The 72,089-nt window shown below is 27.1% G+C and overlaps 5 protein-coding genes across 5 annotated transcripts in view; 1 reads left to right on the top strand and 4 right to left on the bottom strand.

Moving 5' to 3' along the window:
* The window catches only part of LOC111632387 (oocyte zinc finger protein XlCOF29-like), a 34,114-nt gene extending 22,939 nt beyond the window's left edge, over window positions 1-11,175 (top strand). Inside the window, exons 5-6 of the mRNA XM_023376801.1 lie at window positions 6,025-6,254; window positions 11,097-11,175. Coding sequence (XP_023232569.1) covers window positions 6,025-6,254; window positions 11,097-11,175 — 309 coding nt within the window. The remainder of the gene's footprint in view (window positions 1-6,024; window positions 6,255-11,096) is intronic.
* An 18,797-nt stretch (window positions 11,176-29,972) lies between these two features.
* LOC111632388 (nucleolar pre-ribosomal-associated protein 1-like) lies at window positions 29,973-40,743 on the bottom strand. The gene is made up of 5 exons (XM_023376803.1): window positions 40,464-40,743; window positions 36,714-36,820; window positions 31,109-31,252; window positions 30,186-30,295; window positions 29,973-30,110 (listed from the first exon to the last, which is right to left on the bottom strand). Exons 1-5 carry the CDS (start codon window positions 40,552-40,554, stop codon window positions 29,993-29,995), a joined length of 570 nt encoding a protein of 189 aa, XP_023232571.1. The 5' UTR covers window positions 40,555-40,743; the 3' UTR covers window positions 29,973-29,992.
* Window positions 40,744-41,039: 296 nt separating this feature from the next.
* LOC111632389 (nucleolar pre-ribosomal-associated protein 1-like) lies at window positions 41,040-57,956 on the bottom strand. Its single transcript, XM_023376804.1, has 8 exons — window positions 57,746-57,956; window positions 54,227-54,312; window positions 48,411-48,586; window positions 48,218-48,328; window positions 48,077-48,140; window positions 47,778-47,940; window positions 45,461-45,557; window positions 41,040-41,882 (listed from the first exon to the last, which is right to left on the bottom strand). The coding sequence occupies exons 2-8, from the start codon at window positions 54,307-54,309 to the stop codon at window positions 41,602-41,604; spliced, it is 975 nt and encodes a 324-aa protein (XP_023232572.1). The 5' UTR covers window positions 54,310-54,312; window positions 57,746-57,956; the 3' UTR covers window positions 41,040-41,601.
* Window positions 57,957-59,288: 1,332 nt separating this feature from the next.
* LOC111632386 lies at window positions 59,289-63,051 on the bottom strand. Its single transcript, XM_023376800.1, has 4 exons — window positions 62,877-63,051; window positions 61,512-61,733; window positions 60,161-60,851; window positions 59,289-59,422 (listed from the first exon to the last, which is right to left on the bottom strand). Exons 1-4 carry the CDS (start codon window positions 62,919-62,921, stop codon window positions 59,289-59,291), a joined length of 1,092 nt encoding a protein of 363 aa, XP_023232568.1. The 5' UTR covers window positions 62,922-63,051.
* Window positions 63,052-68,571: 5,520 nt separating this feature from the next.
* Window positions 68,572-72,089, bottom strand: part of LOC111632385 — a 4,316-nt gene continuing 798 nt past the window's right edge. Inside the window, exons 2-5 of the mRNA XM_023376799.1 lie at window positions 71,332-71,546; window positions 69,963-70,055; window positions 69,664-69,865; window positions 68,572-68,621 (exon numbers count right to left, since the gene is read on the bottom strand). Of these exons, the coding sequence (XP_023232567.1) occupies window positions 68,578-68,621; window positions 69,664-69,865; window positions 69,963-70,055; window positions 71,332-71,546 (554 nt within the window). The 3' untranslated portion in view covers window positions 68,572-68,577. The remainder of the gene's footprint in view (window positions 68,622-69,663; window positions 69,866-69,962; window positions 70,056-71,331; window positions 71,547-72,089) is intronic.

Genomic DNA, 72,089 nt, shown 5'->3' with positions numbered 1-72,089 from the left:
AATGGGTTAGGTAAACCAAACATCTTTTTTTCACTGTATTTTGTCTTCCTATGTTATGTTCACCCTCTTGAAATGTTTCTTGCAGCTGAATGAGACACAACCACCTATACAGCAAATTCCTTAAATTATGGACATGATTGCCTATTTATTCCTAGTTATAGTGACAGCTCCATTAAATATTTTTAATGCTTTAATAGACTAGTAGTAATTTGTATTTATTTATAATAATGTCTCGACTTCAATAATCTTCTAGTAAAAAAACACACCGAAACCATGAAAGTAGTTTAAATGCTGAATGTTTTCACTCTTTTTAATAGATCATTTTCAGGATAATGGAAATAATAATTGAAATAAATGTTTGAATTGACAGTCGTAAGTGGAATGAGAAGAATAAGAATAAAAATAAACACACAATAAACATATATATAGTTGAATCTATTTATCTCAAACATGTTTATCATGAAAAACTCCTTATCATGAAATTAATTTTTTTCCTGCATTTTCATTCAAAATTCAATATGTTTTCTGTGTTTATCTCAAATAATTTTCTCCCAAAACCTTTGTCTCAAATTATGGACTGAACTGTCAATTACAAATTCAAAGCTCATTTTGATAACATAAATTGTAGTTAAGAAAAATTTCTTAAAATACAGTACATAGTTGCAATTAACACTGCTTTTCTCTGATTGGCTACAAGCTTGGCTTGCATCTTATTGCTTGAAGAAAGTCGGGCGTTAAAAACTATTGACAAACTATTTCTGTTAAGGTATGTCAAAAATGTTTTATTTATACCTAATTCATGTATATACTTTACTTGCTATTGTATTAACATACTGCTGTACCACCAATCAAACCTATTACTGTATACAGAATAAGAACCTCGATATCTTGAAACCTGTCTATTTTGAATTTTTTTCTTGTTCATGTGAGATTTGAGATATACAGGTTCAACTGTATATGGTAATTATACAAATAAAATGTTGTGAAATAAAATATATATATTAATTTAATATACAGTAAATGACTAAAAATAAATGGAATTCAAATAAACAACGATCTACAATTAACCAGTAACCGGCGTGAAATTCTTTAAAAATCGGTGAACATTTTTGATTCCCCTCCTGGGATCTTCTTCAGGCTTATTTTTATACCTTCCGTTATAACTGGATTTTTTATTTTGAAATTCTTTAAAAATCGGCGAACATTTTTGATTCCCCTCCTTGGATCTTCTTCAGGCTTATTTTTATACCTTCCGTTATAACTGGATTTTTTATTTTGAATGTCTTTTAAAAATTTGAAACGTGCCATTTTCCAAAAAAAAAAAAAATTCCGAAAGTGGAAGGAATCCACATGCTATTTCAAATATAATTTTCTACCAATGGGGATTCGTTATATGCAATACCTCATATAAATTTATCTTATAAAATATATTATGATTTATTGTCAATTAAAAATTGCCATGCAGAGAGTGTCTACCTTCTTAAGTTCTTTTAAAAGCTCCATTGTACTTGCTATCTTGAACTGGTAATCTTTTAAGTGCATGGATAGCCTGTTATGTAATAACTTTTCCAACTTAAGGGTGGGAGCTCTAGGTAGGAGCTCTCCCTTTGTCTACTATCCGCGCACTTAAAAGACTACCAGTTCAAGATAGCAAGTCCAATGGAGCTTTTAAAAGAACTTAAGAAGATAGATACTCCCAATTGCACTACGGTATTGGATTTTAGATCCTTGTACCCATCAATAAAAATTCAACCATGTTTTTGTGCACTCAGGGACTTCCTTCTTTCTAGCATAGATGACACCACATTGCACCGCAATATACTCAAGTTAGCACATCTGGCTTGTTACAATTTCGTATTCCAATTCAAGAGCACTATATATGCGCAGAGAAGAGGTGTGTCAATGGGAAGTCTGTTATCTGGAGATTTATGCAAAGTGGTGATCAGAATATTAGAAAGCAAAGTCCTTCCCTCCTTTCTCCCAAATATTATCCTGTACGGAAGATATATCGACGTTATAATTATCCTTTGGAAAACTGAGCTGGATATAGAACATTTTATGGAAACAATGAATAACAACCCATATGGCCTCGTAGTGGAACTGGAACGACATAGTATGGATAAAGTACACTTCTTGGATATAGTCATAGATATGAAAGAAAGGGCGGTACAAACTTATGTCTACAGAAAACCTACAGCGGTATCAACGTGTATACCATATGAATCATGTGACCCATTTTCTTATAAGATAGCAGCGTTTAGAGCATTAGTAGAAAGAGCCTATATGCATTCTTCCACCACCCAAGCCCTCCAACGAGAATTAAATTACATTAAGAAGATTGCTAAAGAGCATGGTTACAGCAACATTATAAATGGATTGTGTAAGCAGCACCGGCATTTACAGAATCTTGTTGAAGAAAAGGTAGAGGTACAAAATAATGGAAATGAGGATAGCATAGAGATGGTACCAATAACGTATAACCCGCATCTAAAGGCAATGTACGAAAAAATTGCAAAAGTAAAGGGAATTAAGATTGCATATAAAAGAAACCCAACCATTTACAGTTTATTAAGGAACGGGAAGGACAATTTTGACCCAAACAGGCTTCCAGGAATATACAGTATTCCATTAAAAGATAACAGATGGGATATGCCTTTAGTGTATATCGGATCCACCAAATGTTCATTGGCCACAAGATCAAAAGAGCATAAATCTGACATCGCACATAATAAATGTATGACGGCCTTATCTACTTATGCAACAAACCCGGGTATTACACCTATCTTCGATGAAGCGCACGTTATCCTCACCACCCAACACCAGGGGCAACTAAGAACTTTGCAGGCAGTGGAAATCTTTAAAGTCGATCGCAAATCCGCATGCATTAATTTCAAAGAAGAAATAAATCTCTCTGCATGGCAATTTTTAATTGACGATAAATCATAATATATTTTATAAGATAAATTTATATGAGGTTTGCACACAATGAATACTCATTGGTAGAAAATTATATTTGAAATAGCACATGGATTCCTTACACTTTCGGAATTTTTTTTTTTTTCGGAAAATGGCATGTTTTAAATTTTAAAAAAAACATTCGAAATAAAGAATTCAGTTATAACAGAAGGTATAAAAATAAGCCTGAAGAAGATCATGTTTTAAAGAATTTCATTCCGGTTACTGGTTAATTGTAGATCGTTGTTTATTTGAAGTATATACAACCTGGTTTGGNCACATAATAAATGTATGACGGCCTTATCTACTTATGCAACAAACCCGGGTATTACACCTATCTTCGATGAAGCGCACGTTATCCTCACCACCCAACACCAGGGGCAACTAAGAACTTTGCAGGCAGTGGAAATCTTTAAAGTCGATCGCAAATCCGCATGCATTAATTTCAAAGAAGAAATAAATCTCTCTGCATGGCAATTTTTAATTGACGATAAATCATAATATATTTTATAAGATAAATTTATATGAGGTTTGCACACAATGAATACTCATTGGTAGAAAATTATATTTGAAATAGCACATGGATTCCTTACACTTTCGGAATTTTTTTTTTTTTTCGGAAAATGGCATGTTTTAAATTTTAAAAAAAACATTCGAAATAAAGAATTCAGTTATAACAGAAGGTATAAAAATAAGCCTGAAGAAGATCATGTTTTAAAGAATTTCATTCCGGTTACTGGTTAATTGTAGATCGTTGTTTATTTGAAGTATATACAACCTGGTTTGGTGAGAAAGTACAGTACATTAATAAATGGAATAAAAAATACAAGGTAAATTGTATTTTTTTTTTTTTGTAAATTAATTTTCTTGTAAATTAATGTTTAAAAATTGGAATGCAGCGAGGTTTGAAAGTTAGAAATACAAAATAAACTAAAATAATATTTAAGTTGACTATACCTCTGCATAAAAATGCAAAACAGTCTAAAAGTTTACTGGTGACAATCCCAGCATTTGTTTTGCAGAGATGACCTTTCTTTTGCAGAGGCAAAAGAAAGGTCATCTCTGTTGTGGAAGATAGTTGTTCTTGGTTATTGGACATGGCAAAAAGTGAAGATATTTTTAGTCTCTGTTACGTATTTTTATTAAATATGAATTTTCAAGAATTAGGAAGGGTTTCCAAATCTTTTGTGTTTAAGCAAGTACCTCATAATTTCTGTTTAGGTATCCTAATTCATTCTGTTGTTCAGTGTAAGTAGGAAACATATTTCTGGCTAAAGATTCTCTTCATTCTCAGTTCTAGAAAGCAGGCTATTGGTTCAACTGGTCCTGGGGTTGTATCAGTATTTGTATAATCTCTGGGAAAATGATCTGCTAGTTTATCCTATATAAGTGATATTCACTTCTGTAAAATTATTCTTAGTGGGTACTAAATTGACTGCTGTTCTTTATTTGTGCAATTTTATTTTTATTGTTCCTTAACAGCTGGTATATTGTGGGATTACANATATATATAAAACAGAAAAGTTAAAGAATTAGTGTTAAGTTATTTTTAAGTTATTGTTACATTATGTTATGCAAGTTAAGTTTTAGTATCATTTCCCTTCTCCCGCTCCTCTGCCACCAGTTTATATCTCCACCAACGTCTATCCTCAAAGGTAAAGTGCAAATAAAACTACATTTTTTTTAATCAATTATTATTCTATTATGGTTATTTATGGATTTACAACTACAAAATGCATTTTTCAGTGTTTTCCTTACTATAGTTATTATTTTTTTTTTTTAATGTACTACTTAGCTTTAATTTGAATGTGTTTTTTGTGTTGGAATGAATTATTTGGTTTTACATGTAATCATATGGGGAAAAATGATTCATCTTACAACATTTTCATGATACGATCTCAGTTTCAGAATGGATTAATTTCGTATCCTGAGGTACCACTGTACTTTTAAAACAAAATAATTTTATTTGATTCTAATATTAATAAATAACATTTTCAATATGATTTCCATTATTTTCAATACATAATTTGATGCGCCTTGCAAAATTCAGGTGTACTCGATTAAATAGATCTGTATTTCCGTCGATTTCAGCACACTGACTGGTAATGGTGTCCACAAATTATGGCGCATCAAATTATGTATTGATGAAAATGATGGAAATCATATTGAAAATGTTATTTATTAATATTACAATCAAATAAAATTATTACGTTTTAAAAGTATGTGTTAATCCTTATGTACCCAGACTTTGTGGACACCCTGTAGAATTTACCTGACCATTTGACACTTAAGCCTTCCATTAGCATTTTTGTTTTTTGGACAAAATAGAGAGTCTTTTTAATTCCACATTGATAAAACAAAGATGAATTTAAAATAGTATAATTTCTATTTTAAATTTTATTCACCTGAAGATAATGAACATAAGTTTGTTGAAAGCACTAGCAAAAATGAAAAACTGTTAATGCAATCAGTGTGTTTTTATTTTCTTTTAAGTAAAAAACATATCAATAATAGTTATTATTCAAATTTTTATAAATCTAACTAATCTGACATGCTCAAGAAAACATCAGAATTAAGCAAGATTTAGTTCAAAATAAAGTTTATAAAATTATAGTAGTAGTATTTACAAGTTTACATGTACTGTACATGTAAGTTTACAAGTTAATATTTTTACTTTTGTTAGGTGATCTTAATCGCCATCTTAGATCAATCCACTTTTTAATTAAACCACTTACCTGTGGTCACTGCCAAAAGAAATTTGCTAAAGAAGCAACTCTTATTCGTCACATGCAAGTTTCACATCAAGATATAATACTTTGTTCTGTATCAGCAAAGTAAGTAATTTTTTAAAATGAATTATTACATTGTTATTAATTATGAAATTATTAGTATAAATATTTATAAACCTTTATTCTTTATCATCTAAACTTTTATATTATTCTGCAGCTTTAAACTAAGAAATTCCATTGAATATAATTGTTATGTAAACCAACAAAATAATTATTACAACATTAGTATTTTGTTTACATAAAAAAATAACTTTTATGATTTATATTTGAAATAATTTAGGATGACCAAAGGTTTAACTGTGAAGTTTGTGGTAAGAATTTTATTCAGCGATGTGATTTAACAAGACATATGCATATTCATAGTGGAACAGAACCTCATCGTTGCTCATTGTGTGGAAAAGGCTATTTACGTCATAGTGATTTAATAACTCATCAGCGTTTTCATAATAAAGAAAAGCCATTTTCTTGTCCTTATTGTACAAAGGGATTTTGTCAGAAAGGTAAATTTATGTTTGATAAATAAATTATGATAGCAGATAAATAAATGGAATAAATTAAAATAAAATTTAAGCATCATAATATATGTAAAAATTAGTTAAATTTGAAAATAATAAAATATAATCAAGCTAGCAGCCATTAACAGCTCAGCATAGAAAAAGCTAAGAGTTATGTTTAAGGTATGGGGAAGCATCAAAGTATTTTGCTACAGCAAGAAAAGTCTATAGACTTGATCAACCAGGTTTACACATACAATAGATATTTCACATTGTGTGTTGATCACATTTTGTTGTTTAGAGAGGCAGCATATATAGAACTGTTCCAGTATGCTTCAGTTTTTGGATCTTTATTTGGATCAACTTAGCTTGTAGTAAGGTTTGATACAAATATGGGATATATGCTGTGTTCCCAAAGATTTTGAAGTTAAAATTTAATTATTATAGCCATTACTAGAAATTTCCCTGTCAAGCATGATGGAATATTTTTTAAAATTCCACTTAATTAAGCCTGTAACTGATGTGAAACAGTAAAACTCTTACCGTTTCACATCGGTTACAGGCTTAAGTAAGTGGAATTTTATTATACAACCCGGTGTGTGTGTAGGAGTTATATGTTGATCAGGAATATTTTTTATGAGAAAGTAGAGATTGAAGAATTGAGAAGAGTAGAGATTTCAAGAAATTCAAGAAGAGTTGTTAATATTTGTACAAATTATGTAGTTTATACTATATGTTGTAACAAAGAGCAAAAAAACAAAATTTCACCTGGAGTGGATAAAAATAGGAGTTATAGAGAATTCACTTACACACAAACAGTTTATTCCTTTGTATTAAAATAAAATAAAATCTTTCTTTATAAAATTTCTTTATACACTATATTCTGAATAAACATTCTATTGTCTTTGAAAACATTTCCTTGCTGTCTTCCTTTAGTAATAGACACCTTAATATTGTTTCAACTATTGATGCTGTGATGCTATCTCTGCAGCCCTTGACAAAGCCATTCTTACTCAATGCTCAAGTTTGACTTCATGGCCTTCAGAGATATTGGTTGTTGTTATTCTTTTAGATCTACAAAGTCTGGGTACATAAGGATTAACACATACAGTGGTACCTCAGGATATGAACGCCCCAGCACATGAAATTTTCAGGATATGACATGAAATTTGAACATAATTTTGCTCCATGGTACGAACAAAAACTCGCCATACAATGTTACATTAGTTCGCAATGCCATTTTTTATTCACTTCTGTTCATCGGTCTCAGGCCACATGTTTGCTTCGTTGTGGAAGGATCTCACTTGATAAAGGAAAACTTGAGGTATTATCAGTAAGTGACTGATTTTATTGAAAAGAAACATCCTGAAAAGGTTCACACTGGCCATATTGCTGCTCTGAGTAANAAAAGTAAAATAAAAATAAAGCTCAGACTTGGTTCCTTACACCGTAACATTTGCTGATATTTTAGATTAAAATAAAAAATATATAAAATGTCAGAACTGAAGGTCACAACTTGAATATTTATAACATGTTGACTTATTATAGCTAAATAAACTTATTATAGCATAAATGAACTTATTATAGTAATATTATTGCATGCATATATGCTAAAAATGAAATAAAAAATTATCAGAAAAAACAAATTAAGAAAAAAAAGCATTAATTAAAATTTTTTAAGTCAACAAAACATCACCTGGAGAAAAATATGTGAAACAGATGATAGACAAGATGCTGCTGTCAAGTGCTTACATCTATTGTTGATAAATTTTACAAAAATCAATTTTTACTAGGGTAACGACGAATCGGTACTTTTGAAGTTTTGCTTAACAATGGGGGTACCGATCGATCAGTACTTTCGAGGGCAAAGGTTAATGTTCACAGAATTAAAGTTTATTATTGTAAAAATTTCAACATTGATTAAAGACACAAATAAAACATGAAGATAGATCAGATGATTCATTTCTTTGCTGGATGATTTATATCTCAAATGTTAGTTGAATAAAGAAGACTGAAGTGTAGTATAGGAAATTGTTCATTTTTATTGTGGTTTAGTAGCAAATTAAGATACTCTTTTCATTGCATTTTCATAACTTCTTCCAAAATAAAACAACTTTTATCTTGTTTAACAAGAAATGAGCTTTTAATGATCATGTTTGATGAATGGCTACTCAGTCTAATTGACAATTAAGACATGTAATCTAAACATGTCATGCTAAAAAGTTATAAATGCATTGCTTTTTTTACATTTTTAATAAATGATAAAATAGTTTTACTGATTGATTGATTAACATTTATGCTATGATTTAACACACAGAATCATTATCTTTCACATTTTTCTTCGAAATTGGAACTAAGGATGACTACTATTACTATATTCCTTACTATTTTCATTTATTTGCTTTATTTTTAAACTCTCCAGTGTAAAATCAATTCTTTATTAATTAAAGTAACATTCATATACAATTTAAAATATTGAAAATAATTTTCAAGTTAGAAGACAATAGTAAAGTTTTTGCATAGTATTTTCTGAATAGTAATTGGCTGAAAAAAACAGAATTTTGCCATTCTATTTGAATAGTTGGACCAGAATGTTTGATGTTACAGATTAGGATAATCTAAGATATAGCATATAAAGAGGCATATTTTTCATTGAACAAAGTATAAAAATACATTTTTATAGGTCATACAATGCACATAACATATGCTATACAGTAGATCCCCCTATAAAACCGTTTCCTATAGTTATGATTCCTATAAAAATTGTGGCAGTATCCGTAAACAACGGTAAAAATAACTCCTATAATACGTAAAACGTCATCGGGCAGCCGAACTACTTTCCCGCCGTCCGTAGCGCCACGCTACGGACGTTTAGGCGGATAAATTGAGTTTAGTATCGTCTGTTCATATAATTATATATAAATTAGGTACTGTACATATAATTATATATTAATTATATATAAATTAGGTACTGTATATATAATTATATATTAACTTAATTTATTGTAACTTTATTATAATTAAATATATATTTTTCGCCGTCTAGCGTCACGCTACGGCGAGTTAGGCGACCTATCGTCTGTCCAGTACTGTAATTTTATACATTTCTTGTGAAAGAAACATTTCTTATTTAACGGCCATAAAAATTATTTATATTAAGGATGTCTCCAAAGGTCAACGAAGTTTTCGCAGAAAAATAATATCAGAAATCGCGGCCGCGGTTTGATGCGCTGTTCCGCGACGAAACCAAGCTTTAGCAACGGGCGTAGTCGAACGGTACACACTCGGTAAGCAATCCTACAATTTTTTGTTTATAACGTAGTTTATACGGATTATTTTCAAAAAAATATACGTATTTTGGAAATGTTGAGTCGAATTAGTCTAGAATCGATTAATTTTATGAAAGAAAACCTTTCAAACAGCCGTAGTCCGTAAACTATGATTCCTACAAAATTGATTCATAAAGAACGGAACCGTCTTATAGGGGGATCTACTGTAATTATATATACACACTTGTCTTCAACTACTTTTTTACATTATGAATTACTATGTGGTTTTTGGTTTTTGCTTACTGTCTTTTATATTTAAAAAAGGAAATTAACTTTTTCTTTCTCATATTTTCCAATTAATAAGTGTATCAAAATGAGCAGCTATGCTTATTGTATTGGCTTTTACTGCTTAGAATTTGTAAAAGATGATGCTTTTCTTGATGGTATTTTTGTTAGCATAGGTTCTGTGATAAGGGTTCTGGAAAGCTTTTCCATTAAATCATTGGTCAATAAATACTTTCCAATTGTCAAAATCTGCCAACAAAGGAACTTGTATCATATTTATAATTTACAGAAATAGTGCAAAGAAATTTTCCTAAAAGACAAAAATTTCAACTAATAAAATGATCCAATAAAGATGAGATAGGAATTGCAATGTTTTTTTGTTGACAGTCTTGAAAAGTTTAAGATGTGTTTTTACATATTCCTAAATACAAATGTTGGATATACATACATGTATGTATCTTTTATCTAAATATCTAATATATTTTACATCATTATTTAAGATTAAATTTTCATTATTAATTTGCAAATGACTATATGAACATTAATTGTTTTCAACTTTAATACTATATTTAATTCTAGAAAAGATAAGATAAATTTTTCTTTACTTTTGCGATGTGTTTATGTAATCATTCAGTTATTAACATTTTTATTTTTGTCATAGTTAATATTGGTACTTTCTTACTTAAAATCATTGTAAGGGTTCATGGTTCTCAGCTTTTGTACAACTGGGTTCCTCTAAAAATGAGAAAAGCTGCTCATTGTGAATATCTCTAATTTTAGAATAAGACAACAGTTATGAGCTTAAGTCTTTATAATTTTTCTTTATATTAGTTCTTGATGCTCTTTGAAAACAAGACAGAGCTCTTTTATATCCCAAATAAAAAAATTTTACATTATTGAGAAAAAGTTATAAAAAGTTAGTTAATTTATTAGTTTCTGCTTGAACTGAATATTTTTATTCAAAGCTTATTTTATTAAGAGAGTTGTAATATTTTTAACTTTAATATTCTGTTAGATATTTTTATAATGTAATGCTTGTAATTTTTATATATTATTTATTTTTTGTATAATAATGATGATATATATATTATTTATTAGAACATTTGAATTGCTATAGTAAGTTATAAGAAAAACAGATTGTAACATAATCTAAATGAATGATTTTATTGTTTTAATCAAAGATTAACATCTATATTTTTTTTATTTATTTTAGAATTTAAAGATATTAATTGATAGATACAAAATAATTTTTAAAAATTTTAAAATAATTTTTATACTTATATAAATATTATTTTCTTTTCTAGAGAATCAGAAAAAAGATTGGAATTAAACTATGGTATTGATAAAAATATTACCGTTAACTCAAAGAGTAGTGCAAGCTGATTTGATTTTCTTGTATTTATAAATCATAGTAATTTTTTCAAAATGTTATATGTTTAAATTGGTAACAAAAATTTGATATATTTTAATTTATGAAATTGTAATATATATTGAATATTTATTGTTGGGCTATTTTGACATAAAAACTTACCGAATTTCTCCTTTTTGACTGAGAAAAAAACCAAGACTTAATAATTGTTAATTGAAATTATTAAAAGTGTGTTATATATGCATATATACAATTTTTACGATCTTGTTACCAAAATATATTATGAAGTAGTCACAAGTTATGACAAACATGTTTTCTTCATCTGAAGGATAAAAAAAAATATGACAAGTAATTAAAAAGTATAAAATTAAATTTTTCTAATTTTTGAAATGACCATAAATTGAAGTCAAATTTAATACATTAAATTATTTATTCTATGATAATTATGTAAAAAACCAAAGTAAAATTTTTAGAAAATATTGTACATTTTAGAAATTGTTTTTAATTGATTGTAAATATTTTTGTTAAATGTGCAAACTGTTTTTATTATGCAATTTTTATGCATAATTGTTGCTTTCAAAATATTCTGTGAATATTTTAATAGTATTTATTGCAAATTCAAGATAAAGCCACTGAATGTTTTACAATGGTTTATAAAAATATCCCTGTCATAACTAGTCTTTTAACCAATTTTTATGTTATTGATAAGTAATTTAAGTTTAATTTATTATAATTTCATTTATATAATTTTCAACTGTTTTTATTTTGTTTTGCTTTGTTTGTTTTTATGTTTTAAAGTTAAGTTTTTAAAATTTTCATCATAATAATTCAATTATGTATATTTAAAAAAACAAATGCTAAAATAAATCAATATAAAATTATAATATATATATATATATATGTAAAGAAGACATAAAGTATATTTGATTTATATAAACATTTTATTATGACATTCAGAGTTATGAAGAAAATTTTTCTTCTTCACATAAATTTATTTATTAAACAGCAAATGCACTCTATTTTTCAAGTGTTTTTTTGTTATTTAATGTACTTTTTGTTATATTTTAATGCTTGAAAAACAGAGTACATTCTATATTTATGACATTAGCATTTCAAAAATATTCATACGTTACCACAACAATTGGTAAAAATTATTGAGTTAATATAGTATATGTCAAATTTTTTTATTGTGTAATAAAATCATAGCTTTGTTACAGGAGATTGTATTAAATATATAATAATAATATGTAATTTAAAATTTTAAAAGTTGTTATTGAAAATTCAGCTTTGCAAAAGGCATGAAATTAAACAAGTAAAAAAAAATTACAATATCAGAAAGATTTTGTCAAATTCCTGAATTCGATTAGAGAAGACGATCATGTTTTTTGTTTATGCTAGATATATTTTTGCTATGATTATTATCAAATTAATATAAATATCTAATATATACATGAACTTCCTGTAACAGAACTATAGCTTTATTACACAATAAAAAGATGTAATATTATAAAATCACATGCAATTACATTTTTCATATATATATTGTAAATATGAATAAATATGATTTAATTGAATAAAAAAATAATAGATTAATAGGAAAATTCAAGATGGAATCCAGACTGGATATACCATGAATATTCACAAGTTTTACATAATTTTCCTTTTTAAATTTTTTTTTATTTTTTATATTTAAATTTAAAATATGAATTCATGAAATTTTAAAAAAGTTACGTAATAATTAATTTCATAAGGTTATTTCTATTTTGTAAAATATATTTATTTTTCTGCACATTATATCTTAAGATAATGAAAACTTTCATAAATTAGATTTTGATAAATAATGAGGAAGACTTTAATCATGTGTGTTTAATTTTTTGCTTCATAATAAAGCATAGAATAATTGAACTTAATTAAAAATTTACTTTTGTTTCTTTGTTAAGTTACTTATACATTTTATATGTATAAAATTAAATTGTAAGATTAGATTGTTTTTATTTATCATCAATACTGATTTAATTAAATAGTCTTTCAAAATTTTTTTCTGTTAAAAAGAATATTATAATTTGTTTCAAAATTATTTGTATGGTTATATTTTAGTAAATTTTAATAACTTGAACAGAATTTAATGAAAGTACTAGTAATTAGTTACAAAGCAGGATGTAGTAGGGTATTTTCATGAGAAAAGTTAATTTAGAAAAAAAAATTAAAATCTTTATTTCTAAATTAAATTTTTATGTTTATGAATGAAAATTGTCAATAATGGTAATTAAATTTATTAATTTTAAATATGTCAGTACTTACAATATGATTTATTTAATTATCTTTATGTTATAATAATTTAGAATGAAATTTCAAGAAGTGAAATTCTGTTTAAATACAAACTAATGTTATTTATCTGTCTTCATATTTTATGGTAAAGAATTGAGTAATTTATAATTAAATTTAAATGCCAAATCTTTATCATTAGCTTTAAATATTTAAAGAAGGAAAGGTTTATTAATAAAATGAATAGGAATATTTGAAGACTGAATGAGTTATAAGAAATGTTGTCTATCCATCCCATAATCAATAAAATAAGATTGTTATGAAAATGAAATAGAAATATGTTTATATACAACAATTTATTCTTTAATTATAACTGACAAAGATTTGGCATTTAAATTTGCAATTTGTGATATAAAACTCCAATGCAGAATGACGATTTACTATATAAATTGACTATATATAATACTTAATTATATTTAGAAATGAAAAACTTAAAAGCAGTGTTAGGTTAAAAACATTATGCAATGACATTAATATTCTTTCTGCATTTAGATAAAATAGAGATCTATTTGAAATAAGCTGATGTTATTTAAAAAATCAAGAACAAATGAAACACTAATCTGACATGCAGACTTGGCCATATTTATAGATGCAGAAATGAATCTAACTTTCTCACTGCTAGAGATAGTGAATTGTTAGAAACTTTATCACTTTAATTTTTTATTAATGTATATATTCATTGTATAAATGTATTGGTATACAGGATGATTCAAAGATAGAAAAACTTTAAAGGTAGGTCATGAATACAAAAACAAACAATTTTTACATAGGAAGATATAGCAGCAAATGCCACCCCAGAGTTGCTAGAAGTACAGGAAGAATCATGCAGAAAGGAATACATGTAAAGTATACAACATATTTATTAGAACATGCAGCTTGTGTTTTCAGTTAAATGTTCCTAGATAAAAATGGTTTGTTTTTGTATTTCTGATCTACCTTTAAAGTTTGTCTAAGACTTTTGAATTACTCTGTGCATTACTTTTACTCTAATAATTGATTGTTTCATTGTTATATTTAATTTACTTTTATCTTTATTAGTAAAAATTATACATGATTTTCATTTATGATTTTGATTAATTGAACTTTTTTATTTAAAATTTGTATCCAAATTTGTTATTTTGGAATTATTCAGTTTTTTCTGTAAAATTTAAATAATTAAAATTTAATTTATGTTAGTTTTATACTGGAGTTAAAATAAACATAAAAATTAATGTTTTATACTTTTTATAATGTAATAAATAAATTATTAATGAAATAATCATCAACAATATTTTTATAAAGGCACAAAAATGTAATTGAGTAAAGAATTTAATGTTTATTTTATATGAAAGATATGATTGATATATTTATTCTATATTTGAATTTACAGAAAAACTATAAATTTACTATTAACACTGAAGAAGAATACATATATTAAGTAAAACAAACAGCTTTTAAGTAGATGAAACGTTCAATTCTTAACTCTTTCTTTAATGATGAATTATTTCTAACTTTTTCTTGATTATCACATTAATTCTTTTGTTTCTTACAGTATTTTTTAATATAAGAATTATTCAAAAATAACTGTCATATACATTTTTGTTTCTTGAATAATTTTCAATAAGGTTAGTACACTGTTTCCAGAGTTGGAAACTATCTTCTAATAGTGCAGTTAAATTATGTTATGAATAACAGGATATTCATAACATGCCACTGATAAATATCTTTGCTAACAACAATGCTTTCAGTCAATCAGTTGTGAATACTTCAAATTGATAAATGTAATTAAAATGTAAATGTACTTAATGCTTCTGTTTGACAACAGAAACATTAAGTAGAGTTATTTTGGACTTGCAGAAGAAATTAATAATTGGAATATATTAAAATGAAAATGCTAAGGAAAAATATTCTAGGTGATATACTATATTAGAATATATAGGATGTAATATAACTTTTTAAATTTATCCGTTATTAATAATAATCATGATAGTAATTTATGCAAATTTTTAATCACATATACCATCATTCGAATATTTTGATTTTTTTGTCCATTTCATTCATCCACGTTAATTTTAACTTTTTTGGTCATTTATCTATTTCATTAGAAATATATTTGTCATTATTCACTGTATTCACTATATCTTAAGCATCTATAAGTATCAGCAAAAAATCTGTTCTCATTATTATGTTGATAAAGCTACTGATTCATAGACTCCATGTTAAATTGCTGATGATGGCATTATTAGTCAGTTGTCTTATAATAATCAGTTTTATGTCATGAATATCTCTAGCAATTTTATAACAGTACAATGAATATAAACTTTAATGAAACATCAATTCTTGTCATATGATGAAACAGAAAAATCATCAACAACAGAATAAAAAGTATTCTGCTGTTGATGATTCTTGACAAGTGAAATCTAAAAGTATAAGGATTTGTATTTTGGTAACAGCAACTGTTTCTTTTCCAATAGATAATGCACTTTAAAGTTTCTCTGGACAATGACTATGTTCAAATTTTTATTGCATTGACATTTTTACTCTAGTATAGATATTAAGATTACTTTGTTAATGGTTGAGGAAGAATTAAATATGGTTTTCATACATAAAGATTTTTAAAACTAATATTTAAAAATGAAGGAACATATGTATTTCTTTGGATTATGTTAAGTGATCTTGTATTTACTGATTGCAATATCTATGATTGTAGTTAATTTGTATGAATTAATTTACAAAGGTCATTGAAGTTTTAATTGAAAGTTGACAACAACAACGTGAATGCCTGTCTTTGATTTATTAAGAATGAAATTCTTCTCTCAGATTAATTTTGTGGTTTGGCTGAATAGTTTCATATTTTTATACTGTATATATATTTTAATAATATAATTCACTGTTTAGGCTGAAATTAGTTATTCTTAGTTAAGTTTTCTGTTTGATTTTATATCTGATGATGATCTTTTTCAAATGTTATATGTTTCTTATTTTGCTAATGCTGTCAGGAATGCTCAGTGTACTTTTATTACTCTTTTTCTCAGAAATGGCAATGTAACTAATTGAAATCTGCTGTACATAGCATTGATTCTCAATATAAAAGATAAATAATTCAGTGCACATTTAGATGCTAACATTCATTTATTGTATAACATGAATTATTTCAATACTTCATTGTGCATATATTTTTAGACTATGGTCTTACATGATTTATTCTTATCTATTGCAAGTAACTATTATCATCTCTCACTCTTGATCTTACAAAACCATTGACTCTATTTGGTTTGCAGCTGATTGTTCTTGAATAACATACTTTTCTACATTCAAATTCAGTTCCACAATAGATGCATCATTATTATTAAATACTAAACTAAACTAGATTATTATTCATACTTCAGAAAATGCATATTTGCTTGACTTTACTCTGCTTTTAAATAGCGAATATACAGATATATTTCTCAAAATGTCTTGTAAAAAATTAGAATTACTGTTTCAGTCAGAGTTTTTACTTTTAAGCCCAAACAAATTTGTATTTATTTCTATAATAATTTATTAGGATTAAAACAAGAATAATAATAAATTTTTCTAATTAATCCATTTTCTGGATTTAAAAATACTTTTAAAAATGGGTAAATATAATTCAGTCTTTTTATTGCCAATATACATTTAAATCATTTCAAATGCTTTAAAAATTTTCATAAATCAGTAGTGTTATGGTCATCACTTCCAAACCTTGACTTTTCTTTCTTAAATCCATAATTACACTAAAGAAGTTTTGGTAGTGGTCTCAGGGCTGTTTCACACTATGATCGACTGGACCGACCCAACCGATTTTATAATCGGACTGACTAGTAGTAAAAACATTCACACTAAGTACTATTATATGTCAGTGGCTGACTCATAAGGACCAATCAGAACGCGTGTTATAGATCAATACACTAGCCAATCATGGTAAGTTTTTTTAAACTAAAAAGAAAACATGGCCATCATGGAAAGCGATCGTGCATTTAGATATATCGTGTCATTATCAGATTATTAGATTAGTCAATCATGTACCTTCAACGTTTAGTTTCTTGGAAATCTCCGTCCAAGAATTATTTTTTTTATGTTGTCTTTATAATCGGCTTGCTGAATATCATAAAGCCACGGATATGTTCTGACTTCGTTTATTAAAGCTTCCGAGAAATCCATACTTTCTGCCATTTTCTAACTTCGATGTAAATTGGATAAATCTAAACTCTGATTGGTTATAACTTTGAAGCTCTCATTGGCTGTAGCTCACTGACTGCTCCGACCCGACCACAAATATTTAACTTTTCAAATCTGTCCGACTGGAATGACTAGTCGGTCGGCAGACTGCTGTTGCCATGGCAACACGACTTGGAGTCCGGCCAGTCGGTCCAGTTGGTCATAGTATGAAACAGCCCTCAGTCTATCTGCAACTGTCGCAGTGTTTGTCCTTTCCCTTATTATCCAATAATGGCACCTCCCAAATAACTTCCTTTTGTTTATCTAAGGTTGTTTCTACTGATGCTGTTGTGATTCTACCCTTTGAACAGTCCTCCTCTTGGAGTCTCCCTCCTTTAGTCCTCCAGTAAAATATGTTCATTTCTGGGCTTGTTCTGCTGTTGGTATCATATGTGTTCCTGACATCTACATCACATCTTGCCTTTCCTTTTCATTCCTATATCAAACTGGATGGGATTTCTTTTAAGTATGATCTTCATTCCAGTTGCTTTCCTCAAAGCTCTGAAAAACTTGGACTATATAATCCACATAATGCAGAGGGACCCATCTCTCAACCTGTTTTATCTGACCAATTTTTAAAAAATTAAACAATAGAACAGGAAAGAAAATCAGAAAATGCATACATTAGAATTCCTTGTTCAAAAAATAAGATTTGAGGTGAGAAAAAAAGCACTTGAAAATGAGCTTAATAGGCTTGAAGGTACTTGAGCAATAAAGAGAGAGAATTATTAACAGATGTCTCCATAATAGTAGTTAGTTAGTTTTAAATTTTGAAATTCTTGTGGAGATGGAATTAAAGCTAAATATTTGGACTTAAACATTGTTTAAACCAGGGGTGTCCAATCTTTTTGTTTCTCTGGGCCGCATTGGAAGAAGTCAAGGAGTTTTGGGCCACAAGTATTTATAATATATACTTGTGTCCCAATATACAAGTACAGTATATTTAAAAATTAACATATATAGATTATAATAATAAGTATTAAAACTTTATCAAGAAAAAAGGATATTTTAAAAAATTACCTCTACAGACACTTTCAATTTTTACTTAGAAATAGATAAATTCATTTATTATAAAAGAGACTAAAGAAAATTTATTTGAAAAACACAAATATTTGTTTTATTTCGGTCTCTAATTATTAAAAAGCGACGAAACATCATTTTAAAGTGCATTTTTATTCAATTAATATAATTATAAATAATATGTAGCCGAAAAAGTAGCGAAAGCGCCAAATGATATTTTTTACGTCAAGCAAAAAAAAGTAGCCACATTTGGCCCAATGTAGCCAAATCTTGCAACGTTGGAAGAAATACTAAATAAAGCTGGAGTTGTGAATCAAAGGATTATAGACCCAAGTGCGGGAAAAAAGAGGCAAAGAACAAAAGATAAAGGAGTGAAAAAGGTTGAAAAATTACGGGTCTATATTTGCTTAACAGAAGATCTATTTAACGTTTCTCACTACTACATCTTTTGTCCTTTCTCATCTTTCCCTCCTTTTCCCAAATTTGGGTCTATAATCCTTTGAGTCACAGCTCCAGCTTTATTTAGTAATCCTTCCGCATTCACATATCTCCAAGTATTTGAAAATATTTCTTTCCACTCAAACATAAAATATGAATAGAGGTTTACGGCTTTGTGAAACTTTTTTTTGAGTTTATGCCGTTGAAATAAATAAATAATAATAAAAAATTAAAACATTTGTCAGTTTTGTTTACACGTTTCTTGGGCCGCATGCGGCCCGCGGGCCGCGGGTTGGACATCCCTGGTTTAAACAATTAATTTATTTTTAATGATAAATATAATTTACAATAAGGACTTTTCCCCATAAAATTACAAGATTCAAACATGAAGTTGAAAATTTTTCTTCTGTATCCTACCTAACATTATTGAAAAATGGTGCTAAGTTCTGAAAACTGGCAATATCTTTACATGGCTATATATAAGTTGGTTCCATTCCACTTAGTTTTTTCTAGTTAAACTATGAGCTAGCATATTTCTGAATAATAATTATATTTTTAGGTATATTATTAAATGTTAAGCATAAGTTGTATTATTGTTAAATCTTGCATAAATAAATTTTTAAAGTTATTTAACTTGTGAAGTTCTACAGTTACATTTTTAGATTAAATAAAGACACTTGTAGTAAGACAGGCTTTACATACAATTTAAACAAGCTTAGGTTGTTATAACATTTAGTTTAAAGCCTCATGCTTTTAAATTTATTACTATTTGGTAGAGAAGATTATATATTATAGCTTGGGAGCAACAAGCCTAAATCCAACCTCGATTTGCATACTTTCTTGAGAAAAATATTGAAATACACAATTATACATGATAATATATGGTTGAAAATCTATTTACATTTATAATAAAGCTTTAACTTTTTATTTTGTAAAAACTTAAATTGTGCAATATTTTAAGTTATTTATAACTAATAGATTAGTTAATGTTAATTATATATTAATTTGTGTAAAATTAGTAATAATAATGCTATGATATAATCATAATTTATGTAAAATTATTTTGAAAATATTTTGTTGTTTTTATAAACTTTTTAAATTTTACTATTATTTTGTTAATATACATTTCCAAATACAAATTAAAAATATAAACAGGTATGTGCCACTTAACAAGGGAATACATTATGAGAAATATGTATGACAAATGTGAATATCATAGTGTTTATGCCTTCTTATAAGTTAGACAAACCTTTTATGGTATATAGTCTTCTACACATCTATGTGTAACACAATGACAAGTATTTATGTATCTAAACAGAGAAAAGGCTACATGCAGCTACAAATTTTTCAGTTCCATTATAAACTTATGCGATCTTTATTGTATATGCAGTCTATCATTAAGCAGAACAATGTTAAGCAATGCATACCTGTAGCTAACGTTTAAGTTTAACCTCTAACTTTTAGATTTCAAGAAATGTCATAGGTGAAACTGATATGCTATAAAAATTATATTTTCTTTTATATTATATTGTTTCCATCTATTTTATAATTCTAAAATTATATTCATAAATTCGAATGTATATTGTATTGTGAAACATTATGTATGGTGCTTGAGAAGGAGTACACACATTTTCAAACAATTTTATTGAGAAAATGAATAAAGTTGATAGTGTGGTTTCCATTGCATAAGAGAGCAATTCAAAATAATCTCTCTCTACTTTTTCAACATCTTAATGCACTTCTTCTTAAACTTCTTATTGCACATGCAAAATCCACATTTGGTATTCAGATTCTCTGAAATTTTGATAGGATTTTTATAAAGAAGTGATATGTAAGTAGTTCACCTAGATCCACTCACAGGTTGCTTCTTTACAAGATTTGAAAGACTGTATGTGGAAATAACATTAATCTTCATTATATTTGGAATAAGAAACAATTAAGCAATAATATAAAAGTTTGACCATGATTTATTAGAGAGCTGCTTTATTTCTCTATACAATCATGAAAATAATTACATTTCTGAAAATTTTTATTAAAACATTATATGGACAGGCTTACTTATGTAAATCTGACTTACATAAATCTGCAATGTAAAGATCTTCAGCATACACAGAATTATGGAAAGCATTTCCTAAAGCAAGCAAAGTAAATTATGTGTATGTTTATGTAGCCAGACAACATAGGCTGCTGCATCTTTTCAGTTCAACATTATTTGTATAATTTTGTTATATTTGTGTCCACAACAGACATTAGTCTATATAAAGATACTCTAAGATAGGCTAGGCTAGATCGAATGGGAAATCTGACACACGTAGTGATTATGGAATGACCATTTGCACAACTTGAGAATCCTTTGTGTATAATCTTCACTAAATTTATTAGAAAGCTATTCATGTTTACAAGTTTAGTTTTAGTTTAATTTTGACTAAGTGCACTTTCATAAATTACAGAACACTCAATCAACAACTCCCATTTAAATTTGACAAACACAAGCAAATAATCTATGCTTGAAGTGGGCTTTGAAACTACAGACTGAAAACACTATCTTAACAAACACTGTCATTATATTAATATTTATTTCTCTCCCTTTTTTTTGCAAAATTATTTGATGATCTGATGGTAAAATTTAAATTTATGAACATAGTTATATATTTCTGGTGTTATTGCTTTGCTTGTTCAAAATAATTAACAGATATTGCAATATATGCATATTATTGTAGCATAATTGGTGATTTAATGTAAGTATAACTAATTGTCAGAAGAAATGATTAAGAAAAATAAACAGTATTAAATGTACTATAAAAAGTTTATTAAATTTTGACATGTGAAGTAATAACAAATTAACTTTAATGGAATATGGGGCATTTTATAATTACTAAAACAATAGTGCATTTAATTTGGAAAACATTGTGTAAAAATTATTTATAAATAACATCACATGTAGATAGCATAGATCAGTGGTTCTCAATTTGCTGTCATAGAACATTAGTGTGTTACAAACTTAGTTATGTCCCAAAATTTCAAAAAGTAATAATAAATGCTAATTGTTTCTCTATTTTTTAATATTATTTATATATTTTTTAATATAAAAAAATGCCACTTTACATTTATGCATATAAAAACATCTTTGACACAACACTAGCTTGTTGGCATGCCACTTGCTCAAAAATGTTGAGAACTACTGGCACAGATTGTAAAACATTTGAAATCAGATAGGCAGTGATTTCACTATGAAATAAATCCAATATTGTAATATTTCCTAATATTTTGAGCAGTACATTTTGAATTTTAAGAGTTGATTGTAAATTAATTTGTTTGTTTCTTTTTAAATATATAAATTTAAATTATTAGAATTTAGTCTTCTGTTTAAGAAATTATCTGCCAGAAATAATTACAAATTTCAAGTTAAATCTTGTTCATTAAAGGAGAAAGTGAGAGATTTTGTAGTGATAAAAAAAAATTCCATGTCAAAAGAAAACTCTCGTGCTAAATAATGATTTCTTTATCTTAGCAATGCTCTTTGTCATCATCATTTGTGCCAATTATTGAATTATCGTATTAATGTTAAATGTGAAAAATGATCATTTTAACAATATCTTTTCATTAAAAGGATATGAATTTTTAAGAATAGTTTTTGTCATATTAGATTTTTTCTATCTGTAATTGTTGTGATAATCAAATTAGAATTCAAATTGATACATTTTATATTGTCTTAATTGACAATTAGATTAGTTAATTGATAATTTTAATATATATGTGATAAATATTTGCACAACATTTAAGATTAAGTATGTAAATAAGTGATTAATATTTGATATTTTTTATATGCTGTATTTCTTCAATTCTTAGATGCACCATTGGTTTTAAACTGAAATTACGCAAAAATTTATAAAATTGTCTATAAAATTATATACAACTTTTATTTACATTGAATTTCTAAAATTAATTAATACAATATGTTCATTTATATTCTGTAGTGCTATTTCTGTGCTCTTCTGAATATAAATATGTTTTTGTTTAATGTTGGATACTCATAATTAAGCCATGTTAACTGGTAAGTAATCTAAATTTCAGTTGAATTTGCACAATGTAATGTTACCAATGCATGTAAGTGAAAACAGGATGAATAGATATGACTAGTTCTTGTGTGCAGGTACAGTCATACCCCGGACTTACGCGATAGGTGGGACCGAGCGATAACCGCGTAAGTCGGGGTATAATTTTGCATATAAATACATACAAATTATTTTTAATTGGGACCGGAGACTAAAAAAAGCAACTAATTTAGAAAAAAATGTTTAATAAAATCTTAGATAATACATATGTAGGCCTATAACAAATTATATTATACAATTTTTCACATTAACTTGATTATCACACCATAATTTTAACATTGTTTCCATCTCAGCGATAATACTGTGACGTTTACGAATGATGCTTGAATTTAAAGATTGAGCATTTTTCACAGCTTCGAGAATTTTTTCTTTATCTTTTATAATTGTTCTGACCATCGATTCCGGTAGATCAAACTTCTTTGCCAATTCACAAATTTTCATTTTTGTATCGAAGTCTTTAATAATGTTAACTTTACATTCCAAAGATAAAGTTTTTCTTGTTTGATGCAGAAGAATCAGTTCTACTTCGTTTGGATGACATAGTAGAGTGTTAAGATTAATCGTATTCGTTATTGTAAACCGCGCTTAAGTTAGGCGCCATCTGTTCATTTCTTTTGTATGTCCGACGATCAAAAGACCGCTTCGGATCGAGTCTGTTTATAATTTGAAAGGTAATCTTGTCAGTTGTATATACAAAAGGTAAATTGTTTACAAAATGAATCTTTGTTTATTATCTGATAAATGTATACTTTTTTCGTCAATTGTTCACGATTGCAGATGCCTTTGTGTAAAATCTAAGTAGGATGTATGTAAGCTATTAAATGTTCTCGTTAATCTTATCTCGCCATTTGGTTCGTTCACGGTTACAAGAAATCACCACATAGAGTCTCTCAAGTCTCCGTAGATATAACAAACAGAAATAAATTTCACAAAAATAAATTGTAGCTATGCGTCGATTCCACGCGACACGTCCGAACATGTAAGCTGGACAATAGTGTGGGGAGGAGTGAATAATCAAGAGTTGCGTGGCGCTCAAACAAAAGATGAATCGACGAGATTTGAAAATCGCATAACTCCGGGTTCGCGTAAGTCGGGGTATGACTGTAATTAATTACAAATACTACAACTTTTACTTTTTAATTGTCAAGCTAGAAAATTTGTTCTGATGTTGAATTTAATATATGTCCTAATTTCAGACATTAAAGTAAGAAAAAATTACACATCTTAGAATTGAAGAAATTCAATAAGTTTGTTTAAATACATTTAAGAGTTTGAAATATTCTTCAAATTACTGTAAATTTCAGTGTATAAGTCAGTTTAGCATATAAGTTTATCTCAATCTTTATCTCAAATTCTTGTCCTAAAGGTTGACCTAAAACTTGGCACTTTTTATCTAGTGATGCAACTTTAATGTAGCTGGATAATTAAGCCAATGGTTTATTAATCCAGCTGTATTAAAGTCACTTTAACAGGCTAGAATTAAAATGAGGATAAGGTATATAGTATTTCTATCAATCACCAGGCTTAAAAATTCTACTTATGCACTGCAACTTACATAATTTTAATTTAAAATTGCTAATTCAGAATCTCAGATAAGCAATTTTAAACTGAATTATAACTTATGTTTATAGAAATTTGATTACATCTAATTTTTTGTTTTTATGATACTGTATTAAAGAGAGAGACTAAATTTGAGATAATATGTACACTAAAAAATCTGTATTTATTGAAAATTCATTCTAAATGAAATTTGAAATATTACATATCATTAAAAATATATATTAAAAAATAATTTGAAATGAGATTATTATAAATTAATGTAAAAATAATAATAAATGCATTGACAAATTTTATAAAAATTGAATTTATTTAAGTATTTTTAGAAAAATATCTAATTATATCATCAATTATTAACGGGAATTTTATATATTTTTTTCAGTTACATTTAAGAAAATATTTGTTAATATAAAAATCATGATTTTTGTTATTGATTTTATGATTTATAATAATCAGTTCAGTAGCATCCCAACAAATATTCATTTGATATTAGAGTATTTTGGAAAATATGTAAATCCATTATTTATCAATTGATCAATCAAAATCAGATGAAAATCTTTAAAAGTTTTTGATTCAGATATTCAATGAAATCAATTAACTTATGAGAAATTTAATACGAATGGAAAATAAATCATGATTTATTTTTTAATGATTCATATTTGTTTTTCATGGGTTAAAAATATAGATGATTGGAAGACCAAAGCAGTTAGTGTCAGCCTACCACTGGAGTACTGTACCTGGATCAAATCTGAGTGAGCAACTCCCCAAGAATTTTTCATGGGTGGTCTTTCTCAGATATGTCAGATCTTGCCCCTTGTCACCCTGTTATCATTGTAGGCCTGTTGAAGCAGTAATAGATATGATTAAAAAAGCATTCTTAGTGTCCACAGGGTGGAAAGATGGAAAATATCTTAAATTATAAAAATCATTTGAAAATCAACAGCAAGCAGTTTTAATGAGCACAAAATTTTTTACATTGAAAACATTTTTTACATTGTCATTCCATTAACAATGATTTAAACTTGCATTTATTCTACATTCTAAAAAATAAAAAAAATACATGTCTTTATGATAATAGAATTTTAATTTGAAATTTGAATATGTTTTTTCATTTTTTACTCTCCATCCTGAAAACATAATAAAGGCCCTTTTTCAATCATATTCATCATGGGTTCAGCCAAGTTCACAAGGGCGGCTGAATGGCAGAGACAGGACTCAATATATTGGGGGCAGTGGGCCACTCTTGGTCCAAACTTAAATTTGGCACCCCTAGAGCAGGCCAGCTGGCCAAGGCAGTAGAGGCAATAGCCATCTAGCCTAAGCAGAAATTTACAAATGCTAGTTTAGTCATTGAAGTTTTGATATTTACACCAAAGTGTTTTTGAAATGCAAGTTTTTAGCTTTTTGAAAAAGGTTCTCCACTGTTCTGAAAATTCAATATGAAGCTATTGGTAACAGAAATTTTATGACTGGATGACCCAAATAGTGATTTCTGTTACCAATAACATTAAAGATAGCATTGTGTATTGAAATTTAATTTTCAAATTAAATCAGTTTTCAAGTTTGGGATGCTATTGTATAATTGACTTATTTCAAGCTAATGCTTGTATAAAAGTTAATGAAAAGTTTTGATAATGTTTAAATGAATCTGATTCACAACTAAACAACAACCATGTTAAGGTAAGGGTTTACAGTTTCCAATGTTTTAATTGTAATTAATTTACATTCTAATTTTAACATTTGCAAAATATACATTTGCTATGCTGATTTTAAGATTTACCATAATATGTCTATTTGTCGAATGATGATAATTGTATACACATAAATTGGGATACTTTTAATCAAAATTAAAATATCAAAAAATTGACTTTGCAATTTTATTTTTCGATTCTTGAAGTAAACATTTTAATTTAACAAAGAATATTTGCAGCAAAATATTTATAAAGTGAAAAAAATTATATATATATATATANTATAATATATATAAACATGTTAAAGTAGTAATTAGATTGTAAAGCTGTAATGTGCTTGAAAAGGTTGATAGACTAAATCTTTTAAATCAAAATGAAGAGCTGTTAGATAAAGTATTATAATATTTTTTGAATTATATTCAAAAGAAATTTGTTTTCTAATAAGAATTTAATTTTTTAAATATTATCATAAATTATTTATAATTTTATCTGCACACTATATAATGTACTAGTAACTTAAGGAATGTTTATATATTCCTAAGATATTTGTTAATTTGTAGGTGCTAACCTTAGTATATTGTGATAGTTATAAGCACTTTTGCATGTGAGAGGTAAGAAAATAACTATAATTGTATTATAATGTAGTCATATCAATCTGATATTAATGTGTTATCAGGATGGGATTTTTCCCATTTGTTATGCTATCTTACAAAATGAATTGTCAGAAAAAAATTTGTGATAAAAAAAATTGTGCTGCACAACAGGAAAAGTGATAAACTAAGATGAATTTTATTTAATTTAGATAATATTGGGTAACTGTTTTGAAACTAATTGTTGATTTGCATAGTGAAATCATTGTTTTATGTCAAAAACTGTGAAATGTTTGTGAAATATTTGGCTATGATGCATTTGTTCTTTTATAATTTGATGACAAAATATACTGCTGTTTATTAATTTATTTGTATATATGTTTTGGTCTTATTTAATATAATAAATTATACACCTTCACAAAAAATTTCTGCCTATGTAAAAAGAAACAGATATAATTTGCAAAACTTTGTCTGTCATTATTTGGTTACAGTATGAATTAAAGAATTTTTCATGTTTTTTTTTTTAATAGCATTATTTCAGCATTTTATCCTTTACTGTTGTATCATAATGTCAATGTGGTATGTGATCTTAATCTTCACAAAGATCTTTTTACTTATAAATTTGTCCAATATAACATTTTGTAAACATGGAAAAGTACAAAAATATTTAAACTAAAATTTTATATATTTTTTAGTTTTTCCTTAAAAACTTTATATAAACTACATAATTTGTATGTATTATATTAAATTTTAATTTGCTTTATTTCAAAATTAAAAAAATATTGGCACTTGAAAATTGTTTAAAATTTTATTTCATAAATTCATTCACATGTAAGAAAAATTCTTGAACTCATTGATCTACATACCAATGTGAAAAATGGAAATAGCTGATGATGCAAATTCTATAATGTCACATTAATTAACACATGTTACAACTGAAAATGTAATAATATGATTTATTTCAAAATTAAACTTTAGTTATTTGGTCAATTCTTAAGAACGCAATACTGTAGAACAGTGTTTCTCAACCTCTAACGAATCGTTGCCCCCCTTCACTTCAAAATTCCAATGCCCAGGGCCAAGGTTAACACCAAATTTGTACTGCATTGAATAGATTAGTGACTAGTATAATGTTGTTTGTTTAATTATTGTACGATATAATGAATAAAATATCTAATTATATAATAAAATATCTTAATATAATGTTTTACTATATCGCCCAGAAAATTGTTTTTCGCCCCCCAAAATATAAATTGTTACTAATCGCCCTCTCAACATGGAAAAACGCCCACATGGGGGCAATATCGCCCCGTTGAGATACACTGCTGTAGAACAATATACACAACTATAGACACAAAGCTTGCACCAGGCTATAACATTGCTGGTACAATCATCACCAGGAATTGTTAATTTATTCCATGTTTTTTATTGTAAACTGACCTGAAATGTTTCTAATCTTTTTGTTTTGTTCGGCATGCCACATCATAAATGAACAATTTTTTTGCATTAATGTAAACATTACATATATACATGATTGCATACAATTAAAATGTTAGTTAACAACTAATATTAACTGTCTGGTGATCAGAGAGAGATATATTAAGTATTTTACATCCTTATAATGTAGGTGTTATGTTTTTCAGAAATTAATTTTAGTTTTGAGTTGACATTATATTATAATTTTTCCTAGTTAAAATAGTGGAAAATAGGCTCCTAGTTAATGTTTTCTTATAGAATATCTGATTTTCAGGAATAGCTTACTGATGTTAAATTTCAGTTGAAATATCCCCCACTTAAGATGTTTTTAAAAATTTATATTTGATTCTTGGTTATAAATTTCTGATTTATTCTCATGAAGTAATTGGGGTACAATTTGAAAAAGTTGTAGACCTGTAAATTTCCACTGTAGTCCTGTCTGTCTTTCCGTAATCTTGAGAATGATCTTAGATAAATGAGATTCAAGACAAGCTTAGGGGCAGGAGATCCCAATTAACTTTATATGAACTTTCAATGCAAACCGGAAGTCACATTATTTCAATTCAGAAAGTTCACCTGTGAGGACTGGTACAACTCTATTGCTAACTCATCTATCTAATGGAAAAGTATGTACTGTACAAGGGCAAGACACTACTAATTTGAGGTGGAGAGCATATATTTTAAATTGAATAAATGATTAAAAATTGCAGCCCAGCATTGTGATGATGTCATAATAAATAATTGCTTGTTTTATAGTGAATTCTTTTAGCATCAGCAGCATACTGTTTTTATCAAAAAAATTTTTTCAAGAAAAATTCCACAATGATCAAATCACTTGAAACAGCTCAGTAAACTAAAAGATCCATAAAAATTTAATAATAATTGTTTTTTTTTATTGCAGAAACTATGCCTGAAGTAGCTTTAACACAGCTGCATTACCAGGCACTATGCCAAAATATTACACAGTACATAAAAATTCTATATAAATTTTTTAATGTAATTGATTATGAAATCAGTTATCTGCTAACTAATCATAAAAACAATTCTATCATTCTACTATTAAGAAATATGTCTAAAAGTTTAATGTTTTCATTATGGATTTACAATTCTAATTTTAACATACATAGTTTTACATTATAATTTAGCATTAGTTTACCATTGAACTAAACAAATCTCACAATAACTTTGTCAATATGTCAGTGAAATGTTTGTTGAAAATTTCATTTAATTTCTCAATGTAAGGATTTGTCACATCCAAAATTAACAAATAAGTTGAGCAATTATGAATGAAGAAAAGTTGTATTATTCTCTTATGTAATATTCAATGGGATTAGAAATATTTAAGAAAAATTCACAAAAAACTTTTATTAAAATAATTTCTGATCTAATTTATTTACATATCTACAGAATTTTATGTGCACATTCAATGGAGTTATTTTCTACATTTTTCTCTCTTATACTCTCTTGCAAAATATTTGTCAATATTTTAAATTTTGTTATTTCTTCTTTTATTGGTTTTCTATAAAGAACATATTTTTATTGGAATTTTAATTGTTTAAATAAATAAATAAAAAATAAATAAATAGCACCTCACCTGTTATACAATATATTAGTAATCCACGTCAAAAGGCCATATTGTTTATATAAAGTTTTTGATACTGATGGAATTTTTACTGCTCTTATTAAAATGTTGAGAATTAAAAGCTAAAATTGAAACAATATATTATCATACTGTAAATATTTCTGAAAAAATTTTAAAAATACGAAAATGTATTAATAGAAAAAAAATTTAATAAGCTTTCTTAAAGGAGCTTTAGTATTAAAGTTTTTAATTAGTTAGAAAGTGACTTTTATGATGTGTTCTGTTAATGTCAAATTTAAGTTTGCAGTTCTCTGAACTCAGTATTTTTCTGTGTTAGCCAAAGCTATGATGGTAGATAAAAATAGAAACTTCATTCTTTGTTTTATGTTTATGTTAATTAAGCTATACAACAAAAACAATGATTAAGATGTATTTCCTTCATCTTCTGAATCTTATGTTATTATAATTTAATGAATGTGGTGGTGATGGTATGATTCCTTTTAAAACATAATAAGCAGATAATGCTGATTGTAAATCTCACTTATGATCTAAAAGATATCTTGCTAATCCAGGTTCAGCTGTAATACGGACAATATAGTTTTTCATTTTTCATTATTAAAATTACCAAGTGAAGCAGCATGTAGTAAGCAATTTCCATCTCCAGTTGTTGCAAGAGGCCATAATCTTTGACAAATTTCAATGTCAGCCCATTAATTAAGTCTTCCTCATTGTTCCAAAGAAACAAACAATTTTCTTCTCTAATTATAATAATTTGGATAATTCTCTTCCATTAAGTATCATACATTATCATCATCTGAATCTTATATCTTGAAAATAGTTAGGTTGATAGATAAAAATTATTATGCTAAGAAAGCCTATTGAATTTTATTAGTTTCTAACTATACAATTTTTTCATTGATAATGTTAATAATTACCTTGTTATCTTGACTACAAACAGGTGAATTATAAAAAGTTAATAATATGGGAAATATGTATCTCTTTTCACATATATGAAAGTCCAGACTTGTACGAAGTCCTTCACTCAGTAGTTTTAATATCCACTCTTTTTCTGTGCGATTCTATAGTAAATTTAAAAGTCAATTGTAAATATATTTTTACTAAAGTTAAATTTTAAAAATCAAAAGAACTTTTAATACACTTGTTTAGTTATTATTCAGAATGATTAAGACTGGAATTTGTATATGAATTTTATTCAGCAACAATCATTAGAAATTTTAAAGCTTAAAAAAAAAAGCAGCATAGAATGAACATTATTGTCTTTTAACTGATGTCACAGTAAACTATTATAACCTTTGTTTATATTATGTATTATTATGGATTCATGAAATGAATAGATATTGGATGTAGAATGAAATAGTTGTTCATCATATTATGATTTGCACAAATTATCAGATCATAGCATTAAATTAAAATAAAATCAAGTAGAAAACTAATATCCCTATATTAAATAATGATAACTTACTATTTTTAATAAGAAAGTTGTTCATTTAATTATTATTCTAAATCAACAAGACATACATATATGTCTTGTTGATTTAGACTAATTATTAAATAGTATTAAGGGCTAAAAGCAATATATTAGCGAGGTGTCGGCTGAAGTTTTAATCTTTAAAACGTGAACGTTGAACGCCACTATCTTGTAAATGGCGCTCGACATTCATGTTTTACAGATGAAAACTTCGGCCGCAACCTCTCTATTATTCCAAAGTTGTTCGTATTGATTTCATGGATATTTTTTGTCTAATGTATATATTTATAGGAAGAAATTCAATAGCTGAATTCTACAGAAATTGAATCTAGGAACATAATGAAATAGGTTTTGAAAAACACAGTTTTTGGATAATTTGTTAGACAAACATATAAAAATATTTTAAAAATAATAATAATGTTTAAAAGTTAATTTATGAAATTATAGTTATAAAGTAGCTATTTAAGGTAAATGTTTTTTGAATGAATAAAAATGAAACANAGTTGCGTGGCGCTCAAACAAAAGATGAATCGACGAGATTTGAAAATCGCATAACTCCGGGTTCGCGTAAGTCGGGGTATGACTGTAATTAATTACAAATACTACAACTTTTACTTTTTAATTGTCAAGCTAGAAAATTTGTTCTGATGTTGAATTTAATATATGTCCTAATTTCAGACATTAAAGTAAGAAAAAATTACACATCTTAGAATTGAAGAAATTCAATAAGTTTGTTTAAATACATTTAAGAGTTTGAAATATTCTTCAAATTACTGTAAATTTCAGTGTATAAGTCAGTTTAGCATATAAGTTTATCTCAATCTTTATCTCAAATTCTTGTCCTAAAGGTTGACCTAAAACTTGGCACTTTTTATCTAGTGATGCAACTTTAATGTAGCTGGATAATTAAGCCAATGGTTTATTAATCCAGCTGTATTAAAGTCACTTTAACAGGCTAGAATTAAAATGAGGATAAGGTATATAGTATTTCTATCAATCACCAGGCTTAAAAATTCTACTTATGCACTGCAACTTACATAATTTTAATTTAAAATTGCTAATTCAGAATCTCAGATAAGCAATTTTAAACTGAATTATAACTTATGTTTATAGAAATTTGATTACATCTAATTTTTTGTTTTTATGATACTGTATTAAAGAGAGAGACTAAATTTGAGATAATATGTACACTAAAAAATCTGTATTTATTGAAAATTCATTCTAAATGAAATTTGAAATATTACATATCATTAAAAATATATATTAAAAAATAATTTGAAATGAGATTATTATAAATTAATGTAAAAATAATAATAATGTTTAAAAGTTAATTTATGAAATTATAGTTATAAAGTAGCTATTTAAGGTAAATGTTTTTTGAATGAATAAAAATGAAACACAATATTATTGTTTAATAGCATTAAAAATAATAGCAGAAAATGGGAGAAATACAGAAGTTATTGAATCAAATGGCTTTAAATGACTTTTGCTTAAATATAGTGATTGCATATTAAATTTGTTATAATTACCTTAATAAATCTTTATGATAAAAGTAAATGTTTTTTTGTATAATTACACACCAGTGTTGTGGAATTGGACATTTTAGAGCAGAGTTGGAATCTGTAAAATTCTTTTGACTCCAGTGACTCTGACCTTGAATTTTACTATTAATGAAATTTAAGTACAACAAATGCTTTTTAATTAGTATCTAAAGAAATGTCTTAGAAAACAGATGCTTTGATAAATTTAGATATCCAAAAGATATTCATCTAAAAGGCCATTTCATACAAAAATTTTGTGTGTATCCCACACAACATACTCTATATTCATTTAAATTATGAAAGCTATTTTCTGAAAGTATTCACATTGCCAAAGAGCTGTACTACTGTTTGCATAAAATATGCCAGACTTGGTATGTTTTTGTGATTAACCAACCAAAAATTATAAAACATTGCACAATATTTGACTGACTGCATTTGTAAAAAGATAGAAAGACTAATATATTTTACTAGCTATTACCTGCGGCTTTGCCTGCGAGGATTTTGCAAGCAAACCCCATTTATATTCAGTATTTCAATAACCATAGTAATTGTTATATAACACCTACCACTGAGAATGATGAGAATTGCCAAGAATCAAATGAACTGTTTTCAATTTCATCAATTTTCTGGAACGTTTTTATAATCGTTCTATAATCAAACCAATATGCAATAACAAATTCAAATTTAAAACGGTTCGAACATTTGATTAAAAAATCAAAATATATAAAAATATTTATAACAATGTCTGAAATGAAATGCTCTCCTCCCCCACGGGGGAATTTCGAAAAATCCCTTCTTAGCATGCATTCCCAGGCATACCCTACTAAAATGCAGATAAAAACAAAAAACATCTAAAATAGTACAGTAGAAGCCATTTTTCCGATTAAGCCTTAATCCTCTCCCCCCCTCCGGGGGAATTTCGAAAAATCCCTTCTTAGTGCATGTTTTCATGATGTACCCTAACTGTGTACCAAATTTTACCTCTTTAGGTTCAGCGGTTTGCTCTAGGCAATGATGAATCAGTCGGTCAGTCAAGACAAGTAATTTTATATATTTAGATTGGACAAGAAAACCAGTGCAGAAAGAGTATAAAAATTTTAATTTGTGATGAAAAGTTAGGTAAATAAATTTGTGCATTGAAATTAGTTACAGCAGTGTTTTTCAACCTTCTTGAATATGCAACCCCTTTACAAGTTAAAAACTTCTGGCGACCCCCCAGGGCCATATTAAAACTATATCAGTGATTTTAGAAACTACGTATTTAATTTTCTTTCTGTTAAGACCTAAATATCGATCGAAAAACCAATTGTACTGTAAAATAAACAGGTACAGCCTTCTCACTGAAATTGTAGTTTTGTTTTATTGTAGAGTAGGACCTACAAACACTTGTCTTTTTCTTTTACCCACAACCCCCAGGGGGGTCATGACCCACAGGTTGAAAAACACTGAGTTACAATATTTAAAAGCAAATACCCAAATTAAGCAACATTTCCCATATTAGGTCATTTTCACCCCTTACATTTTGTTCATCTCTTTCATGTCATTCCCATTATGTTACAGGAAAAAGTTTTTATTTAAAAACCCTAGTAATAACTCTAGAACCATGGTTCCCTATTAGTGGTATGCGTACCCCTAGGGGTACGTGAAATTGCATAAAGGGGTACGTGTGGCAATCTAAAATCGGTCAATTTAAAATTTAAATGCATGAGATGAAGCAATCAAAAAAATAATGGGTGGACCATCAAAAATTCGGCAATTTACAACATGATGTCGAATGCACAAATTCGTTTATTTATAACTAAAAATATTCTCGAAATTTCATCAAAAAATGCATTTGTGACAATACCTAAATGAAATTTTTATGCAAGAAACAAAAATTGTACAATTAACATTATCACCATGTCAGTAAAGTGGCAATAAAATATTTACTACCATTTTGCACAACATACCTCTGTGAGAGCCATGACAAACATGAAAACTAAACGTCGTCACTGACTTCAACTCGAAGATGACTTGAGACTGAAGCTGACCAAAAAGCAGCCAGATTTTACAAAATTGTGCAAACAAAATCATGCACATTTGTCACATTAAAATTAAATAACCTTATGTTATTTTCATTATTATTAGAATTGTATTTTAAAGGTAATAGATGTAAAAAAACTTATTCTATTTATCACTAGCTGTCTACCCACAGCTTCACCTGCATTATATTGAATTTTCTCGTGGGAGTAAGATATTTTCTCGCAGTAAAATGTAGCCTATGTCCATCTCCAACATGTAAGCTATCTCTGTGCCAAATTTTATTAAAACCTGTTCAGCGGTTTAGACATGAAAAGGTGACAGACAGACAGAATTACCTTTGAATTTATAATAATAGTATGGATTAATATGAATTTCTGCTATAAGGAGTACGTAAGTTTGAGCTCTTTCTTAAAGTGGTATGCAGGAAAAACTAATTGGGAACCAGTGCTCTAGAACAGGGCTTCTTAAACTATGGGTCGCGATCCCATTCGGGGTCGCAAGAATTTAATGCAAAATATTAAAAATAATTTGTGAGAGTTTGAAAATGGCATGCTTTGTGTCATAGGTTTCATGAGTTGTGCTTTGTGTCACTTCTGGTGCAGCGAGACAATGATTCAGCAACACTGATTGTAGTGTGAACTAGTGTAGTGTTGTCGCTTTTCAGTGTATTCAGTAGTCTGTGTTCCATTGTAACACAAGAGTGAACTGTGGTAGTACACCATTATTGTTTTTGCAAATTTGTATATATCTTTATTTTGTATTTTTTTGGGTCAAGAAAAAAATCACAATCATAAATAAGATCGTGAATAAAAAAGTTTAAGAAGCCCTGCTCTAGAAAATTCTTTATATGCATAATCTGTTATAAGTGATAATTTTCATTTTTTTAAGTAAAAACAAAATTTTTGAAAATGTATGAGACATTTTATTGTAAAAATGGTGATTAGATTTGTGTTTATTCGACACTACATGACAGGTGACATTGTGTTTATTGGCTTGAATTTAGCAGTTTATCAACAGACAGTTTTGATCAAGTTTTAATCATCTCAAAAAATAAAGTAAAATTAGAATAATGTCTTACATATATCCTAAAACCTTGGCTATAGGCAGCCCTCTTATATAAGCAGCATAAGCTGTTCTTGTATACAGACTGTTATTAGATACAACTCTAGAATAAAAACTAATAGGAAAGGTCTAGAAATAACAGGAATAACATTATATAAATCTCACTCTGCTTTAGAGTAGAGTTAATTGTATGTGACTTTGATGGTCATTTTTGACAATTTTCACAAATACTTTAAAATTATTATTACCAGTAAACTGTATTTTTCTTTTATACTGTAGTTACATGTTTTTCATGTATTAGTTGCTCTTGTGCATCAGTGCATGCAATGAATTTTATGAATATAATGTTGTTTAGGTTAAGGCCAATAGCCAAGGCTTTAGGATATTTAAAAAGTTTACTTAATAGCAGTTGAACAAATTACTCACCATCATATCACTCCCATTGAAAAATTTATAAAATTCTGGAACATTATATAAATCTAAAGATGGTTTTATTGTTAAAAACTGCATCAATGATTTATACATTGGATCTTCTAAAAAAGAAAAATTATTAATATGAATTATGCCAATTTAACATTATCACTTTTAAAATATATACATTTATTAATATCTAAAGAGTTCTAACCTGTTCCAGCAATTTTATTTATGAAATATTTTTGGCTATCTGAGTAGACATCCTCAGGATCAAACATTCATGTAATTAAATTTAAATGAATTCTAACATTATTAGAAATGTCTAAATATAAATTGATGATAAATAACTGAAAATAACAACAAAATATAGACAATGATGATAATACACTACAGAACTACTGAATGTATACAATAGTAATTAGTGTGTGGTTTTAACCTCATTCTTGGTTTATAATATACTTCCATGATGTAAATACGCAAATGCCATCCTTATGGTTAATACATGAAATCTTAATAATATGTTTGTACATAGTTATTTTTTCTAGAGTTTTTTTTCCTGTATATTGGTCCCTGATTGTTTTTAAGAGTTTTAGTGTACTTGAAGTATGGTATATTCTTGGAAACAGTTGCTATAACAGCCAGCATTGTGATCCTTTTTTCCTTATGCATGTTGTATTGATGCTTTCTTGAGCCTGGTGGAAAGGTTTTGGGATGTGTATTGTATTTATTGATTGAATTGGTTTTTCTAGACATAAAGTGAATAGTTTTACATATGCTACTGGGGCTGTGATAGGGTCAACTGGGTCCTTAGCATTAAGCAATAAGCCATAAATTGTACTGTTGCACTTATATGTTAATTGCTTGTTTCCCAATCTAATAATCTTTCTGAAAGTATTATCTACCATAGCAACTTGTATGTTACCGGTGTGGTATTATCTTTCATGGGAAGTCTTCTTCAGTTGTATGTATTAAGGTGTTGATGGTGTATTGGTTGTATCTGTGAGTGGTTACTATGTTTCTGATCCTGCTAAACTCCTTTATGGTGTTCCTAATGTCTGTGCAATGAATGTAAGCTCTTGTGATAAAGGCTTTGAAAACTGCCATTTTGGATCTGGGAAGATTATCCAAACAGTTAGGGATATATAATGGATGGGATGTTGGTTATATATATATTTTACATACCTCCTCATTTATTTGGATGATGTTTAGATCAGGAAGTGCGCTTCTTTATTACTGAATTGATAGAGCTATTTTTAATCCATAGGGATTGTTATTGATTGTGTTGATGATGTTTTGTATATCTGGTCTTATCTTTCATACAATCAGTACATCATCTATGTCTATATAATAGAATATTATTTTGGATTTTGCGATCAAGAATATTTTCCATATTTCTTAGCACTATTTAACGCTGTAAAGATCTTGCCATGGGTCCACCAGGAAAAACTCTAGAAAAATATTCTGTATACAAACATAATATTAAGAATTTGTATATTAATCCTAAGGATGCCACTTGCTTATGCACAGTGTAGGAGTATGTTATAAACCAAGATGAGGTTAAAATCAACCACAAATTACTATTATTCAACATATTCAACATTTAACAGAACTGTTGAATAATATATTCAACAGTTCTGTAGTACATTATCATTGTTTATATTTTATGGTTTATTACTTTTCGTATTTTTTTTTATGTTACTTTCAAATTATTTACCATCAGTTTATATTTAGAACATTTCTAAGAATGTTAAAATTTAAATTTAAAAGAATTTTACTACATGAATGTTCAATCCTGAGGTTGGTAACTCAAATAGCCAAAAATGTTTGATGAATAAAGTGTCATTGCTGGAACAGGCTAGGACTCTAGATTTATACTTTACTCCAGTTTAAGAAGCTTAATATTATAAATATTATTTTAATAACTTAATTTATCACACTATACCTTTGACTTTTATGTAAATTTTTAAAACTTACTTATGATTTAAATGTTCATCAAGGAAATGAAAAAAAAATTTTTTTTCAAATCTTTGGGTAAATAAATTTATCTCAATATAAGAAAACAAAATTTTATTGTGAGCTTTAAAACTTGTGATTCTTCTTGATTAATAAATTTACTTTTGTTTTAATGTCTACAGAGTGATTATCACTATGAAAATACTAAAACACTCCAATAAATTTGGTAAAACATAATCAGACAAAATTTTTTTTCAAGCTAAATATTTGTGTATCTTTTAATATATAGAAATTAAATATACATGAAAGATAAATGACTTAAACTACTTTTACTGAGACTTCTATCTTAAAAATTTGTAAAGAACCATACAGTTAAAGAACAATTTAAAAGTATCATATTACATCATACTGAACATTTTGGTGATCTGTTTCTTAACCCAAACATCTAGAGCACAATAGTGATTTTAGTTGACAAAATGGAATATGTTTTATTTGTGTATAAGTGCTTGTACTAGTCACTTTTTAATCAAGGTAACTAAAAAATTACAGCATGGTCTATTTTTTCAGGAAACAAAAAAGCTTCTGCTTTTCAAAATAGAAAAAAAGGAATTCAATTTCTCACAGAGCACTGAAGATTGTTTAGTTGCCAACTCACCAATAAGTGGCAACTAAACAATCACTATTGTGCTAATTTTGCATTTTGAGTCAAAATTTAAAAATTACTAATAAAATTTTTACTAGTAAATTTTCTAAAGTTGGTAAACTTGCAACCCCTAACTATCAATATTTTAACTTTATATACATTGGGTAAATTAATTATAATACAAAATATCTTATTTTTTTTTAATATTTTATTGATAGAATAAAATGAATAAATGCAGAATTATTACCATTTTAGTATTATAAATAGAAAATTATAGAAACTTTGTATAGAAATATTTCACTTTTGTTTTTCCATATTAAAAATTATAAAGGTATTTATTATTATTATGGAACGTTTTTAGTAAAATTTCATAACTTCAGACAATTTTTTCAAAATAAATAATATATATATTTGACTTTATATTGTTCTTTTGTGTTTATAACTTCCTGACATTCACTAAATTTTTATATCAATTTTAAAATATTTTTAATATATTTTAAAATTATTTTCTCTTTTCTTATTTATGTTGTTTAATTTGTGTGCAAAAATATTATGAGATTTCATCTATGAAATATTCTAAAAAGAAGTTAATATTTCTTTAATGTTTATTGTACCTTAACATTCTACTTCAGCTTTATTTATATATAAAATATGATGACATTCTTTAAAGATAACTGCTGTAATATCTCAGAGTAGAAAATATCTATTGAATAAAAAGTTATCTAGAAACAGAAAATAGGACTGATCCTGAATTCTAATGGATAATGGGCTAAATTCTATGCTATAGCGTGAAGAATACAGTATAATAATACACGAGTTTCCAGGATATTTTTAAATCAATTTTCTTGGAGATTTTTTTCATTTCTCTGTATGTATTAAATAATTCTTTTTACTGTTGTTTGATTTCAGCATTGATTGAAATTTTTTAGAAAACAAATTTCAAGATCCTTACACATTTTTCAACCCATTTGAATGTCTTTACTACTATAAATTGAACTATGCTATGAACAAATAGATGTATTAGCAATATAAGGTATAGTCAATGGAAAGTTTTGAATATTAAAATATTACAAATTTTTAAAATTAAAAAACAAATATTCTAGAAATTCTGAAAATTTGAATAATTATCTAATATAAAAATAACTCTGAATATAAATTTTACTTACCAGATTTAAATGCATAATCTGTTACTTTACAGAGAAATAATGTAACTAAATAAGATAACTTTATATTACTTTTTGTGATATTATGCTTCATTAGTTTCAAAATTCCTAGCCATAAATCTTTCTCTTTGAATCTAGAACCTTCCAGATGTTCATAAAACTGATGTAATACATAATAACCGGCTTTTCGAATATTTAAGACTGAGCTACTTAATGATGTAAATATTAGTGCAAGACATTTTGATTCAATAAATTTTCTGCAGTTGACAAGGGATCCTGTAATTAAAAAGTTCTGTTAATTATTATTCATATTTATATTATATATTAATTACATATCCAGAAAAAATTTATGATCAGTTTTTATACAAATTAAAGTGATATAAATAATAATAATAATTATTTTTTAAGCAAATGCAATCTAATAAAACCAGTATAAATTTAATTTTTTAAAGTTTTTTAAGATAATATGTACAAGGCATTTATCAAGTTATATATTNTCTTAAGGAGACATTTATCATTTGTGTGCAAAAATATTATGAGATTTCATCTATGAAATATTCTAAAAAGAAGTTAATATTTCTTTAATGTTTATTGTACCTTAACATTCTACTTCAGCTTTATTTATATATAAAATATGATGACATTCTTTAAAGATAACTGCTGTAATATCTCAGAGTAGAAAATATCTATTGAATAAAAAGTTATCTAGAAACAGAAAATAGGACTGATCCTGAATTCTAATGGATAATGGGCTAAATTCTATGCTATAGCATGAAGAATACAGTATAATAATACACGAGTTTCCAGGATATTTTTAAATCAATTTTCTTGGAGATTTTTTTCATTTCTCTGTATGTATTAAATAATTCTTTTTACTGTTGTTTGATTTCAGCATTGATTGAAATTTTTTAGAAAACAAATTTCAAGATCCTTACACATTTTTCAACCCATTTGAATGTCTTTACTACTATAAATTGAACTATGCTATGAACAAATAGATGTATTAGCAATATAAGGTATAGTCAATGGAAAGTTTTGAATATTAAAATATTACAAATTTTTAAAATTAAAAAACAAATATTCTAGAAATTCTGAAAATTTGAATAATTATCTAATATAAAAATAACTCTGAATATAAATTTTACTTACCAGATTTAAATGCATAATCTGTTACTTTACAGAGAAATAATGTAACTAAATAAGATAACTTTATATTACTTTTTGTGATATTATGCTTCATTAGTTTCAAAATTCCTAGCCATAAATCTTTCTCTTTGAATCTAGAACCTTCCAGATGTTCATAAAACTGATGTAATACATAATAACCGGCTTTTCGAATATTTAAGACTGAGCTACTTAATGATGTAAATATTAGTGCAAGACATTTTGATTCAATAAATTTTCTGCAGTTGACAAGGGATCCTGTAATTAAAAAGTTCTGTTAATTATTATTCATATTTATATTATATATTAATTACATATCCAGAAAAAATTTATGATCAGTTTTTATACAAATTAAAGTGATATAAATAATAATAATAATTATTTTTTAAGCAAATGCAATCTAATAAAACCAGTATAAATTTAATTTTTTAAAGTTTTTTAAGATAATATGTACAAGGCATTTATCAAGTTATATATTTCTGTAATTAAATATATATATATATATATTCTATAAAGATTCACTGTTGTATTTGGTGAGAGATTTAACTAATTACAAATTTTTGTTTTCTGTTACAGGTAAGATAATCATTTTGATTTAATATGTCAAAAAAGTAAGACATATTTGCCTGTAGGCCAGATGGAGAGTAGGACAAAAATTTTTCACCTAGATACATTAGAGGAGACAAAAATTTTGGATTTGTTACAGGGAGATCTTGATGTGAAAGATGGAATCTCATTATTAATTCAATTAAATTTAAATCAAAATGTTAAGTTAGAGATTGTAAAATGATTGCAAAAGTGGATAGGATATTCTTGTGGGTGGAGAATTTGGATGAGGCAATTGTGGGATTTGAATCTAGATTGGAGTTACTGGAGAAGTTGAAGCAGGAGAAGGATTTGGCTTCAACTCACAGAATGAGTAAATTTGGAGCAGCAGATTTCAGAAATTAGTTTTGTTAAGCAAATTGTTAACTTGGAGTTTTTGTACAGAACAGGTTTTATTTGGTGATTGAAATTATGTTAGGTACTAGATGGGTTATTTTTTGTTTTATATATCTAAGACCTGTTTATTTGGGAAGTTATTTGGAATGAGATTGTTATGGTTGTTCAAAGTTATAATGTTGACATTCTAATGGACGACTTTAATGCATGTACAGGAATGGACCCACAGAATTGGGTCCTGAAAATTTTGGATGAGTTGAACTAGTGCTGGTTATCAAGAATATTGCAGGATCTGACAGTAAATCTGCAAGGCAAATCAATTTTAAGTTTTTGTGAACATTTTGGCTATTTGATTATGAATGGCAGCAGTCCATCTGCTTCTACTAAAGGTTTTTATTCTTATATGAGTTCATTAGGTTTGGCTCTAGATTTATTGATTTGGCTCTAGATTAGGTTTTTATGTTGCTGGTTTCAGGTTTTGCAGTTTTGGATGAAGTATTTATACTTCATTCAAGTCATTTTCTGATTAGGCTGAATTTAAACTGTAATTTAGAAGAGAAATTAACTAAAAAAGTAGTGAAGCCATGATCAGTAGCTTCCAGATTTTGAAAGAATGATTGCAGTCTGGTGTTAAATCAAAAACATAAGGAGTTAATGTTGAGAATTCAGGGCTAATCAGAATTGACTGCTGATTTTTTAGTTCAGTTGGTAAGATATATTTTTACTGATTGGAATAAAAAACCTAAAGGGTTTGATAAATTTTCTTTTTTGAACGTTTTGTGAAAATATTTGGCTCAGAATGTTACAAGCCAGATCTTTTGTTATATAATTTGTGTTATAATTGGCAAGATGATGTTTTGGATATTGAGATTATTGACTCAACTAATGACACAATTGACTCTCTTTGGAAGTAGAGTCAATTGTGTCATCAATGAAAGATGGTACTGCTCCAGGAATGGATGGTATATCCGTAAATTTTATAAAAATTATTCCAGACTATTTATTAATTATTTAGCTTCTTCATTTAATAGTATCTACAAATTTGGAGATATTCCATCAAATTGGTGTGTAAGTAAAATTATTCCAATACATGAAAAAGATCCTAGGAATCGTTCAGAGAATTAAAGATGTATTTTATTATTATCTACTATTTCTAAGATATTCTGTAAGATTCTATATAGGTGATTAGTTATGTTGTTGGATAATTATGGTTTTTTTTTTTCTGATTTTCAGACTGGTTTTTGCTCCGGTTTCTCTAACTTAGATAAATTTTTGTATTGTACACTTGCATTCAAAAAAGTTTGAGGAGAAAAGATGGGAAAGTTTTTCCCTTTTTCATAGATTTGAAATCACTATTTAATTCTCTGGATAGACATATTTTATGGCAACATTTATGGAGGATTGGTCTAAGTATATATTAGATAATTAGATAATTAACTGATTTATAACTAATTCAAAGACTTGCTGTTCTATTAATGGAAAAGATACGAATCTATTTTTTATGCATAAGGAAGTTAAACAGAGATGTTTACAAGCCCAATTTTATTTAATTTTTATATTAATGCTTTTGTTAAGGAATTCTGTTCTTTAGATGTACTGGGATGCAATGTGGAAGGCTGTGATGTTAAGATTCTTACTTATGCAGATTCAATAATGTTGGCAAATTCTTCAATTGGATTACAAAAAATAGTTAATTTCACTGTAAAGGCTATGCAAAAATTATGTCTTTGCAATAATGTTAACAAATCACAGATCATGGTGTTTTATAATGAAGCAGTTCATTCATGCTAAAAAAGAAAAGTATTACATTAAGCATAACTTGATCAATGTAGTAGATGAATATAAATTTTGGGAGTATTTTTTCAATCAAATGGAAGATTTTCTAGGCATTTAAGTCATACTGTTAATAAAGCAAATATTGGGGTATAGAGAAGATTATTCAAGTATGTAAATCTTGACTTTGTTTTATGTTCTGATGATTTAGAACAGGGGTCACCAAACTATGGCCTGTGAGGTCACCTTATCAGGTCCGCTGCCATACTGTGCCACAAATGAGCTAAAATATAATTATTTATATGGAAATATCATAGATTGTAGATACATTTATTATAATTTTTTCTACATAGTAAGTTTAAGTAAAAATGCCAAAATTAGACCAATGTAAGTTTTGCATCTGACAGTAATATAATTTTTAGGAAAATCAGTGAAATAAAAAATTCAGCAACTTTTTGCAACTTTGGATATCAAAGCACTTTTTGTGTACCTGCAATGAAGTTTCTAAGAAAAGTGATTACGAGCTCGCTGTAGCGATTGTGTTTGTGTATTGGTAAATAAATACGTTGGTTGTCTTTATTTTTTGTGTATTCAGTGTACTGTATTGAACAAAATGGTTATGAAGTCCATGCTCGTCATTCTCTCAGTTATCTGGCCTGCTGTGAAGTTTGGTGACCCCTGATTTAGAACAATATGTCTAAAACTCCTGCTAGATAGTTTTACCAAACAAATTGAGATTTTTTGATATAATACATGGTATTGAAGAAATCCATGCAAGAAATGATACTAAATTATGCTCCAGGCTTCTGCTGTAAATCTTGGCAGATCCTGGAATTTGTAAGTCATAGAGACTGTGAAGTTCTGCCCAACAGGGAAATGGCAAGTTAATAAATAAACAAATTAAATACATCAATGTTACATCATTTCTGTATCTTTCATCAACCTGGTAATAGTACCAAGATGACAATTTTGAATCTGGAATATCTGATGATGAGTTTATGTCCAAAAGCTGTAGTGATAAACAGGACTGCTATTTTCATTTTTCTTTTGCTCTATTACAGCGTTTTTAACATTACTTAATATTACTAATTAAATTATTTACTAGTTATATAAAATCTTACCTGGAGTTAATAAAACAATGAAAAGTGAAAGTAAAAATCGAGGATCATAAATTTTATCTAATTCAGTTTCCACATATTTTAATTCTTGAACACCAGGCTATAATAAATAAAATTCACAATATATCATTCAATTAAAACAACAAAAAATTAATTTAGAAATTTAAAAAATATCTGTAATGATTATTGATAGGTTTTAACTTTTTTCTATATTTTAATCTCTATACTCTAGGTTAAGTATATTGTAAACTACTATGCAAGCCAGATTTATTATACTCACACTGGCTTTTGTAACAACTATATTAAAAAATGCTTGGAAATTAGATAATATTTATATATTCAATGCTTTTCATTTAANTTTTTTCTATATTTTAATCTCTATACTCTAGGTTAAGTATATTGTAAACTACTATGCAAGCCAGATTTATTATACTCACACTGGCTTTTGTAACAACTATATTAAAAAATGCTTGGAAATTAGATAATATTTATATATTCAATGCTTTTCATTTAAAGTTATTCATTTCAATAACTAAGTTAAATTTTCTTCAAATTATATAAAAATATTTTTTCTTTATATATAAAGTTATATTAGTCTCACTCACTGAATGAAATTTTTCAATGGACATAGATTTCTTACTGATAAAGTATCTGATCAGTCATCAGTACATTACTGAAAACATCTAAAATCTCAAAAAAGTCAAGTATTCTACACTCTATGAAGTATAAAAATTTAATAGAATATAGTGCTCAATATTGACTTTCTACACCATTTTTTTCTACAGCTTTTTTTTCTACATCTATTTGCCTATTTTTAAAAATTTACAATTATAAATTTGTGCTGCTTTATTATTGATTTTTTTAATAATAATTTTTATTTATAAATTAAATAATTGGGCCATTGAAAGTCAGACAAAGTCTTCAGTATACAGTAATACCTCAACTTACGCTACCCCGACTTACACGAACCCAGAGTTACGCGATTTTCAAATCTCGTCAATTTGTCTTTTGTTTGAGTGCCACGCAACTCTTGATTACTCACCCCCCACACTATTGTTTAGCTTACATGTTCGGACGTGCCATGTGGAATCGACACATAGCTACAATTTATTTTGTGTTATTTATTTCTGTGTTTGTTAAATCTACGGAGACTTGAGAGACTCTATGTGATGATTTATTGTAACCGTGAATCAAAAGACAAAATAAGATTAACAAGAACATTTATTAGCTTACATACACCCGACTTGGATTTTACACAAATTGCGAAATTATACCCCAACTTACGCAAATTCAACTTACGCGATTATCGCTCGGTCCCACCTATCGCGTAAGTTCAGGGTATTACTGTACTGTATATTTAAAATATAAAGACAAACAAATTAATAATTCCAATATCTAAATTCAACTATAGTNGACTGAACATTTATACATATATCTAGAATGTCTATACATATTCTAGTGCAGAATTGTTTGAAGAATCTAATGGCATATTAACTTTTAGTCTGTGACTGTAACTTTTGGAGATGTCGCGGTTTATATAGTCAAAATCTGATAATTGTGGCTATACATTATTCTCCAATAGCAACTTGTATACTCGCGTCTAGACTAAACATGTATACATATATGCAAAATGTCTATACATATTCTAGTGCGGAATCGTCTGACGAATCTAATGGCATATTAACTTTTAACCTCTGACTGTAACTTTTTGAGATATCGCGGTTTATAACATCAAAATTCGATTATTGTGGGTGAGTAATCAAGAGTGCCACGCAACTCTTGATTACTCACCCCCACACTATTGTTTAGCTTACATGTTTGGACGTGTCATGTGGAATCAACACATAGCTACAATTTATTTTGTGTTATTTATTTCTGTGTTTGTTAAATCTACAGAGACTTGAGAGACTCTATGTGATGATTTATTGTAACCGTGAATCAAAAGACAAAATAAGATTAACAAGAACATTTATTAGCTTACATACACCCGACTTGGATTTTACACAAATTGCGAAATTATACCCCAACTTACGCAAATTCAACTTACGCGATTATCGCTCGGTCCCACCTATCGCGTAAGTTCAGGGTATTACTGTACTGTATATTTAAAATATAAAGACAAACAAATTAATAATTCCAATATCTAAATTCAACTATAGTTAGGAAAAAAATCATTACATAAAGATAATAGTATACAATGTAGAAAACTATAGAAGTCAACTTTAATTTTTAATTTAAATAAATTTATTTTAAAAGATTTGCTAATTATTATTTATATGCAAAATTATTTTAAAATTATATGAACTATTAATACACTTACTTTTAAGTCTAGATTTAAAGGAAAATTTAAAATTGTATGCCACATTTTCTCTCTGTCCAGCAAAGTAATAATATCATCTAAATTTGGTTCTTTCCATAAAGAAAGATTAGTCTGGGCTTTCAAAGAATAATGATTAACACCAGCAGATCCCCACATAAATGGTCTGTAAAATTAATCATGATAAAAAAAGTTTTGAGAATTGTGATATCTCTAAATAAGAAGGCAGAACAAGAAAATGTGAAATAAACACAATCACTTTAAAAGAATAGTTCTTATGTTCATAAAATAAATTGGCTTACCTGAATTTATTAAGTTGTATTCCTGCTTCCTCATATAAACTTATTAAAAAAAGAAGTGATTGATCTGGAATCATTTAAAACAAAAATAAATATTTTTATTCTGCAAATATTTTATCAAGGTTTTTTTACTAATCATTTTACCAGTTTTATTCAATGTAGCATGATAAGCACCAAGATACAATGGAATATGTTCTGATTTACACACAGAAGAATCAAGAGTGACCAGAGTTACAAGTAGTGAAATGATTGATTCTATAATATAATTGAATAAAGAACATCAAAATTATGTTTATTAAAATAAAAATTGATTTTATTAAAAAAAAAAAAAACAAACCTTTTGTTAAGCATTTTCCTGAGTCTTCTAATATTAATGAAATGAAATTAGAATGACCAAAAATCATTTGAAAAATTTCTGGTAGTGAAAGTGACATGTTTTCCATATTAATTTTATATACAGTGGAAATGATGCTATTAAGTAACTCAATCATCAAATATCCATTGGATAAATCACTAGAAATATTAAATAAAAATAACAGTTAAAATTTGTTAAAAATACATTAGATCTGTAGTTTCTACATAAGTATATTTTTTTATTTAATGACATAAAATCAATGTCTAAACTATATGAGACAACAGTTATATACAAGATGAGTCAAAGTCCCTTGCACCCTTTCATCCCAAAAGTATTGAAGATATATTAATCTTAAAAGTCATATAAAACAAAGTCACTTTTACTCTTCATAAATTTAACATTGAAAATTATGCAGTGTTAACTGTATTTGAATCCAGAAAATGGTTTTAGACTAATTAAATGGTGCTCTTTAATTTTGTCATTGAAACTTTTGTTACTTCTGCTTATTAAAAAGTTACAAGTGAAAATCAAACTTTATGAAATACTACATTTCTCATTTTCATGGAAATGAAAAATGTGGTATTTCATAAAGTTTATATATAAAAGTTACATGCTATCTTTATATACTAAGGCACTAAGATTAAATAATTCTAAGTTTCAAAGAATGCAAACATATAAAGCTATTAACATCTTAAGACCAGGGTTACCACTCCTTGGTTTTAAAACCCAGATCTGGGTTTTTCGACCTTCTCTTAGTTTTGAGGTTGTTTTTTCTAATTTTCCTAAAATATGGGTTTTTTTTTTTAAAATATGACTTAAAATAAAATAAAAGCTGTCTGAGACATCTTTTATTTTATTCAATAAATATAAAATGACTTAAATAATAAAAAATTTTAGATTTTAGAAACAAAAATGAAAAGCATGGTACTTTATTTGCTGAATCCTGAATCAAGTGGAGTTAAAAACACCCAGATAGACTTAAACACCTGCTCAAGCTATGAAATCATACCCATCAATGATTTGCTATCATGACACAAGCAGCAATTCCAGCTACTTAATTAAAAATCGATGGTATTTTGAAATTAAAATGCATTGCTTTATGCAATAATGTTTGTAACATTGTGGTTTGAAAATGTATAAAGTAGTAATATTTTTTATTCTTAAATATGGGCATCATATATATATGTTGTATATTTTGAAAATATACAGTACATTGTAAGTTTGTATATGAAGTGGTGTAAGTTTTAGAACAAAAGTTTTAAGAGAATTAAAATGATGGCAGCTAAACATGTTGCATTTATTCTATTAATTCTTAAATGTGAATAATTATATATAGTATTTAATAAGTGTAACTTACCTACAACACAATGTTAGTGTTCTAAATTTTAAGAAATGGACTTATTGAGTCTAATACTGTATACAAATTATCTTTGGCAATTATGGATTCGGCCAGGTGGTGAGGGATATGTCGGCTTCCATTTCCCAACATTAATTGCGGAAAACAAACTTAACAAGTTAGATGACAAATGGCGATCATTTCAATTAGCAAAAGATTTGGTCATACAATATAATAGTATACTAGAATATTGTTTCTTGTTACGCAATATACAGGATGGTTTTGGTAACAGTAAATATGCCCTACTATCTCAATTTATGATGCAGCTTACAGTTCTTCCACATTCCTCACCCAGTGTCGAGAGAATATTTTTGCAAATTAACAACATTAAGACCAAACAAACTAACAGGTTAACTGTTGAATCGTCAAAGAACAGGTTGCTTGCTAAACAAGCAATCAGTAAAAAAAAATCTTAGCTGTTCGCTGTATGAACCGGAACCTAAACTAATTAGAGATGCAGTACAAGGAATTTGCCACCAAAGGTATAAGAAGTGACAAGAAGAGCATAAAGATTATGCAGAACTGTTAATGGAAGAAGAAGAAACAGAGTAACTGTGAAATAACATTAACTATTGTGTAAATTAGGTAATAAATGGTTTTTTAAATTTGTATTATAGTGTCTGTAATTATAACAGCATGAATGTACTATGATAAAGTATTTATAATTATATTTTAAATCACAAATTTTTCTTGGTAAATAATCTGGGTTTTTAAATTTCCCATCTGGGTTTTTTTCCATCCAGACCCAAGTTTTTTCATATGTCACGAGTGGCATCCCTGCTTAAGACAGTTTATTACTGTTATTTATATTTTTATTATTGTATGTTAGTGTGTTTGATAATTGATAACATCTTTTCACTTTTACTGTAAATAAAGTAATATTTTTAAATATTAAATACATGTTTATTATGTAAAATAAAGATATTAAGATGGCAAAAAAATTGAGGAACTACTGTACATTTAATCATCATACATATTTTATTCTTTACATGCATTGATATTATTAGACAAAATAAAATTACCAAATTATTAAAATTGTCACNTTTTAAGAGAATTAAAATGATGGCAGCTAAACATGTTGCATTTATTCTATTAATTCTTAAATGTGAATAATTATATATAGTATTTAATAAGTGTAACTTACCTACAACACAATGTTAGTGTTCTAAATTTTAAGAAATGGACTTATTGAGTCTAATACTGTATACAAATTATCTTTGGCAATTATGGATTCGGCCAGGTGGTGAGGGATATGTCGGCTTCCATTTCCCAACATTAATTGCGGAAAACAAACTTAACAAGTTAGATGACAAATGGCGATCATTTCAATTAGCAAAAGATTTGGTCATACAATATAATAGTATACTAGAATATTGTTTCTTGTTACGCAATATACAGGATGGTTTTGGTAACAGTAAATATGCCCTACTATCTCAATTTATGATGCAGCTTACAGTTCTTCCACATTCCTCACCCAGTGTCGAGAGAATATTTTTGCAAATTAACAACATTAAGACCAAACAAACTAACAGGTTAACTGTTGAATCGTCAAAGAACAGGTTGCTTGCTAAACAAGCAATCAGTAAAAAAAAATCTTAGCTGTTCGCTGTATGAACCGGAACCTAAACTAATTAGAGATGCAGTACAAGGAATTTGCCACCAAAGGTATAAGAAGTGACAAGAAGAGCATAAAGATTATGCAGAACTGTTAATGGAAGAAGAAGAAACAGAGTAACTGTGAAATAACATTAACTATTGTGTAAATTAGGTAATAAATGGTTTTTTAAATTTGTATTATAGTGTCTGTAATTATAACAGCATGAATGTACTATGATAAAGTATTTATAATTATATTTTAAATCACAAATTTTTCTTGGTAAATAATCTGGGTTTTTAAATTTCCCATCTGGGTTTTTTTCCATCCAGACCCAAGTTTTTTCATATGTCACGAGTGGCATCCCTGCTTAAGACAGTTTATTACTGTTATTTATATTTTTATTATTGTATGTTAGTGTGTTTGATAATTGATAACATCTTTTCACTTTTACTGTAAATAAAGTAATATTTTTAAATATTAAATACATGTTTATTATGTAAAATAAAGATATTAAGATGGCAAAAAAATTGAGGAACTACTGTACATTTAATCATCATACATATTTTATTCTATACATGCATTGATATTATTAGACAAAATAAAATTACCAAATTATTAAAATTGTCACTACATCAAGAACCTGTTACTGGTGTGCTTCGTGGAAATACAGTTTATCACAAACACTTTCGAACTTTTGAACAGTTCTTCTTCAGGTGAAATTTGATGGAACACTTCAAAATGGAACATGAATATTTAAAACAAATCAAACTCCTGTTAGACAAAATCTGTTGCGATGGGCATGTGCATTCATGGGTGGTTGGTAATTAAGGGTCAGCTTCTATGTGGGTCTGCCAGGCTATGGATAGATTGAGTTCCTCTTTCTGGTTGATGCAGGTGATAAACTGTATTTTCACGAAGCACACCAGTAACAGGTTCTTGACGTAGTGATAATTTTCATCCTGGTGTTTAGGTGTTGATGAACTTTTTATTAAAATTGTTTAGTATTTAATAAAAATTAATACATGTGTATACACATACATACATATATATTTACAGTATAAGCATGATATTTGCCCCTGAATAGATGTTTAGGTATCCCTAAACATCTATTCAGGGGCAAAAGAGACCTTCCAACATCACACAAGTGTATACATATGTTGCATTCTTGTCAAAAACCTTTAACACATTACCAAAACTAAACTGTTCAATTATATTTAAATTTTAGACAAACATGAGGAAAAACATGTTAATTTTTAAGAATTCTATCCAGGAAATTTGTTTTATTTTAAAGCTTTTTATNTGCTAAACAAGCAATCAGTAAAAAAAAATCTTAGCTGTTCGCTGTATGAACCGGAACCTAAACTAATTAGAGATGCAGTACAAGGAATTTGCCACCAAAGGTATAAGAAGTGACAAGAAGAGCATAAAGATTATGCAGAACTGTTAATGGAAGAAGAAGAAACAGAGTAACTGTGAAATAACATTAACTATTGTGTAAATTAGGTAATAAATGGTTTTTTAAATTTGTATTATAGTGTCTGTAATTATAACAGCATGAATGTACTATGATAAAGTATTTATAATTATATTTTAAATCACAAATTTTTCTTGGTAAATAATCTGGGTTTTTAAATTTCCCATCTGGGTTTTTTTCCATCCAGACCCAAGTTTTTTCATATGTCACGAGTGGCATCCCTGCTTAAGACAGTTTATTACTGTTATTTATATTTTTATTATTGTATGTTAGTGTGTTTGATAATTGATAACATCTTTTCACTTTTACTGTAAATAAAGTAATATTTTTAAATATTAAATACATGTTTATTATGTAAAATAAAGATATTAAGATGGCAAAAAAATTGAGGAACTACTGTACATTTAATCATCATACATATTTTATTCTATACATGCATTGATATTATTAGACAAAATAAAATTACCAAATTATTAAAATTGTCACTACATCAAGAACCTGTTACTGGTGTGCTTCGTGGAAATACAGTTTATCACAAACACTTTCGAACTTTTGAACAGTTCTTCTTCAGGTGAAATTTGATGGAACACTTCAAAATGGAACATGAATATTTAAAACAAATCAAACTCCTGTTAGACAAAATCTGTTGCGATGGGCATGTGCATTCATGGGTGGTTGGTAATTAAGGGTCAGCTTCTATGTGGGTCTGCCAGGCTATGGATAGATTGAGTTCCTCTTTCTGGTTGATGCAGGTGATAAACTGTATTTTCACGAAGCACACCAGTAACAGGTTCTTGACGTAGTGATAATTTTCATCCTGGTGTTTAGGTGTTGATGAACTTTTTATTAAAATTGTTTAGTATTTAATAAAAATTAATACATGTGTATACACATACATACATATATATTTACAGTATAAGCATGATATTTGCCCCTGAATAGATGTTTAGGTATCCCTAAACATCTATTCAGGGGCAAAAGAGACCTTCCAACATCACACAAGTGTATACATATGTTGCATTCTTGTCAAAAACCTTTAACACATTACCAAAACTAAACTGTTCAATTATATTTAAATTTTAGACAAACATTAGGAAAAACATGTTAATTTTTAAGAATTCTATCCAGGAAATTTGTTTTATTTTAAAGCTTTTTATGTTTTGCAGCAAAGCCTTGAAAAATATGGCATTTGGTAAAAGCTTTACAAAGTTTTGCTTTTTTCAAAAATTCTTGATATTGTTTCAATTTAATGAATTAAAAGTATTTAGTAATAAATTTCTTATTTTATTACATAAAATTAAATTTTAATTAAAAATATTAATATTATTTACTTTAATCCTTTTCTAAGTAATTTTTTTACAAGTGAGGACCACATTTCTTCTGTAAGATTTTCACTTAATGAATTTGAATCCATTTTCTAAATTAAAAAAATGAAAATTATTAAATATTTGTAGTATAAATTTTTTATTAAAATCATATATAGTATTGAAATCTGAATATCATTTCTTTTTATTATTATTGTAAAAATACTTTAGCAATAAAATCATAATTAACTGAGATTTTTCATTTTTATTATATAATTTTCTTTTTTTATTAAATGGTTAAAAGTTGTATTTAAAAACATTGAATGATGATTGTTAGTCAATCTTAAATGCCAAAACAAATATAATAATTTACTCAGCAAATTATTATTAAGTCAGTATTTTATCAAATCAGTAAATCATTAAGAAATTAATCTAATATCCAATTCAAATCTATTAAATATCAGGTTAGCTAATGTAATGTTACTACAGTCAAACACCGGGTTTTGAATGACTCTGTTTACTAACAATTTGATTTAAGAACAAAGTTTTGATGATATTTGCCCTGGTTGCCATACAATAACTTGGCTGCCGAACATGCTACTCAGCAAAAACTGTCCACAGATGGTGAACTCACTACACATCTGTGTTAAAGAAAGCTGTCAGCCTGCCCAATGAACCAATGAGTGACAGTACTACCAATTCAGAAATTAGTGGTGCTGAGATTGCCTTGCATCACATAACGAATCATCCATGACATTACTATTTAAATTACATTTCAATGCACATGCGGGAAAGATACTTTTCTGTACAAACCACAGTTGAATTTAAATCAAACTAATTAATAAAAACAGCGTTAATTAATTGACATTCATGTAATACAAATGACACTCAAGAATTTGTGTTTAAATATGCTTAAGTTAAATTAAACGACAAAAATTTATTAATATAATATTATATATTATAATATTAATATTTTTTATTTGTTAATACTAGGTAGCCAGTTAATTAAACTAAAACTAATAATTAAATTCAAAAAGTAATAATTAAAACTGGCCTTTATACTGAAACCGAAACTAAAAAATAAAATAAAAAAATTAAGTTAACCTATGGTCATAAGTTGTCCCCAGCTGGTGCAATGAATGACCTGTATGGTTATTTCTAAATTTAAAATTAAATTAATTAATTTATTAATTATTAAGTGTAATACAAGATGGCAGCCTAACTGCCAACCTCTTGTCAAATTACTTTGTATCCAATTACTAACAGTAGTCATATTATAACCCAAAAAATCAAGCAGATAATCTGGCTCATTATTAATAAATAATTTAATAAACAATTTTATTAAAATAGTGTTTTAGTTATTTGAATTCTCTTAAAATTTGAGAAAAATTTTAAAATTTAATGATTTAACAGTACTTTAAGTTTATAACATTAGGACAAATATAAACTAATAAAACAATAATTATGTTATTAAGAGAATTAAAAATTAAAATGTCTCATACAGTGCTCCACAAAAATACAGAACTGTTGCAAATTTACTATATGAAGGTTAGGAATTTCACATATGTAGCTTACTTATATTGTTCAGGATTTATGAAAACATAATTTGTCAAAACTCATGGTTTACTATATTGCAGCAAACAGCAGAAATTGTAAAAAAAAAAAAAACTGATTTTAAGCACCACAAAAGTATAGAATTGACTAGTAAATGAATATAAAAAGAATTATATATTACAAAACAGCTTAATTTAGTCATTTATTTGCACACCTCCTTTACTGATAACATTGAAAATGCAATTTGGAATGCTATCTACAAGGTTTTTTTATGATCGATGCCTCAAGAGAGTTCCAAACAGTGACAATTGCTTGTTTTAAGTGTTCAATGTTGGCATACTGATGAATTTGGTCATAAATTCAGTCAACCAAGTTCCCCAAACACTTTCTATAGGATTGCAATCAGGAGAACGAACTGGCTAATTCATTTATTTTCAAATCACTGTTTCATATCTCATGATACATGGACAGATGTATTGTCCTGTTGAAAAATAAGAATTCTTCTGTATCTATGTTTGTATGGCAGCAATTTGTCCTCCAGAACTTGTTGATAGTCTGCACTGTTCATGCAACAGGTAACAAATGCCAAATCCAATTTTCTCAATGCAGAAAAAGCATTCAAAACCATAACACTCCCACCACCAAAGTTCCTTTGCAAAAAGTACTTGAGCTGTTTTTGTAAATCATGCCAATAGAACACTAAACCATCTGGCCCATCCAAATTAATTTTTTTTTCATCCAAAAAGATTATTTATACGACAAAAAGGTTGTTATTTCTTGTGTTAGTACAATAGGTCTAAAAAAAACAAAAAAACTTACCTTATTCCATTGAGTGGCCATATTTTTCCTAGCAAAATTGAGTTGTACAGCTTTGTGCTCAGCTTAAGAGCAGGGCACTTCTCATTTGAGACCAAACAATGTTGTTGTTGCCATGTAAAACCCTTCGAACAGTTCATGATGTATTTAAATACCCAAATTGTCCCAAATTTTATGCATGGATGCTGTGGAATTAGAAGCTGCATTAATAATTCATGTGCGGTCTTGCAGGGTAAGCTTTGAAGGACATCCACTTCTACACTTTTGTCCATAATTTGCAGGATTTGACAAATAATACTGAACGACCTTTTTTGAACATTTGATGCTGTTTGTACTGCTCAATGACTTAAATCAGTGCTTCTCAAAGCTACAATTTGTCCTTTCTTAAAGTCTGTTCAATGGGTACCACGAGGCATGATGAAAAAACTTGCGAGAAAGATGGCAGTTCTATACTTATGTGACAGTATGTAAATTGACTTCCTCACTATTTTGCAGTCAGCCATGAATTAGTTTCTTAAAATTATGTTTTTATAAGTTAGGTGCTGAATTACATGTAAAAAAAATCTATTTCTATCTGTTAGTGCATGTTTTGACCTCAAAAGACCAATTTTTTGAATGGTTCTATACCTTTGTGGAGTGCTGTATACATTAAATGTGTATGAGACAATATATTCTTATATCCATATTTGCAACCTATGATCTAGAACAGTGGTTCCCAACCTTTTTTCATTAGCGTACCCCGTGACATGTCATATCTCTAGATTGTACCCCTCATTTAAGAAATTTAGTGAGTACCCGTATTGTTAATTTTACATATTGTAACTTTAAATTAAAGAAAAAAAAAAAGTAAATGAAAAAATGTATAATAAAATTGTGATTACTGCAAGGAACATATTTTACCTAATAATTTTTTGATACTATTAGTTTGTGATACATAATATATTATTTTTTCTGCCATAATAACTAACTTTTTTCTGTACCCCTAAACAACCTATCGCGTACCCCTAGGGGTACGCGTACCACAGGTTGGGAATCGCTGCTNAATTCTGTAACAAATGTCTAAATACATATTTTCAATTATTTTCATATAAGCAAACATTTTCCAATTAAACAGTATTTTCAAAATAATAAATATAACATTTTACAGTGATTTGCAAATTGAAAAACAAAACTCACCAATATCAACTGAAGAGAAGCTAGACGGATGTATTTGAATCATTTCTAAAGCATAATTTATAAATTCGTCCATTTTATTTTTTTCCAAGTTTGAACTCATGAGTAGAAAATATAATGTTTTAAAATTTGAAGATTTCATAAGATCAATATTTTTGTCATTCAAACAACATTTTACAAGTTTAGCAAAAACTGAAAAGGCTGGATCAATTTTTTGTATTTGGGATAAGTCAAATTCAGTAATAACTTGAAGAATATTCTCAGCTTCATTTGGGCATAAAATTGGAAGAAAATCACTTATTAATGTTTCAAATGTTATATTTTTTAAAATAAATTTCTTCTTAATCAAATCATTTCTATTCATTTGAATCCAAGAAATCATTTTGCACTTGTATGATTTTAAAATTACTTCCTTATCCAATTGTGAAAACTCATTAGTAAGAGAAATTAAATTCAATATAAAACTTGTCAAGTGTGATGATAATTCCTTAGATAATTTTAAACAATTATATTCTTTTGCCAAAAACCAATATACAACTGAGGAATTCCCAAGGATTTCCTTTAAAAGTTTTGAAGATGAAATATGGTCCAAATCATTTATGTTATTAGCAGTTTCTTTCTGATTGTATGAATTAAATAATTTTAAACAGAATTTGACTAGTTCAATATATTAATAAGGTGATTTTGTCATCTGATTATGATAAATTTATAAATAGGCATGTTGCTGTCTTAATTTAATAATTTAAATAAATAAATCTAAAAAGATTTAATTGAAATAGAATTTAAACTCAGTTTGGACTAATAAAAATCAAGGCTAAGTCAAGTTAGGACACTTAACAGTATTATGAGGATTATGTAATGGATGGTAGTTTAAATCTATACATCCCACTTGCTCTAATAAGAAATTTATTATTAATTTCAATTTAGTCTATATATAATCTGATAAAATTCCAATAGCTTATTTATATATAATGTAGTCTAAACTAAATTTATGTGCATTATTATATTTGAAAATTTTGTTAGTGCAAAACATTAATAAATATATCTAGATAGCAGAAAATGACATTATTTTTCAATATTTGCTATTCAAGCAGTTATTGTGACCATATTACAAATGATTTAGTTCTACAAAGATTACAAAATATTGTGATAGAACATGGGATGCACTTGGTTGACTATCTATATTTACCAGATTACAGGTATCCTAAGATAAGCTTCTATAACAATAGATATCTCCTGACGGAAAAGGAATGAGAGGAAAGTCAAGCAAATTTATGTTTCATTTCTCAATGTGCCCAGTTGTACAGGCAGACCTAACTAATGACTCAAAAGAATATAATTATAAATTCAGTTACTTTTAATACCAAATGTTATTAATTTACCAACTATTTCACATTAATAACAACTTAACTTTTAAATAGAATTAATTAATTTAAAATGATTAACATATGAATTATCATATGTTATCTTTAGTATCAAATTATCATAACTCAACACTATAACCAATTAGTATTCTATTACAGGATGTCTAATAAAATGCAACCCATCATACACTGCATGGATCTTTGGTGCTCCTTGTTAATGGAATATGTATAAATTTTGTCACCAGTCTCTTTACTAAAGTCTTGTTAGGAACTTTACTATCTGGGCACTTGATTATATGAAGAAAATTATTTTGTACTAAGATCACATAAAGAAATATTCATCAGCAATAAAAAAACACATTTCTTCTGTAAACTAATTTCTTCCCTGCAAAGCACCAAGTACACTGGTTGCATTATAATGAAAACTAAGAAGACTGTTGATTTAGAAGAAGTGATCACATGTTGAACAAATTGATTCCAGTGAGCAGTATGAGTATGGTGTTTCTGTTGGTAATTCATATTTCCCAGAATGTTAATGGATGGGTTACATTTTATATAAAACATCCTGTATAAGGAAACAGTAATGATTTACTAAATTATGAGGTAAAATCCAGAGGGCTCCTTCTGCTCTTTCTACATATGTTTTCATATCTTTGTTTTTTTTAAATTTTAATATGTTTTTTAGACAATCATCTTTCTCTTAATGCAGAGTTTTGTCATTTTATGAGCAGTAGAGGAGTAAAGACAAATTTTTGATTATGAAAATAAGATTCTAATCTGAAAAAGTTTGCAAAACTTCAAAGTTGAAAATTCTTCTTTTGTAAAATTGTCTCTAAATAAGAAAAAACCTTCTGAAATATCACCTCATTAACCAAATTGACTTAATTTCTTTTAAATAATATTTTTAAAATCTATTTCACAATTCTGTAACAAATGTCTAAATACATATTTTCAATTATTTTCATATAAGCAAACATTTTCCAATTAAACAGTATTTTCAAAATAATAAATATAACATTTTACAGTGATTTGCAAATTGAAAAACAAAACTCACCAATATCAACTGAAGAGAAGCTAGACGGATGTATTTGAATCATTTCTAAAGCATAATTTATAAATTCGTCCATTTTATTTTTTTCCAAGTTTGAACTCATGAGTAGAAAATATAATGTTTTAAAATTTGAAGATTTCATAAGATCAATATTTTTGTCATTCAAACAACATTTTACAAGTTTAGCAAAAACTGAAAAGGCTGGATCAATTTTTTGTATTTGAGATAAGTCAAATTCAGTAATAACTTGAAGAATATTCTCAGCTTCATTTGGGCATAAAATTGGAAGAAAATCACTTATTAATGTTTCAAATGTTATATTTTTTAAAATAAATTTCTTCTTAATCAAATCATTTCTATTCATTTGAATCCAAGAAATCATTTTGCACTTGTATGATTTTAAAATTACTTCCTTATCCAATTGTGAAAACTCATTAGTAAGAGAAATTAAATTCAATATAAAACTTGTCAAGTGTGATGATAATTCCTTAGATAATTTTAAACAATTATATTCTTTTGCCAAAAACCAATATACAACTGAGGAATTCCCAAGGATTTCCTTTAAAAGTTTTGAAGATGAAATATGGTCCAAATCATTTATGTTATTAGCAGTTTCTTTCTGATTGTATGAATGAATAATTGTATTTAGAAAATTGAGATGCAATAAAACTGTTTCTTCAGCAATAATGTCATTCTAAAAAAAAATAATATCATATATATATATATATATATATTTTACACAGTGTCCAACATCTTATATATATATTAAAATATGATTAATTATTTTATAATGAAAAATTATTTTTTCCCCACAAATTTATTGGATAAAAAAATTAAATCACTAAATAATTTAAATTTTTAATTTATTTTTAAAAAGGTAACAAGTATATTTATAACCTAGAAGCAAGGATGTCTGCTGCAACTTTTCCAAATGGGCAAAGGCACTCTCTCACTATCATACTTATTTCACTATATACAGATGAATTTACATGAGAGTTTCATTATATACAGATGAATTTACATTAATTTTTTGCAAAACATTCAAGGGACTGAAGAAATTTTCTGTTAATGAGTTTTTGCTATACACAGGTTTCATTATAAACAGATTTAACTGTATTATGATAAAAAAATGAAAACTTTCCTACATTATCTTACCAGTTAAAAATTTAAATTAAGGAATATAATTTTAAAAACATGTAAGAATCCGTAGACAATAACTGAAGACAATTACAAACATTTATTAACTAACAAAACCTTCATAAAATATCTTCAAACATTATATAAAATTTCTTCATTTATTAATAAAATAATAAATAGAATAAATTATATACACAAACATTTTAAAATTACTTACTTGTTGTATCTCCATAGTTATATAAAATATTATTTGCCTTATAACAGACAGTAATTCCTCCCAATTTTCCAAATTTTTCATAAAACGTTTGAAATTTTTATTAAATTTTTTCTCATACAAAGAAATATCACTTAGTTTAGACTGAAAATAAATAGTTTTCAATGATTCTGATGATGAAATTTCCATAAATAATTTTTTTGATAAAGATTCTTGCAATTTATCCTGAAATTTAAAAAGCATTTATTTAAAAGGAAAGCAAAAAATTCAAATATAAATAGCTGATATGTGTAATGTACAACAGTTTTATATAGAAATATTATTTCTTTATTGATAAACACAATAAATCAAATTTATTACAATTAAAAATCAAGGTTTTTCATTATGCAACATTAACAAAAGGATTTAAAAAATTTATAAAAATTAAAAATTTATTACACTATTAAAATAAGTAAAAATGACAGAAATAATAATAAAGTTAATATTAATTACATATGCTACTTCAAAACTAAAGATAACATATTAAAAAATAGTTATGAAATTAAATATAATAATGCAATATAAAATATAAACTACTTAATTTTTGAATAATAAATAATGCTCAGACAACATAATTGATTTTTAAGAATAAAAGATAAACTAAAATCTTCTTGTAAAATATAGCACTGACATTCATGATGCTTACTATTGGCATGAGTATGTGCACAAAATTCATTTGAGAAACTGAGACAAAATTTTGCAGTAAATCTTCTCTACTATTATCACTAACATCTCATTAAAATGACAATTGTGTTCTTCATAGCTGGGATGAAAGTGATGGCCAGATGGTTGAGCAGTCAAGATGGCAGCCTGCTGCTCTGGGGGTCCCGGGATTGAATCCGGACAGGCTGAAAAATCCTCAGGAATTTTTTTGGGAGGTGGTCCGTCCATATATGTCGGGCCATTGTGGGCCTGGCTTAACTCATAATGGGCTTGCTAAAAGAGGCTTTCTTAGTGCCCAAATGACAAAAAGAGTTATAAAAAGAAAGCTGGACCGAGAAAGTGAATATTTTCTAGAAACTATATTGTTGGAAAGGACAAACCAATTAATTCCAGCAAAATCTTACATTCAAGATTCACAGATAAAACAGAATATTTATAAACATTTTCAAAAAACTGAATCAAGAAATAATAAAATTAAATTACTTAAAAATATAAATAAGATAATTACAAATAAAAATAAAATTAAACAAGTCAACTGTTAAGTTTGGTTAGCATTAAACATATCAAGCAGTTGATGCAAGTATCATAATTATTTGTTTTTTTATGACAAATTTATTAATTTAGAACATAAATATATAAATATTAAAAAATAATAAATAAACTTACATTTTCAATTTGAAATTCAGAAATCCAAAGTTTTGCATAATTCATGAATGTAATTGGTAAAACATTATATTTTTGTAATAAAATACAAAGTGGCTTTGGATTTTGTTGGCAATGAAGAATTTCTTGTAAAACTTCTGACAAATAACAATTTATTTCTGAAAAAGTTCATATAACATATTTATTATTAGTAAACAAAAATTTAGTTATTGAATTTTTATTTCTGTACTATCTATTAACATAGTAATACTAATATTACAATTTGTTCTACAATGTACTGAATATGTTAAATTAAGAATGATTATTTTATACAAGATGGCCCAATATTCACAATACAATATAGTGGGTATGTGTGTGTTACATTAAAAAAACTCATATAATGCTTTCAAACTACTGACAATAGTAACAAAAACAAATTTTGGCATTTTGGAATGAATTCTGCAATCTTTAAAACTTTCACACCAACAGTAAATTTTAATAAATTAACACATACAATCTTAATTAGATAAAGCAATGCAACAAAACAAATACCACCATGAACCGTAGAATTAAATTATTATAATCAAAATATTAATTTATGTGATGTTATGCCATTCTGAAATAACATAGTAATTTCATGCGACAAATAAATAAAAATTAAAATAGTAACTACAATAAATCTGAACATTTATTATTATATATAAATAATTATATACCACTTTAATTTTCTATGAAATTGAAAAATAGAGTTGATTTTGTAAGAGAATTTTGATACATTTGTTGATAATAAGAGTAATATTAAATATATTTTACATATAAATTTTAAAAATTATGAGTATTTGTAAAAATAATGTATAATTTTATAAGTAAGACACTTTTGTTATTTTTTGTTTTTATTTTTAAGGCTTTTTATTATTATACACAATTTACATTTTAAATTGTAATTAAAACAATGTATTTTTAGATTATTGTATATTTCTAAACATAGTATTTCAGTAAATTTAACCTTTGTATTTTATTTTACCCTTTGTGAAATCATTATGTCATAGTAATACTTGTTTTTTTATATATATTCTAACTTTCAATATTATTATTATTATTATTTTTTTTTTAATGTATTTTAAAGGGATGTTATATTGTTAATCAGGAGGTACAGTACTTGTGATTATTACCATCATGATCAGTAAACAAATAAATGTATGAAATTAAAAAAATTGAAAAATAACAGATTATTTTATAAAGTAAATGAAGAATTGGAAGAAGAATATCAACTTTTATGAATCTTTTGTTACTTTTTGTGATTAAGACAAAGATTATTACAATGTGTCATTGTTTTATTTCTATTTTCTATTTAATGACTTTTTACTGCATACTGACAAACAGATTAAATTACTTTAATCTATTAATTATATAACCAATNAATATTTTTTTTTTTTTTATATTTATCAAAAATATTTACAGAAGCTGGAAATGAGATAACTAATAATTTACGTAGTGCTTGAATACTTCTTACCACAACTATTTTTTTAAAACATGAATATGATCCAGATATGATTTTCAATGTATTACATGATATAGAGGAAGGATGGTGAAAGTTGATTGTGATAAGGATACCAGGCAGGTTACTATTATGTTACAATTTGAGCAAAAAATGCACATCTACTCTAAAATTTCCAAAGATATATGCTATAAAATAACTTACATTTAGTGGCTTACTGTATTCAAACTTTTAACACATGGAAAAGATACAAGAAGCAGTCTGAGAGCCCCTGGAGTTTATAAAATATTGATAACTGACAGCAGATTTATTACCCATGTGGCCTTAATTGAAGCTACATGTAGGTCTCTAATATTTAGAATTAATGAGCACATGTATGATATTGAAAAAAGAAGTACACAACAACTTTGGCCCAGTATGCCTATGAAATAGGTGTAATACCAAACCAGAGTGAAGCTAAACTTTTAAAAATAATTTTTAACAAATCTAAACTCAAATCATCAGAGGCCATAGAAATTTACAAGCAAGAACAAATAGGAGGCTGCATTAATAATATAGACAAATTTAGTCTTCCACAAGTCTGGCAAGCCTTACTAAACATAAATAAAATGTAGCGATAAAGAAGTGAATGTATTGTAATATATTCATTTTATATATCGTTTTTTTTTATTATTTGATTAAGTTTTTCAATTTTAAGTTATATGAAATTTTTTGAATACTTTAGAGTTATATTCAGATTTTGTTGGATGTCTGCCAATTTAAATTTCCAAATGTATGGAACACTTCAAAAGCATTAGCTATGTTAGAATTTCTATTAAACTCTTTGGAAACTCTCAAATTCTTTTTTGCTTGTATACTTGATCAGGGCTAATAAAGAGGCTGAAAACATTTGTTTTTAAAAAATAATTTTTAAAAACAAATGTTTTCAGCCTCTTTATTAGCCCTGATCAAGTATACAAGCAAAAAAGAATTTGAGAGTTTCCAAAAAATTTAATAGAAATTCTAACATAGCTAATGCTTTTGAAGTGTTCCATACATTTGGAAATTTAAATTGGCAGACATCCAACAAAATCTGAATATAACTCTAAAGTATTCAAAAAATTTCATATAACTTAAAATTGAAAAACTTAATCAAATAATAAAAAAAAACGATATATAAAATGAATATATTACAATACATTCACTTCTTTATCGCTACATTTTATTTATGTTTAGTAAGGCTTGCCAGACTTGTGGAAGACTAAATTTGTCTATATTATTAATGCAGCCTCCTATTTGTTCTTGCTTGTAAATTTCTATGGCCTCTGATGATTTGAGTTTAGATTTGTTAAAAATTATTTTTAAAAGTTTAGCTTCACTCTGGTTTGGTATTACACCTATTTCATAGGCATACTGGGCCAAAGTTGTTGTGTACTTCTTTTTTCAATATCATACATGTGCTCATTAATTCTAAATATTAGAGACCTACATGTAGCTTCAATTAAGGCCACATGGGTAATAAATCTGCTGTCAGTTATCAATATTTTATAAACTCCAGGGGCTCTCAGACTGCTTCTTGTATCTTTTCCATGTGTTAAAAGTTTGAATACAGTAAGCCACTAAATGTAAGTTATTTTATAGCATATATCTTTGGAAATTTTAGAGTAGATGTGCATTTTTTGCTCAAATTGTAACATAATAGTAACCTGCCTGGTATCCTTATCACAATCAACTTTCACCATCCTTCCTCTATATCATGTAATACATTGAAAATCATATCTGGATCATATTCATGTTTTAAAAAAATAGTTGTGGTAAGAAGTATTCAAGCACTACGTAAATTATTAGTTATCTCATTTCCAGCTTCTGTAAATATTTTTGATAAATATAAAAAAAAAAAAAATATTAATTATAAATACTTTTATTAAACAAAAAATAATACAATAACAAAATTATATTCATTATAATAAATACTCACACCATGACACAAAAACCATATTATAATGAATATAATATGAAATTGATATTACCAGTAGATATTTAATGATAAATCAAAAAAATTAAAAGTTTTTTAATATTTTATACAATATGTAATCAATAATTATATTTTAAAATATATTTAGCTGACTTTTAAAATATGTTTGAATCACCTTCCTTTATAAATATTTACTCCAAATAAAGCAAGTTTGATATATTTTGAAATATTTTTGGAGTTTAGTGCTAATAATTATTATATTTATTAAATTACATTCATAAATGATTTTATAGTTTTATGTATAAAAAGTAATATTTGTTAAAGAATCCAAAAACTTATAATAATAAAAACTTTATTACATTAATAACTTTTTAAGTAATTTTGTTGTATTTTCATTTAATCAATTCAGAAAACAATATTATAAATCAGAAAGAAAGGAAAGCTAAAATATTTGTCTAATTTTGAAAATAAAAAGTTTTATATTAGATGCCNTTTTTTTTTTTTTTTTTTGTACATGTTTCTGGCTTGTGTAGGCACCTCCTCAGTCAACTTAAGAAAAATTTTCAAAAATGTTCGAAGACCCTCTATAATTAAAAATTGATCATTAATTAAGAAAAATTATATAGATACATGTATCAACTAAAAATTGAATAAATTCACAATAAAGATTGCCTTGTGTTGTGTGTATGAACTGTATAGTGTTCAAAAACTACAAAAATAAAACCTTTAGAATTTCTATCGTTTTTATAGTAGCCAGTAGCTCTGTGGGAGAATGCCAGTTTTTAATCAGGTGGTTGGTGTTTGAAATCTTATTGGTATCAATGTGTTATATTTGTTTTTTTTTTACAAAACAATATATAAAATAATCATTTTAAGATCAGCTCCTTTTTTAGAAAAAAGAAAATTTAATTTATTATACAGAATGAAAACTACTGATAAGAAAGTTTTGTAAGTACAGTAGAGCATCGATTATCCAAATACTGATCAACTGAAACATCGGTTAACCAAAAGCATTCGTCACCAAATTCAAATTTCTGCTAGTGCTGTGGTGCTGCAATATTTGGCTATGTCTTGTGCTACTCCAATATTATTTTTATTGGTGTGCATATTTTAGTTGGCAGCACTGGTGCGACCATGAGAGGGTACTTAAGGATGCAACAAAGCTCTCTTTTCCCAATTGTGAGTGGCGAGTTTTGCTTGTTTTGTGTGGTGTTTTTCTGAGGACTGTGTGTTGGGACATGTGTCGTGCTGAATTAGAACATTTTGATACTAGATTAACTTCCGAAATATAATTTTATTTTGTTTTTATAATTTTCAATATATTTATTTTGTTTGTGCAAAATAAAGAAATAATTTTTTTTTATTCCAATGAAACTGTGTTTTTTTATTTCCTTTTACTTTTCATAGACACAATGTAGTGACACTTTTTAAACACTTGGCAGAAAAAAAAAAGAAATAATTTTTAACAATACAATAACCACGATTATTATTTTAAAAAAATGTTTGTTAGGCTTAACATTGATGAAAATTCAATGCAAAGCAACACGCAATGGAGAAAAATTTCAACATGGGATAGGTTAATATATTTTTTTCCAGTCCCAAATTGTTTCAGATAATCGAAGCTCTACTGTAATTTCATAATATACTTATTAAAATGATATTACAGAGGAACTCAACAGTCAGGTGTTTTCTAGCATCTGCAGAGTTATGTATAACCTCTTATTAAGAACTTTATGGACTTTAGTATCCCTAGTTCCCTACTGGCACAACAAACAGACTCAGTCAGATTGTAGTAGAACACTTCACAAATTGTATCATCAACTTGTTCGGACACTTTCTTATCATGTATTTTTCCTTACATGTGAGCTAGTTTCAAGCAGTCTTATGCCACACTATTATCGCATGCCTCTCTGGTGGTTCTTATTGGTATTTTTATTAGAATTTTCTTTGCACTTTCATTGGAAACTTAAATCTGCCAGTAACAAAATTTTACTTTCTGTTACATGCAGAAATTTTGACTGTCAGCTATGCAGAAGAATAGCAGTGCCATCTGCTGCTGAAGTGTCACCATAGAAACTTGTAAAGGTTCTTTTTGCTGTAAACCAATTTTTTGATCAATGTATGCACTGACTTATAAGCCTTCTTTATTAGTAGTTTTTACCCAAACACCCTGTATATCATGAATATGTATTCAATTATATTTTAAAACCCACAATATAATTATTTTTTAAATTTATGTTTAAAGAAAGTCTTTTATAGTATTCAAAAACAACTCACATTTCTGTATAATCAAATTTATTATTATTATTAGAAGTACCTGTAAAATGAAAAAAAAATTAAATAATAGAGCAACATTATTATTTCTATGTAATTTTAAATAAACAGCATATTAATACACAAAAGTTAATTTAAAAATATGAAATTTGTAGCCATATTAATTATGTTCAATCAATATTTGATGAAACGAATTAATAATTACAATATTTGGAAGTAAATATGGAAACAATATGGAATATTTGTAATAACTTACAAATATAATTTAGATATAATTTTAAAGTTAATTATAAATTACAGCTTTAAAATGTTTTAATCCTTTTATTTATTAAATTTAAATTATTTTCAAACAGAAATATAATATAAATTTTACATGACATCTATATGATCATAAACCCTACTACCACTGAAATATAAAGAATACAACAAAGTTTACTATCAAATGAGTGGTTAAATTAGACTACACAACTAATAATCTAGTGAAGTAAAAACTGATGGTCTCAGATAAGACTCTTAAGTTTGGTTTTATATTGTAAATTCATGTTTATCAATACTGTTTTTATTCTAATAAACAGTGTGCTATCTAAAACATTTCTCAGCTTGCAACTGTGCTGTTTATTACTTGACTTACTATTAGAGGTCATCTATTATTTCTATTCTTTGAGAATTGAGTATTATTATTATTCGAGGGTAACTATTAATGGAATAAATGGTAACTTTTTTCACTTTATTATTATTTGAGCAATAATGCAACCCTAAACAAACCTATATTTTATTTTAATATATAGTAAGGGTGACAATGCTGAATAGAATGTGCAATTTTTCAGTTTAAATAAGCCTTATCTTTATCCTATAGACAGTACACTTAGTATTAGAAGGTGGTGTTTATAACTTTTTTCATCTTGCAGCTGCATTGTTTATTACAATAACTACAGTATTCTGTTCTGTTTGAATAAACTAATATTCCATAGTTAACATTTCATAAATAATAAGCAACATGAAAGATATATGAAATTATATAAAAATTTTCACATTTAAAATATATATTAATATAAAGAAATCAATAAATATATAAACTAACTAACCAGACTGAGTATTTGAATGTAATGCTTCTTTCATGCTATCAGTGATAATGTTTTCAAAATATGATGATTTATAAAATATCAATTCTATTACTTTTTCAAGAAAAGTTATCATTTTATGATGATACTGCAAACATTTTAAGTTTTTTAACCAAATATTAACTTCCCAAGATAATTCTTCATGCAGCCCAAACCTAGATAGAAACTAATAAAAAATAATATTAAGTACAGGTATATATGAAAGTTATAATGTTAATATTTTAAATTTTTAAAGCACTAATAATAATAATCTAATAACATACCTGTTTTAGAATCTCTGTACTGAATGCAACAAGACTTCTATCATTTATTTTTAAACAAGCTTCAAGTATAAATGTAACAGGAAATTCTTCTACCTAAAAATAAATATTAGATTTTAAAAATTAGAGTTTTTAATTTCAATTTAACTACATAATTGACAAGACTATGTCTTGTTTATAAAATCGTACTGCCTGCTGGGTAGAGATATGAAGGAGTACATGCCAACAGTTGCAATTTGGCACAGAGTATTAGGTGCTCAAATGATGTGCACATAAAAAAAACCATCCTTGTAGGTTCTCAGGGGACCAAGAACCAGGTCAAAATAAAATTCAAAACAGTGACACACTCTACAAACAGGCAATAGTGTGAGATTTGTGCATGTGTTACTTGTTGGAAAGTTGGAAATGCAAATGTTGTGAAACCAAATTTTGACATATGAATCTTTGAAAAAAACCCATTTACCTGTCCTGTGTTATTCCTGACATATCTCTGGTTGCAACGTGCTGACCTTGACCAGTTGACCCGAGATATCTCGTTTCAGCATTGGAACTTTTTTTCAAAGTAGATGGCACTAGTTATAATTTCATATTAAAACTAACTTCCAAAATATAATTTGTTTTTTTCTACATTTATTAATAATTGTTTGTGCAAAATAAAAAAATAGTTTCGGATGATACGATAGCAAGGATTATTTTTTATAAAAATGGGAAATTTTCATTAGGCATTGACAAAAATTCAACTTGCGGTAACATGTAACGTTGAAAAATTTCAAAATTGGATAGGTTAATTTCACCAAAATTGCATCATGGATGACCTCATGATTGTGGCCGGCAAAGTTTGAAAGATCGCTCTCAAAACCAGTGATACCAAAGAAGATTGGAGAATGAGAACAAGACCTCCTTGAGCGTCAAAGAGATTCTGCTTAGCAGTAAGTCTCCGAGACATAATCTTGTCCCAAATATGGCCTTGCCGTTTTACTTGTTATTATTATAAAATGGCAAAAGGTTTAATTTTCAGGGTAGTGATGAGTTTCATAAAAAATTGTAAATGCTAATAACGAATTAAATCTTTATTTCGACTCCATTCAAGTCCGACCTCTCTCGAGATATGCCACATGACATCTCTTTATCACCTCACCCCTCAACCTTTAACCATCAAAATTTAATAGCATCAATTCCCTTATACACAAGATGCCATGCCAGGATACAGTAAAGATTAAGAAACGAAATTTGGCATGGTGGTTTGCATACGAGGGCATTGATGCTATTAAATTTTGGTGGTAAAGGGTCGAGAAAGTGGGGAGATAGAAGGGGTCGTGTATTTCGAGAGGGGTAGGACTCAAGGAAGATTTTATTCGGTGTTANATCTCACCTCATTCAAATTTATGTAAGTCAAAAGCTTTAAAATATCAATCTCAATTAGTGTAGCATCATCTTTTAAAACAGAAGAACATTTTTTTATTTCTAAAAGTAGTGTCCTTATCCTTAGTGGATTATTTTTAAATGCATGTGGATACAGTTCACCATACAATCCCACTATTTCAATTATTTTCTTAAAATGTTGACAAATTGTATAAGATGGAAGAACTATAAATAAAATATATAAGTAAGTAAACAATTTAATAAATATATTATTTCTGGCAGAGTAATAATGCTTTATATATTAATTTTAAATCAGGAGTCACAGCAGTGACTCCCCACCAAGTAAAAAAGTCACTGGTTGACTAAACACAGGAATCAGAGTTGCTGATTTTTGGGGATTGATTTCTCTGTCCCCTTAAACACCTTAAGTAATTCCAAATATCTTGTTCGAAAGAAAATTGTTTTCTTAGGTAGTGTGCAAAATTTCAAGATTTGCTATAAAATGGTTGCCAAAATATAAGCAATTGAAAATTGCAAAAATGCTGTATTTTCTTCTTCATCCAGCATGGCAGATGCTTGCAGAGAAAAATCTACCAGGTCTAGAAAGCTCAAATTCTAAACTTAAGCCTTTCTTGTTATCAGTGAAGTGCTCACAAAACTTTCCATAGAGCTAATTCAGTTTTACAGCTTAATTTTATGTTTATAAAGATAAAATTGCATCAAAACAAATTAATTTTATTCAAAATATTACTCAGAATAACAAAAGCT

The sequence above is a fragment of the Centruroides sculpturatus genome, unplaced genomic scaffold (genome assembly GCF_000671375.1).
Source record: "Centruroides sculpturatus isolate CEXI.00-Female unplaced genomic scaffold, Cexi_2.0 scaffold715, whole genome shotgun sequence".
Lineage (NCBI taxonomy): Eukaryota > Metazoa > Arthropoda > Arachnida > Scorpiones > Buthidae > Centruroides > Centruroides sculpturatus.
Note: the sequence above shows the minus strand (reverse complement) of the source record. Positions and strands in the feature narration are given on the sequence as shown.

Excerpts from the sequence above, each read along its gene's own strand:
- LOC111632389 (XM_023376804.1), bottom strand. The coding sequence starts at position 54,309 with ATGGATTCAAATTCATTAAGTGAAAATCTTACAGAAGAAATGTGGTCC. Across the intron at positions 48,587-54,226 it reads TTACTTAGAAAAGGATTAAA|TGATTTATCCAATGGATATT; the intron begins GTAAATAATATT and ends TAATATTTCTAG. Across the intron at positions 47,941-48,076 it reads ATACAACTTAATAAATTCAG|ACCATTTATGTGGGGATCTG; the intron begins GTAAGCCAATTT and ends TTAATTTTACAG.
- LOC111632388 (XM_023376803.1), bottom strand. The coding sequence starts at position 40,554 with ATGAAGCATAATATCACAAAAAGTAATATAAAGTTATCTTATTTAGTT. Across the intron at positions 31,253-36,713 it reads TCAATGGGAGTGATATGATG|AATCGCACAGAAAAAGAGTG; the intron begins GTGAGTAATTTG and ends AATTTACTATAG. Across the intron at positions 30,296-31,108 it reads TTTGTAGTCAAGATAACAAG|CTTTTAATTCTCAACATTTT; the intron begins GTAATTATTAAC and ends TTTCAATTTTAG.
- LOC111632386 (XM_023376800.1), bottom strand. The coding sequence starts at position 62,921 with ATGAATTATGCAAAACTTTGGATTTCTGAATTTCAAATTGAAAAT. Across the intron at positions 61,734-62,876 it reads CTGAATTTCAAATTGAAAAT|GATAAATTGCAAGAATCTTT; the intron begins GTAAGTTTATTT and ends TTTAAATTTCAG. Across the intron at positions 59,423-60,160 it reads CTTCTCTTCAGTTGATATTG|TACAAAATAATTTTCTTCAT; the intron begins GTGAGTTTTGTT and ends ATGTGATCTTAG.